General features: G+C 39.9%; 2 protein-coding genes across 4 annotated transcripts; one reads left to right on the top strand and one right to left on the bottom strand.

Moving 5' to 3' along the window:
• The first annotated feature begins 28,497 nt into the window (after positions 1-28,497).
• LOC108679542 lies at positions 28,498-52,364 on the top strand. Of its 3 annotated transcripts, none has more exons than XM_047885588.1 (14): positions 28,498-28,817; positions 44,429-44,565; positions 45,524-45,620; positions 45,978-46,068; positions 46,378-46,487; positions 46,871-47,016; positions 47,201-47,356; positions 47,763-47,849; positions 48,049-48,246; positions 49,333-49,439; positions 50,381-50,558; positions 50,747-50,866; positions 50,988-51,190; positions 51,594-52,364. In XM_047885588.1, exons 1-14 carry the CDS (start codon positions 28,737-28,739, stop codon positions 51,734-51,736), a joined length of 1,854 nt encoding a protein of 617 aa, XP_047741544.1. In that variant the 5' UTR covers positions 28,498-28,736; the 3' UTR covers positions 51,737-52,364. The 3 variants fall into 3 exon arrangements, with proteins under 3 accessions (XP_047741544.1, XP_018023673.1, XP_047741543.1); XM_018168184.2 differs by having other exon boundaries at positions 44,429-44,573; positions 45,529-45,620; positions 45,984-46,068; XM_047885587.1 differs by having other exon boundaries at positions 44,429-44,573; positions 45,529-45,620.
• Positions 29,576-31,990, bottom strand: LOC108679543 (piggyBac transposable element-derived protein 4-like). The gene is made up of 2 exons (XM_018168185.2): positions 31,864-31,990; positions 29,576-31,494 (listed from the first exon to the last, which is right to left on the bottom strand). The coding sequence occupies exon 2, from the start codon at positions 31,484-31,486 to the stop codon at positions 30,131-30,133; it is 1,356 nt and encodes a 451-aa protein (XP_018023674.1). The 5' UTR covers positions 31,487-31,494; positions 31,864-31,990; the 3' UTR covers positions 29,576-30,130.
• Positions 52,365-54,729: the final 2,365 nt, after the last annotated feature.

Raw genomic sequence — 54,729 nt, 5'->3', positions numbered from 1 at the left:
GCGTACAGCGATGGCAGTGGTACCATTGGAAAGAGCAGAATTCCAGCTTTCAGATGAGTACAAAAACCGAAAAACGCCAAAATTGAAAATTTTAGGGAGGTCGGTCCCCTTAAAGTCACCTGTCAAGATGCAGAGGGACCTAAGCTGCTCAAAGTATGTGAGGCACTCAGCCTTCGAGATATTGGCTCCTGGATTGTAAAAATTTCCAATACTCACTGAGCCCAGAGCTGATTGGACTTGGACAGCCTGGAACTCCAGACTACCCACTTGAAATGTGTTCACCTGCAAAGAGTGAGAGGCTAAGTCACACCTCACTAGTATGGCTAGTCCTCCCCTAGGAGCCCCCAACCTGTGAGACCAAAAACATTGGTATCCCACAAATTGTGGATCCACGTTCTTCAGCCAGGTCTCACAGAGACAGACTACATCTGGCTTCTGGGAATATTGTGTAGACCATGGCAATTGAATTCGATAACAACAAGGCGTTGCTCCACAAGTGGGGCATGCCTAATCCGACCAGAGATACGAGTTGAGGGCATAATTTTGCAGAGTTTTTGTTGCCTAGACCACGGCTCTGCATTCTCTTGGAGGAGCTGCTGGTGCCTTGTTGACTCTTTCTTTGCTGCAATGCACTCCGTTGCTTACTTTTAGGGGAGCAATTTACTGTCGGATTTTCAAGTGAAGCTGTGGTCTGTATGATAGGACTCTGGGCAGTTTGACTCAAATCTGATGGCAGGAGTGTGTTCTCCTTACCTGAGGAATCCACTGGCAACTACTCATTCAGCAGGTCATCTCCAATTGCTTGGCCAAAGTTGTTTCCTAATAAACTAACCAGGAGTAATGAGCATTCCTTGTGCCCCTCCTTAGCCATATTCAGGGAAAAGGCTTCATGAAGGAGTCGGCCTACCTTCATTGAAAACTCCCGAAGAGCTTCTGCAATAAGGTTCTCCATGCGACACTTGCTTTCAATAACTCTTCGCGCAGGATGGTACAAAGGTTTTGGGAACTGGAGGTGGCATCTGTCATCAAGGATTGTTCACGTGTATGTTGGCTTGGTTGAAATATTGGTGTGGAAGTTACCCTGATCTGTGAAGTTTCAAATGATGGCAGAGACTAAGCAGATGTTTCCAGGTAGTAGGAGCCCTGTGAGGAATGTACCTCAGCAGCCACTCTTGAGTGCATGAGATTTGCTAGATCTGAGGGTCCAGTTTGGGGATGACATGAAGTTTGAGGGCTATGTATTTCTGCTGGAGAAACACTGCTGAGATTCATTTGTGGAGTCTTGTTGACAACTGCAGGCATTGAAGAGTTGCTTCCAGCCAAAATAGCAACAGCTGGTGTTTGCTTTACTTTCTTGGCAGCATCTGCATAAGAGAGCCCTGTGGCACAGAGCTTCTCAACTGCCCTGGCACTAGCAATGATGGGACATTCTCAGGCACTAGCAGAGTGTGGACCACCACAATTTGCACACAGGCATTGTGAGCCCCCACTACTAGGGCACTCTGACTTATCATGAGGTCCAGCACACATTAAGCACCTCTTTGGGCCAGTTCATCCACTTGCATTGTGGTTCATCTGCTGGCATTTGTAACACCTGAGTAGTGCCATAACAAACGGTCTCACTGGGTAACGCAGATAATCTATGTAGGCTGCCTCAGGAAGCTGCCTGCCCTCAAACACCACCTTCACTGCACTTGACTCTGCCCGTATACCCTGACGATGGCACGAAAGTCGTACAATTTCCTTGATCTTCACAAAGCCTGACTCAGCCAACTCCAGGAGTAAGAGGAGTGCAGAGACTTCCACTGAAGGGTGGATTGGACCAATCACTCTACTAATACAAGTGACCAGCCAGGTTCCAACCTTTGTGACTCTAAGGCTCATGTCTGAATTAGAAATTGATGCGAACTCTACTGCCACCAAGTTTCTCCTCAAATTTGTTCTCACCTACATATCAGGATGTTTGCCATAGGCAGAGTCTCTAAGGCCTTGAGCCAGCTTGACAGGATTTTGAAGGAATGTGCAAGCATTCAGACCAACTGGTTTGATTAGGACTGTAAGACCCTTGCCTTGACTAAGGAGTGTTGCATTTGTGGAAATGTGAACATGATTTTTGTTTACAGGCACTTCACCACTTACCCCCACACAGTGTGGAAATCCAGAGGGGTAATATATTAACTGGTAAACATAGCAAATTGGAAAGCAGGACCCAAAAATCTGGAACGTCCAGCACACTTCCACTTCCAGTCCATCATCATCACTGATGAGTCTCAGCAAGATGCCACAGCTGTTTTATTGGAAAAAACAGTGCTTGCATCATCACAGTAACAAGAATCCAATCAACGCTTGAACACGTCCAACATACTGTCACAGGCATAGTGGCAAAGCAGAGAGTTTTTTAGACTCTCCTTCAAGTTCAATTTCAAGTCCTATAAGTAGACCAGAAAAGTATCATGGATACCAGCATCATCATACATAAGATATTGGCTTTAATGGCTTAAATCTTGGGTAAATGAGAAAATTAAAAATTAACTGATTCTAAAAATCACTGGTTTGCCACTATGGTCACAGGGATCCAATCATTGCTAGAACGTGTGCAACGTCACAGCCACTGGAATCCAATCAGCGATAGAAAGCTAGAAGGGACCGCCTCAAATGCACACAATGTTAATGCACTGATGCTAACTTAATGCATAATGCTACAATTCATATTTCAAGAGCGTAATACAGTAGTGTAGTTATGTCATTATTGATGGAAATCGCAAAGAATAACATCTTCACTATGTACACTCACTCACAAACACATGAAAAACTGCCTATGATTCAATCCACAAATACAAAACTTACCACCGATACAATCAGCTAAGACATACTATCTCCTTTCGTTGCAATCAGCCAAACAAAAAACGTAAACAAAGAAGGTAGCAGGGATACCAACTGCACTGGCAACCAATGTGAAACCGACATCAATATAGTTGTGTGAAAAAATGAAAGATATGAATTCTTCTATATTAAAAATTTATCAGTAACTGACATTCAACAGAAATCAGAATGGTTTAATAATCTTGGTATATATTATTCATGCATGCAGAATCAATCGTGTGCAACAATGGCCGCGTGGCGGGAATCTATGATGGTTAGTTCTCATTAAGCAATTGGTGGGTAAGGTACCTACAGAACATTACTGCAGATAAAGCTCCCAAACTTCGAGACGATAATTGAGTGAAAACTTTACGCGATATATTGTGAGCCTTCTAAAATTTTAATAATGAAGAAATCACAAGGTTCACAGAATCTAAAGGTTTGAATGCTAAATTTTTTACTTTTGTGTACTCTATTCAGTTTATTGACTATTGAGTCTATTCTAGTCAGTCAACTGTGAAGTGTCATGTTGTTTGTTGTGCATTGCCTAACGCCTTTTCTTCGACTTCGAGAAGTTTCTCCAACTGCCGATGAGTTTCTCCTCAATTTGAAAGCTGAGGTAACGAATAGGTGCCATAAATGTTTTTTTTATAGTTAATTTGAAACTATTATGTTGGGAGTAAATAGTATTTCCTTCTGTAGATCCATCCCTCTTGCTCATCTGTGACTGTGACTGTGAGTGACGCGTGCAATTAACAATCTTGCATGGGACCTTCTCTGTGTTGCCTGACTTGATGTTCATTCAATCATAGCTACTGCAACCGAAGCCAATTTCTGACGGCCTACAAACCTGTTTCTAGTTGCCTGGAACGTTTTTTCTAAGGCGGAATGCTTTTTTTATGTGAACCACTAATTTTAGAATTCCAGTTTGCCCCCACCACTTGGGCCCCACACAACAAGTGTCACCTACCCCAATCATTGCCCAATGGTGTTCAAACCAGGAGAGCTCTCCAGCCAGCTCCATCACATGAGGGTTAGGGACACATTTTGCAACACTCTTAGGATGTCGAAAGGCTTCAATGTCATCATCACTGCTGGCTACTGCGCCGGGATTGCATTCCCGCTTCTTGCCTGCAGTAGGCTGCAGAGACAACCAAACCCAAACTCCAAAGTAAGTAGGCCTACCACTTGCATCTTCCATCAGAGCTATGTCTCCCTCTACAAGCTCAAAAGTAGGAACTCTCACCTGGTTGATCCCGCTGTGATCTACATCAAAATTAGCCGCCACTATGACAGGAGAAGCCAACCATATCGCGCCTGCCATGGCAGCACACGCTCAGGGGCGGCAAATGAAAAAATAAAGTAATAATAAAAATAAGTAGCAAACAAAAAAAAGCTTCTTACGTGCAGAGACAACCAAACCCAAAGTACCACTTGCATCTTCCATCAGAGCTATGTCTCCCAGACTCCCTCTACAAGATCCAAAGTAGGAACTCTCACCTGGTTGATCACGCCGTGATCTACATCAAAATTAGCCGCCACTATTACAGGAGAAGCCAACCATATCGCACCTGCCATGGCAGCACACGCTCAGGGGCGGCAAATGAAAAAATAAAATAATAATAAAAATAAGTAGCAAACAAAAAAAAGCTTCTTACTTGCAGAGACAACCAAACCCAAAGTACCACTTGCATCTTCCATCAGAGCTATATCTCCCTCTACAAGATCCAAACTCCAAAGTAGGAACTCTCACCTGGTCTTCTTCTTCTTTTCCGGATGTCCACGCTGGGTGGACTCAAAGCCACAGGACAACCGCAAGGATGACCGTGGGGCCTGAGAGCTTCTGCAGAACCTCTCACCTGGTCAATCACGCCGTGATCTACATCAAAATTAGCCGCCACTATTACAGGAGAAGCCAACCATATCGCGCCTGCCATGGCAGCACACACTCAGGGGGCGGAAAATGAAAAAATAAAATACTAAAAAAATAAGTAGCAAACAAAAAAATAGGAAAACTAAATAGAACGTATAAATATGCGATTTGCTACAAATAAGGCCCACAAAAAACAATTATCGGATGTCAAGTCTCTTCAAATTATCAGGGAAAACGAACGATTGGCGTAGAGTACCCTAACAACCGAATAGCTAAAGACACACGTCCGTCCTTCTTCCTTCTTCTTCTTTTCAAGGTGTCCACGTTGGGTGGACTGAAAGCCACAGGACAGCCACAAGGGTGACCGTTGGGCCTGAGAGCTTATGTTATGTTGGACTTCTTGGTAAGGAAAGCTGGCCTCTTTGTCCTTGTTTGTACAAGGTCAATAGAGGTGATGGATGAGCTTGATAGGTTGTAAGAGAGAATTTACACATGACATGGATAAGTTACATGCACACGGAACACAGATGACTGTATGCAGTCACTCAGAAAAGTTGCACATGACATGATCATTGCTCTCAGAACTGAGCACTAGATTCAACAGTTAAGTTAGATAAATTTACATACATAGAATGACATAGATTATGCACGTACACAAACATATACAATATACATAGATACACTTGTACATATATAAGCTTCGTTTTGATATTTTGGCACCTATCTAAAGTTCACTGAGCCTCCCTGATTTCATGTTCTTGAAATTGAACACTTAGCTAATATACTCGTGGTATAAAGAAAAGTGCAATACAAAATCAAGTTAGTGATTAGTGAATGTATAACTGTAATGTTTACAATAATATGTTTGACCGCAAAAGAGATCGTTACGTTGATCACGATTCACAGAGCACAATATGAAGATGTTTGCCGTATGAACGCCGCGGACTCTCCACACGTCCGTCCGACACCGACACGACAGCAGAACCCGTAACGGAATCCTCCAACTCGAAGCAACACAGGCGGTCCAAAACCGGACCCCATAAGGCAACTATAATCGGTAATACTTTAGATTAAGTGCATCCAAAAATAGGGTGTTTATTAATTATATGTTTTTTGGGGTTTAGATTAAGAATATGAAATCCGTTTTTGGCGGTCGGCATCGGAAATTTTTAGTGAAACCTGTTCCTAACTGGACCTAACATGCGAGGTTTTCGTTGATTGGCTAGGTTTTTCCGGCCGCCGGACGGACTCCAAACATAGAAAAAAAAAACCTATTGGCTAGGTTTTTCCGGCCGCTGAAAAAACCTAGCCGATCAACGAAAACCTCGCAGGTTAGGTCCAGTTAGGAACAGGTTCCATTAGAAATTTCCGATGCCGACCGCCAAAAACGGATTTCAGATTCTTAATCTAAACCCCAAAAAACATATAATTAAAAAAACACCCTTTTTTTGATGCACTTAATCTAAAGTAATACCCTAAAATCTTCCATGTGGAACAGACAAAACAGAAGTTAGAAAACAAACAAACAAAAAAAAGTTAACAAGACAAAAATTAAATATAGTAGAAGAGCAGGGAAAAAATAATAAGGCGGACCAGCAAACCTCTGAGGGAGAAAGCCAGTCGGGTTATTGAGTAAACAAATCAAATAATTAAGGTTTTGAATGCTTATAAGAAACTAAGAAATTTTGAGTCACAAATTTACGGGTTACTTTAGTTTAGAGTTCGCAATTCACACACGTGCTTCCACGGCGAACGCAACTGACTTTCTCCTTGTCGGAGACGTGAAGTGAAAGCGCACCTGAGTACTGACGGTGTTTGTGTGCCATCTCCGAAAACGCATTAGAAACGAAAATTGCGAGTTCAAAAATTATTTTTTGGACGATTAAAGTTCTCAACTAAAGCTCGATCTTACAACATTAATGAAAATTTATGAAATCGATCTTGCAACACTACATGGAACGTACTCGGACAAATTTGCGGCCGGACTCGCGGCCGGTCTCCCCATATAATCAGTGAGCAAGAAATATCTCCCAAAGTTATTAACGTAGCTCGATTAAACTTAAAATAATGTACACAACAATGTACACAATACATATACTCATTAGGACCTAACGGTGATGGTTAGCTTGTTGTTCTTTTTCGAGTTTGAGTCTTATTTATAACTGCTTAGTTATTTCTTATTTATCAATAAAATTTATTAATACTGAGACCCTAAAGTCCAAACTTGATCACAACTTCTACAGTGTCATTTGGTCGCGAATCGAATACGTGTTGAAAAAGCACGTCTCGGACAAACTTACGGCCGGACCCGCAGCCGGTCTCGCGGCCGCCGGACTCCAAACATAGAAAAACCTAGCCAATCAACGAAAACCTCGCAGGTTTGGTCTAGTTAGGAACAGGTTCCATTAAAAACACAAAAACCTAGAAAACCCATAAAAACACTAAGAAACCCTTTCCGGCCGCGAGACCGGCTGCGGGTCCGGCCGTAAATTTGTCCGATACCTTACAAAAGTGAATTCAACGGGATGCATGCCAGAGGCCAGCATTGCCCAAGACCAGCATTTCTTTCATACTCCTTTCCGTGCGTATGTAGCGGATCTCGCTAGTCGCTACATGGAACTAATTTTATGTTCATCCTAAAATTAGTGCTATGTTGCGAGATCCGCATCTCTGCATGCGTCTCTGCATGCGTCTGAGACTCTTCTCTGTCCGTCTCAGTCAGCATCTCAGTCAGCGTCTCTGTCAGCATCTCGGTCAGCATCTCTGTTACGCTGAACATCGTGCCTAGACGACTTCACTACGAGTGTTTTCACTCATCAAGCAACCACGTCTACACCACCAAGCCCAGCACCTCATCTTCATCACCAACACTTGAACACTGGTCTTCCAATTCACCGGGATCATCATCCTCGAGCAGGTCACGTGAGCATAACAAAAAAAATCATATTATCAATGCTGTTGTTTATTTTGACTCGTCCAATTTTATCCTGCCGCACCTAAAGTTTTCATCTGAATATAGTGAATATAACAAGTTGCCTTGGCCTCAATTCCCACTGATAGGAGTCAAACAATTATTGAAAGTGGTCGGGCACGCAGCCCCCACACGTAAGCCTGCTAAAGGGCAGAGAAGACTAAGGGATTATATGTTAAAAGCCAAAGGTACAAAAACCGTTCATGGAAATGAACCAGCGAGCTAATGAGAAGTAAGCCACCAATACAAAGGTCTCGGACAAATTTGCGGCGGGACCCTCGGCCGGTCTCGCGGCCGAAAGGTTTTCTTAGTGTTTTTATGGGTTTTTCTAGTTTTTTTGTGTTTTTAGTGGAACCTGTTCCTAACTGGACCTAACCTGCGAGGTTTTCGTTGATTGGCTAGGTTTTTGCTATGTTTTTATTCCGGCGGCCGCGGGTCCGGCCGTAAATTTGTCCGAGACGTCCAATACAATCGCTCTAAGCCGTATTTAAAATTGCCCAATAACTCTATCCCATGCCTCCTAACCTCCTCACGATTATCGGTAAGAAACTCCCTACGCCACAGCGCTGTTAGTGCACAGCCAGCACTCCAGCAGGTCTCGGACAAATTTACGGCCGGACCCGCGGCCGGTCTCGTGGGCGGAAAGGTTTTCTTAGTGTTTTTCTAGGTTTTTTGTGTTTTTAGTGGAACCTGTTCCTAACCGGACCTAACCTGCGAGGATTTCGTTGATGGGCTAGGTTTTTTCTATGTTTGGAGTCCGGCGGCCGCGAGACCGGCTCGGGTCCGGCCGTAAATTTGTCCGAGACGTCACTCCAGTCCGTCCGTTCGTCGAAGCTGTTTTCCCCCAGCATAACTCTACCTCCACGCTTACCCCCGTCGTACCGCCTTTTTGCACCGACGGCCGGACGGCTTTTCATAGTTTCTGCTCACTTGACTGCAATACGTTATGAAAAGAGGATCTATGCGAGTTGTAACCTAACCTAATTCGGATAAGCATTAAAGGTCTGCGAGAAAAGCCTCCAGCCAGCCATGGCGATAAAGGTGGAGAGTCGGGGTAAGTGTGAGGGGAAGAAGATGCTGGGGGATAGTAAGGCAGGGAAACAGTCACGCGGGGTTCACGTCTTGCGGATTAAGTAAGGTGATGACGCATTACCGTTTTGTACAATTCACATTTGCGGCAGGCCTCCCAGCGCTGGGTTTTTCCACCCAGATCTGTTTTTTTGCAGTCACCTGGATGTATTTTTCTTTCAAATGGCAAAATCTAGGTTTTTTCGTTAATAAGATAATTTTAGTCAATAATATAATTGAAATATTCTCATTTCTCAATGCCTTAAATTTGATTATGCAGTCAATGCACAATTAATTCAGCAACGCACTAACCGTGAGACTGTATATTTTCCCTAACTGACTGGTATTGTACGCGTTCATTACCAGTATTGAACTCGTTCGTTACAAGTCAAAGCAACGGTTGGAGGATTCCGATTCGAGCTGCGGTCGACACGACGTTAATTAATAAGAGGAGCAAGAGAGTCCGCGGCGGCCCTGGGAGTCCCTCACATTTCTGTGCGTGTGCTTCTCGGTGGAGACAAGACAATTACCCCAGAAGAGTTCAGCACTCCTTAGTGCGAGCAACTGCTGCGTATCTCACACAGGTCGTCTAACTACCTTATAGCCAATGAAGAATACTGGACTTAATGACAATTTCCCTCTCATCGCTTCACATCATGAGAAACCAACAACAACGTGGAGAGCATGCACCAATGGAAAGAGGAAAGAAATTGAAAATGAAAGATGAAGATATGAATTAAATAATCATTGCTGATTCCAGGTGTTACGAGCGGTCGGCGCATGACTTCTTCTTCACCTACAAACCGGGGGACGACTGAAATAACCCAGCATTGCCCAATACCAGCATAATTTTCATACTTCACCCCGTGCACAAGCATACTGCGGAGTAAATTAGCCAACATGATTACTTGCTGAAAGCCACAGGGACTAAATTCCTTCATGGATGTAAACCAGCGAGCCAATGACCTGCAAGCCGCCAAAACAATGGTCGTAACCCACACGCTAAACCCCAAAATATTTCTATTCCATGCAGCCTAGCCCCTTCCCCACTTTCGATAAAGAACGCCCTGCGCCACACTGCTACCTCTCCAGCCTGTCCGTTCTTCTGGAGGCTAAACCTCCACGCTTACCCCCTGCTCCCCCTCCTTTCGGTACCAGCTTGCGGAAGAAGTTTAACCAAACCTAACCTAACCTAACCTAACCCCTTCGCGGTATCGCGGAAAGGTGGAGAGAATGGGGTAAGTGTGGAGGTAGAAGATGCTGGTGAGCGTTAGGGCTGGGCTTACGCCTGCGAAGTGGGTAAGGTGATGTGACAGTCCGGTGAGGGGCCGTTCCTATTTACAGCAGTCTGGTGCGGTCTGCGGACCCTGTGGCTTACGGCATTCGTGAGAAGTGATGGTATCTATTGGTATGGGCTTAAATCATTGGTGTAGGAGCTATTGGACGTAATCCGTTTGTAGTATCAGTTTGTGGGATGAGGCATTGCTTGTTTCAAGCTGGTGTGGCGAGATGAGGCAAGTAAGAACAGCTGCATAGGTATTAGACTGACTATTTCTATTGCATGTAGAGGGTTGGCATTGGCTTTTGGGCTGATTTAAGAGTCAAATTTTTGGGCTACGGCAGCGCTCCCCTTTCAACGTCAAGAACTCGGCTGGCTTTCTCTCCCCTCCCCCCTCCTCTTCTCTTTATGAGAAGAGGCAGTAGGTAGGAGTAGGTTTGTGAGCAAGCCAAGGTTAGGTAGGCCTAGTTAGTAGTTAGAATTCTTGTATTGTATTTAAACATTATTATCATTTTCTGATTAAGGCTGAATTATTCTATTGAAACCTTGGCTACATCATTGTGTACCGGTAAGTGTAACTTGTCATCTGTACTTATCATTTTTTTATTATTAATATTTTGTCATCTTTTAGAATCAATCATATACATATACTGCTGCATTACTGCAAATGTGTTTTAAGTTTATGTTTTATGTCTCAAAACCAATTAGGTAGAATTCCTGTATAGTTTTGTAGTTTGAATACAATCATTGCTTTTGTTTTCAATATCAAACTCTGTTATGCATTGACAAATTGCTATGTAAAATTGTTACATCAATACCAGCCTATACTCCATCTTTATATTACTGTTGGGGAAAATTGTATTGTTTTGTTTTTGTTTAATTATTTGCTGTAAAACTTGTCATATTTATACCAGCATATAATTTATTTTCTGTATTTCTATTGCAAGCTGTAGCTTGAGATTGGAAAAAAAACACGGGCATAATGTCAGACTCTGAGACTTACATGCCAAGCCCTGGCGGTGATGATGAGAATATTGTTCCGGAAACACCATCACAAGATGCTGTTGGCCCTCTCCTACAATCCGGACTTCAACCATCTTCAGATCAATCAGATGAAGACATCACCTGCTATCAAGCTAAGCCCAAGTCAGTAGAAAATGACAGAAGAACCAGATCAAGCATGGACTTGCAAGAAGGGCTTCCTTATCCTAGCAGCAGCAGGCACAAATGACAAATTGGTTCAGAATCTGAACAAGAATCAGACTGCTCAATCAGATCAACAGCCACTCCTGCTAGCACAAACATCAACTAAATTCCCTAACTGTCTGCCAAAAGAACACAGTATAAAGCATTCCCAACCAATGCAAGCGATAAATCATCTGGAAACAACAACACAGTGATAATCAAGCAGCTGTCTCCTGATACTAGAAAAATCTCATTGGACCCCATTACGGTTGCAAGAGAACTACAAAAGATAATTCAAGAAACCTCAATCCATGAGGTACGCATAAATAAATGGCGCAACATTATTGCTGTAGAATTTAAACCCTCTGAAAAACAGGAATAGGAAAAACTACTTTCAACAACCAAGCTTGGAAACTGGATAATCAAATGTTACAAACCAACAATGGATCTGGGCAATTCCTGCTCAGGTGTCATTGGACCAGTAGGCCTGGATGTCAACATAGAAGAGCTTATAGACCTACAGAAACAACCCTGCAAAATAGTCAAGATCACCTGACTGCCAAAATTTTCTGGATCAAAAAAAAAAAGAAGAGTCCCTGGTCCTTGAAGTGGATTTTGAAGGAAGCCAACTCCCAGAAAAAGTCCTCCTTTGTTTTATTGCATATCAAGTAAGAACCTACAACCCACCTGCACTCAGATGCTATAGATGTCAAAGACCTAGGCACCTTGCCAGTTGATGCACAGCGCCTGTGCGCTGTCTACTCTGTGCAGGAAATCACTCAAAGGAAGTGTGCGCATCAACCACTTATAAGTGTGCAAATTGTGGAGGACCTCATATTGCCAGTCATAGAGAATGTCGATACAACCTACAAGCTAAGGCAATAGATAAGCTGACAAGAGATGGCATGAATTACGATTCTGCCAGGAGGCAAACTGACTTCATGTTCAGAAATACTCTTTCAAATAACACCAATGTGAACCAAATCAGCCAGGCAGTAAAAAATTTGCCGCAACTACCAGGTGCACCAAAAGAATCTTCCTTCCAGGCAACTACAACTTGAGCAGATGTGCATAGATTTTCAGGCACCTACCACAGCAGCGTGCCTACCCTAGAAGCCACATCAACAGAAGAGAATACCTACAGCCAAGTGGCTCAGTCTTCAAGGAGCCAACCTTATCAAAATTGAGATCCAAAAACTCAGCATATCCATTTGTAAGTTCTTGAAAGAAATCATTCTCACATACCTCTCAAAAGAAAACAGGAAAGAAGAGGAACTACTGACCATCAGTGCCACAAGGAAGCACTTTGGTAGCAGTGTTGCTGAAGCCTTACTGGAAGAGCTTCACTCCAGGAACACCAGTGCTGCAGTACCAGTTACAACTAATGAAGAATCTTTGATAGAACCTTGCACCCCCACCCAGCCCAGCCCTTCAGACTTACCCATAGACAATTGCAACAAAAAAGATGTTAACCACAAACTGAAGTCTTACAAGACTGCATCTGTCCCTGAAAAAGAAGAATCACAATCTACTCTCAAGAGAAAGAATAAGTTGACCAGAAGCTCAAAGAAAAAGAAAATTTAAATGGCTGCTGTAAATTTTAATTCCATACAACAAGCAACTGAACTAGAGTCCCAGTTTGAAATCTACCAACTAAACTGCAATGGTCTCAAGGGTAAAGTTTCAAAACTTAAGATATATATGTACACAAGGAAGCCAGACCTGGTTTGTTTAAGCAGAACATGGCTAAAGAAAAATGAACCAAAATTTCTTGGATATCAGTCAGAGTGGCTACATAAAATTAGGGAAAGGGGAGGCCTGGGTATTTTAATAAGGGAGGATGTTAAATTTAAGTCTAAGCAAATAATTCCTTTCCCAGCTGGCCATCTGGAGTGCCAAGCCATAGAAATATTCACCAAGTCCAGTAGCATCAGCATTCTGAATGCCTACAACCCTTGCAAAAATATATCAGTTCAAGAATTGCAACACTACACCAAGCAGCTTGGAAATAGTTTCATTCTAATTGTGGACTTCAATGGGCATTCACCTTTGTGGGACTCTCACAACAGGTCTAACTTCTCAGGCAGAAGTATTGAAAGATTGCTAGACATTCATAATCTTATACTGCCCAATGATCCAGACACTCCAACATACATTGATAACTGCACTGGCTCAACATCCACTCTTGACCTCTGCATGGCCACTCACAATTTGGGTATCCTTGGTGAGCAGCATCGGGGTGATATCATAGGTAGTGATCACTTCCCTCTAGAAATTACCTTTGGCTTTGGGTGTGCCAAGCGCAGCATAGGCCCACGCCAAAACTGGGCTCTCAAGCATGCCAACTGGACCAAGTGGACCTCTTTGTTTCTCCAAAGCACCAAACCTTTAAGTGAAATGCCTGCTCCTCTTGATGTGGAAACCCACAACCAGTGTATTACCCAAAAAATCATCAGCCTTGCCAATAACTGCATCCCTAAGACATCCAATAACAGACAATGCCATCGCATCACTCCATGGTGGGGCAAAGAGTGCAGAGCTGCTGTTGATGAGAGGAAAAGAGCAAAGAACCTTCTCTGGAACCATCCAACTCCTTCAAACTTGATACGCTACAAACGTTGTGTTGCACTGGCAAAACATATTGCTCTGAAGAAGAAAAAAGAAAGCTGGCATAAGTTCACAGAGTCCCTGGGGAGCACTACACCCTCATCGAGAGTGTGGCATGCAATTAAAAGCATTAGTGGGAAACAGGGCTCTAGAAACCTTCTAATTGGCAACCATACCACCACAAATTATGAAATAGCAACTCTTTTTCTTGAGCATTTCACACTTGACTCAGCCTATGCTCAAAAATGCATATTGGATGAGGAGGTGATTAGAGAGGTGGAAAGTGTAGTGAGTGGTACTAGTGAGCCAATGTGTCCAGAAATTAATCTTTGAGAACTTCAGATGTCTATTCAGTGTTTAAAGAATACCTTTAAAGAATGAGAATACCTTTTAAAGAATGACCTCATTGCCAATGCGTTCCTAAGAAGGAGCCCGGATTGCATCAAAATTGAGCTCCTCAACCTTTTCAACACCAGCTTTGTCAGTGGAGTGGTGCCATCTGCATGGAAACAAGGAGTCATCTGCCCCATACTCAAGCCTGGAAAGGACCCAACCCAAGTCACCTCCTACAGACCCATCACCCTGCTGTCATGCATAGGTAAACTTATGGAAAGAATTATTCAAAGGAGAATTAAACAATACATTGAAACTAAGCACATACTGTCACCTACCCAAACGGGATACAGACATGGCAGGAGTGCCATGGATGTTTTGGCAGTGCTAACACACACCATTAGACAGGCAACTATGGAGAGAAAGCATAGCTTGGTAGTCTATCTTGACATCCAGGGTGCTTTTGACAGTGTATGGCACCAAGGCCTCATCTACAAGATGATCAAATTGAAGTTTGACCTCCAACTAATCCAAAGGATGTATCATTACCTCAAGGACAGGACCACCTCTGTGCAGGTTGGCAAATACCTTTCTGAGATGAAACCTCTTGATAGGGGGTACCCCAGGGTGCAGTTCTCTCTCCAACACTCTTCAACATAATGCTGAGTGACCTCCCAAAATCCCCTCAAGTGAAAATCCTCTCCTATGCTGATGACATCACATTGGTTGCTGTCTCCAACACGGTGTGAGTTGCCCAGCAGAGGATGCAAAGTTATTTAGATTCATTGGGTTGTTGGCTTGAAAAATGGCAGTTCACGGTAAACTCATTTAAGCGTTCTCTCCAACTCTTCACGAAAAAACGTAATGTCCCTCCATTAAATGTTATCATTGCAAACCAAGCCATTAAGAACATCCCTGTGCAGAGGGTATTGGGCATTCTATTTGATGCTCCAAAGCTGACATTTCAGGCACACATTTCTTACCTGAAGAATGAGGGCCTCCGCCGACTGGCACCTCTGCAAGCGCTCTTGGGCAGCAGTTGGGGTGCCTCAAGACGCCTGCTATGGCAGGTATATATCAGTTTTATCTATAACAAACTTGACTATGGCAGCATTTTATTCAAACTTTGTGATATCCCTGCAAAACACACACAAAAACTGAAAGTTATACAGTCCAGCGCATTAAGAATCGTTCTTGGTGCCTGAAACACATCTCCTATTACTTCTCTGGAGATTGAAGCCTATATACCCGCACTAGAGATCAGGTTTGACTATCTGTTTTTAAAATGGTTCCTAAAAATCTTGCGCTGTGAGCATGAGATTTGCCATGAAGTTGGAGTTTCCGAGCATTATTTTGCCAACAGCTACTTTGCAACAAGAGCCAGGGGCCTCCTAACCAGCTTGGCCATACCCAATTTTAAGAGAATTCCAAATCCTAACATCTTGCCTATTCCTCCACACCTCAGTTTGGAACCTCACATTCAGCTCTCCACCCAAAGCACCTGAAGCCGTGATGCTCCTGTTGCCATTAACAGGGGTGCATTCAATGAATATTACCTCAAAAATTTTCCATCCTATGTGCACATATACACTGATGGATCAAAGCATAGCAATGGTTCCACAGCTGCAGCCATGTATATACCAAGTCTTCAGAGTGCCACTACATGGAAACTGAACCCTTCCCATACAGTCATTGGTTCAGAGCTCTTTGCAATACTCAGGGCCTTGCAGTTCTGCTACTTGGACCCAAGACTCAGCTCAGAGAATATCCTGCTGTTATCAGATTCCCAGTCTGCCTTGCAAGCCATCCACAACATCAGCAGCCCCTCATACAGGGAGTATGTTTTCAAAATTCAAGAGTTAATTCACCAAAGACAAGCTTCCACAGTACTACAATGGGTGCGAGGGCACTGTGGTGTAAAGGGTAATGAAGTGGCAGACAGGGCAGCCAACATAGGCCATCTCAGTGCCCAATCAGTCTTGAGTACAGAAGAGTCCCTCACTGTCCTATGAGGCAAACTACAAGAGCACTGGACAAGAACATGGAAGGCTGGCTTCTGTTGCTCACTCCCAGAAGGGAACTTTTTTGAGCAACATCATGAATGAACCCAGACTTTGACCCTGGCTCACAGACTTGAGTGTGAAGTCTCACAGACTCGAGTGTGCTGCTGCTTGACTCAGGATTGGACATGCCGGCGTCAGAAGTCACTTGCACAGATTTAACATGAGCGACTCTGATCAATGTGCTACGTGCAACACTGGAAACTATTGAGCACTACCTGCTGCATTGCCAGCGACATGTGCAGCCCAGACAAGAGCTGAAAACTAATTTAAGAGTTTAAATGTACAATTTTCTTTGTGTGAACTTTTGGGGGGAGGTAATAACGATGATGATGTGCAAAGAAAAATCTTTCAACTTTTGACTGTATACATTTTGATGTCAGGTAGGCTAAATGAACTTTAGATAGGCATGCCAAATAAGAAATGCAGCTTATATGTATGTATGGATGTGTATGCATATTTTAACGTGTGTATGACCTAAGTTATCATACTTTTACTAGTCCACCCAATTATGTGGTCAAAAGCTGTGCTGAGTTCTGATGAGCAATGGCCCTTGTCTTCTGATATTTTCTTATGTCATGTGTAATTTTTCAATTTGTGACTGTATACACTTTTTTTTATGTCAGATAGGCTAAATGAACTGTAGGTGTATGACCTAAAAACTTAAGAAGTATGATGGATGTATGATCCAAGTTATCGTAACTATATTAGTCCACCTAATTTTGCAGCCAAATGCTGTGCTGAATTCTGATGAGAAAGGGCCTTTGCTTTTCGATATATTTAATGCCCTGTGTTGCTTTTCTTTTGCTTGCTGTCACGCTTGGCCATTGCGTCCACCGACTTTCATAAGCAAAAATAAGTGGTCTGACCTCCATGCCAAGAGGTCCAAAACTACCCAAGCTCTCAGGCCCAACGGTCATCCTTGCAGTTGTCCTGTGGCTTTAAGTCTACCCTGCGTGGACATCCCGAAAAGAAGAACGGCAAGCATCTTTAGATTGTGCTCTGTGATCGACGTAACGATTTTCTTTCACGCTTAAACATAATATTGTAAACTATTACAGTTATTCATTCACTAACTTGATTTTGCATTGCACTTTTCTTTATACCACGACTCCACGAATATTTTAGCTAAGTGTTCAATTTCAAGAACCTGGTTGGCTCTCTCACCCCTCCCCCTCCTCTTCTCGTCATGGGAAGAGGCAGTAGGTAGGAGTCCTAGGTTTGCGAGCCAGCTAGAAATTAGATCAACATTATCATTATTGATTCAATCGTTATTTTATTTTTGTGTGCTGTATTTATTGTATTGTTTTGTACTTCATTGATTGTATCTGACGATCTGCCTTTACCTGTATCACATAATGATAATCACAGTATTCTTCATCGACTCGTACAACTGTACTAGAATTTTGTGTACCTTTATTGTAATTTATACCAGTGGGGAGAGAAGCTTAAACCATTGTCAAGAGAAAACGTGTCAGCAAACCTCTCTGTTTTCTTGTATACTGTGACTGTCAGTGTTAACGATCTCTCAATTATCAATACATCTGAGAGCCAAGATCTGATTGACCCGGGTGCTTCATCAGACGCATCAGGTCTAGATTTCACAATGACAGACTCAAGTCAGACACTTCTATAAAAGTGAGATTGCCGGCGGAAATGATGCAACTCCTTCCAAGACCCAAAATGGTGTCTTGTTAAACTGCAGAGAAGTACATCTGAAACGCAAGAGTTGGCCCATGCCAATTGGAGATATGTTGGGAGTGATCAAGAAGAGGCCCAATACCAGAATAATCTCAATGCCCATTGAGCAATCAAGTCAGAAGACCATCACTGCTGCAGCAGATGCTGATTTACATAGCACAACTGAACAAAGGGATTCACAGGTGGTACTCATCCGCCCAGCTGACAATAGTTCTAAGCAGATGTTGACCTCACAAGAGCAGCTTGGTGCAATATTGGAAGCTCCACCATCTCAACCATGCAGGTGGAGGATGTGCAAGTAAATCACTGAAAAGGATTGATTGCCGTTCAGCTAATGAATGATAATGAAGAAGATATTGCTTGTCTATATAGGTAATAGGTACTCTATTGCAACTTACTCAGCTTGGCCCTTGGTCAGTTACATGCTCTCAACCCAACCAGGGAAGGTATTGTTATGGAGTCATCACTCCTGTTGATATTGGAGCTGATATCATATATCTGCTATGGAGAAGCATATTGAAGTAGATAGTCCTTGTAAATTTGTGAAGATGGAGAGGTTAAGCAGAAATCTAGAAGGTAAGTGCATGCCCTCTACCTCAACTAGGGTGGTTTTTGAGGGTGGGCAGCTCCCTAATAGAATGAAAATTGGTTACATTGCCTACTCCATCCACCCCTACATCTTTCTTCCATTGCAATGCTACTGTTGCCATTGGTATGGTCACTTGGCAGATGGCTGCAATAGTTAGAAGAGATGTCTTGTGTGTGCTAAAGATCATCATTACAAGGAATGCACAAGCAAGTAGCCAAAATGTGCCAACTGAGGTGGAGCACATAAAACCAACTTCCCAGAGTGTCTTAGGGCCCCAGGGCGTGCACAAGTGAGACCTAGCAACACTAATGATGCGAGTACCAATTTTATATGTGGGAATAGTGATTTGGTTCACTGCCCCTCTCAAGGTGAAGGTGGTATGCCTGGTCACATGACTAGCGTGATGAATGCAAGTGCAGATCTGTCATCAGATCCAGTACGCTTTGAGAGGAGATATGGACGGAGATTTTTGGGAGAACATAATGGCAGAGTGTCAGCTGATGTCCACTACCAATTGAATAATCCCATTCAGGGATTCTCCTGTATAATGTACAGTCAAGTAGTCTCAAATCAGCCCTTAGTGGAAGAATCAAATGGCATTACTAACCTCAACTCAGCTCCTTGTGTTGCAGCTTGTGAACCAAAGGCTTTTGTTCCACCTGTTGAATTTCTATCCAGCCTGGTGGGCTGCTTGACAGATTTGTTTTCTCTCCCATTGCACAAGGAATCTCCTTCCAATACTAGCTTTTTGATAAACCATACCATTCAGAAGCATCTTGGTGTTACTCTTACAGCCTCTTCAATAAATAAGATCATCCCAAACTACCACTGCTAATCTGGAAACCATCAAGAGGGCCCCTAATGTATCCATGCCATCCCCAAATCCTGATGTGGTTTACTCTAATGATGAAGATCTTGGTTGTCTAAGTGTCGATGACGGCTTCAAACTAGTTTCTGACTCAGATATGACAGAAGATTGAGTAGATCCTGTGAATTGTGGAGTCAAGAAAACAGCCTCTCCAGGTAAACGCAGAGGACGAGGAAAGAATGGGATTAAACCCCAGTCTCTAGAATCGCTGCCCATTCCAAGTCCAGTTCTGGGGCATCCAGTCTGCTACAGTAAATTCAACTAGAAAGATTGGTCCACCAAATACCCATCAAAGAAGTCAGAAATAGCTTATATTCCACTTGATCTGATGTCCTTATCTGTTGTAACATTGAACTGTAACAGTCTATATGCACGCCTTGCAGAAGTAAAGCTCTTGTTATATAGTTTGAAGCCGATCATCATGTGTCTCACTGAGACTTGGGCTAAAGATGCATACCTTCCAACTTTTATAGGCTATCAATGTCTTTGGGCTAATAGGGCTGCACATGGGGAGGTGGCTTGTGTATCCTAGTCCATCAGTCGCTCTGCTTCCAGCAGATAAATTTGGATTGCTTCTGGGATGGCATTTTGGAACTACAGGCTGTAAAGTTACGATTGGCTTCAGGAAATTATTTCTCCATCCTTAACCTATATAATCCAAATGCAGCAGTTACCATAGAAAAATTCACTCATTACACTAATGAGCTCACCCCTCCGTACCTGCGAACTGAGGATTTTAATGCCCATTCTCCGCTATTGTCCTCTATTTGCCACCGATCAGATTTCACTGGGCAATCTCTTGAGCAATTAGTACTAATATCATCCTTGATTCCGCTAAATGAAGTAGACTTTCATACATATATAGGCAGACGGATAGGGAGAGGCTGCTGCCTGGATTTGTTTATTGTGTCATCAGACGTTGCCCCATACTTCCATTTAAATCGCCTTAGAGATGTTGGCAGTGACCACTATCCAGTATCAGCATCATCAACTATCCCCTTCATGTTCTTTCATCGCTACCAGTTCCACGGTGGAATCTAACCAGTGACAGTTTGAATAATTTCTCCAAAGCTGTTGCTTCAACCATCCAGCTACAACCAACATCTGTCGAAGACTTAACAGTTGATGTGACCACTCAAATTATTGATGCTGCATCTGCCTGCATCCCCCAAACCACTGGAAAGCAGTCAGGCTGCCTGACTTCTCCCTGGTGGAATCAAGCTTGTGGAGAGGCAATCAGAAACAGGCGCCATGCTTGGAGAGCTCTGGAAAGATGTCCAACGCAGGCTAATTTAATAGAATACATATGCTGTCAGGCTATAGCCCATAATGTTATCGTGAAACGTAAACGCTCTTACAAGTGGGAATTCCTCTCCAAGATTACATATACCACTCCTGTTGGAGTGGCATGGAGAAAGATACGCTTAGTGCGCTCTCGTTATATCATGCCTGCCTACCCTGTAGCGGTTGGTGGAAACTTGCTGCATAATTCACTTGCCAAAGCCAATTTGTTTTGCCACACTTTTCAGGAATCTGGGCAGAGTGGTCAAACCTGCATTTAATAATCTGATCATTAGCAGTTGGGCTGATGGTGGGGATTATAACTCCCCATTCACTAGCAAAAAACTGATTAGAGCTTTGAGCCAGATGAGGATGACCTCACCAGGTGGAGATGACATCCATAATAGCTTCTTGAAATGATGACAACAGGGTACCATGGTTGTTCTCATCAGACTGGAGAGTCACATATGTACTGCCCAGGCAGCATCTGAGGTATGTCTGGTTGTTTATATAGACCTGCAGAGAGCCTTTGATTAAGTATAGATTGATGGACTTCTCTACAAGCTGGACTAAGTGGAGCTATGTCGCAGTGGCTCCATGCATGACGTCTTGCTCTGCTTGCGTTAGAGAGAATGGAGTACCATCAGATGCACTTCCTTTACTGGCAGGGGTGCTCCAAGGTGCTGTTGCTGGGAGGCATCTATTTTCACCCAACCATCTGCTCTCTATATATGAATTATTGTTGAATTAATGTGTACTTATTAATTATTGTTGAATGTATGTTTTCTTTCTGTTCTTTTCAGCCTGTAAACTAATTCTATTAATGGCTACTTGGTCAATTATTATGATAGTGATTGGAGAACCATGCAAGTGAAGTTACTGATCCCTAAATTGTTGAGTCTAAGAGGAACTGCCACAAGTTGTTGGTGAGTGTCCCATAATTTTGCTATCTGATTAATTAACTTTGTGCTTTACTTTTCATCCAATGTTTATTGCATTTCTTATGTCTAACTGTCATTTGCTTGCAATTTATTCTTGAATGATTTGATTTTGTGTATTTATCTTAAAAACTTCACAACTTTTACCAATTACTTGAGCGGTTTCTCCTGGTTCTGGTTTTAGCTTATCTTTGCAAATGTTTTACTAATTTCACCCCCAATATTATGTTTGTCTATTTTGTTTTTCATATTTTCTTGCTTGCTGCACTCAACCAGCTTGCTATCAATTAAGAATATATTTTAAATATTTATTGCATCAGTTTTAACATTCAATTTCCTTTCAGGCTTAGCATTATTATTTAGTGGACAGGTTATTGTCTTTTGTATTCTTTATTTTTCAGTTCATCAATGATGGAATACGTGTAACCCTGTCCATGCTCCCTTTCCCTATCCCTAATCATAACTCCTGAATGCAGTTAAACTCATTCACTTATTACATTGTCACTGTATTTTTACTTCAATTTAAGAGTAAAGACACCAGTCTTTCATTCGCTTTTAACATACTAGATAGAAGGGTTGTTGCCAAACCAAACTCAAAGTAGGTAACACGGTTACCTCACCCGCAATGTGAGGCATCCACCCTGCAACAGTGCTGTATTGAGTCCTCTCCTTTTCAACCTTATGCTAATGGATGTTCCACAGCTTGCAGGTGTGGAAGTGTTGCTGTATGCTGATGATATCACCATTTGTTGCCAAGGCAGAGGATGATACTATCTTTCATGCAGAGATACTTGGATGAATTCCATTCTTACTGTAATACATAGGGGTTTGTTGTGAACATCAAAAAACTGTTTTCCAGTACTTTACTACTAAACAAGTGAAGGTACCAGTACTGCAGTATCACCACCAAGCCATCATATACCAACGCCAGCATAAGCTACTCCGAATGATGCTTGATGCCCCGCACCTATAATGGGTTCTTCACCTCACTTATCTGCAGGTTGATGTGATGCGACATATGGATTTGCTCAAGCATATAGCTTCCCCTAACTGGGGTTCAAGTTCCCATTTATTGTGCCTATTTTATTGTGCATTTACTAGGGCCAAGATAGATTATGGTAGTATACTCTATGGAACAGCTTCTTCCTCCCAACTAAAGCAGCTTGAAATCCTGCAGAATGCCTGTCTGCGGCTAATACTGTGAGCTCGACGGACCACACCCCTAGTGTCCCTTCATGTGGAGGCTCATGTTCCTTCTCTGAGTTTTAGATGCAGATATCTGGCTGCCAGTATGTACATCCACCTTAAATATTCAAATGGTGATAAAACCTTTGTAGTTGTACTCGGTGCTACACCCTCAGCTCTCCAATGTGGCTTACAGATTTTAAAGGATCTAGGCCTTCCTCCTTGTTGTGGTCATCCCACTCTCATGTTTGATCCGGTCCCACCTTGGCGCTGCCTGTCTTCTCTCATTTGTCTTGATTTCCAAGCAAAGTCTGAGGTTGCCACAGCAAGCCTCTTTGCTGCTCATCTGGATAAAAAATATCTAAACTACAAAGCAATTTATTGTGATGACTCAAAATTAGTTGATGGCCCATCCACTTCATATGGACTTTATGTTCTATCCATGAAACAAGCCATTGCTTGGAGATTGAATCCATACCATACTGTGTTTTCTGCTGAACTGATTGCAATTTTGCAGGCCCTGAGGCTCATTGAAATTGATTCTTTCCCTCAATGGTCATCTGTTTTGACTGTCTTCTAGCTTTGCAGCTATTATTATCACCTACTGGCACTTGCTGTAAGCTTGTCTATGGCATCCGTGAGCTGCTATTATGGCTGAATGATGCAAAGTCTGCATCTGCAGTGGGTCAAGGCCCACAGTGGCATTGCTGGTAATGAAAGTGCTGATTCTGCTGCCAAACTGGGACATCACCTGCATCACTCTGCCTTGTTCCCTCTACCTTGCTTGAATGCCCTTGCTGTGCTTCAGACAGGCTTCCTTAATTTTTGGGAGTTGGATTGGGTTTCTGCGATGGCTACTGATGAACGGGGTTCAACTTGCTTCCATTTGTTCAGGATTGTCTCCTATCCCATGGATTACTTGTCATTCTCACTATGTTTCAGTTGTTTTAACTTACCTTTGTATGGGACATGTTGGAGTCCATTCTTACCTTCATCGATTTGGGATGGCCGACACTCCCATGTGTCTGCATTGTAGTGTTGAAGAAACAGTTGAACACTTCCTCCTGATTTGTGCCCAATACGTCCGTGGGAGACATGTGTTTTGGGAGGAATATCCATGTTCAATCATTGAATTGGGTAATTCTCTTGAAATATAATTTATCACTTCCACAGAACTAAAAAAGTTGTTGCACAATGATGCAAGGCCCACACAGGTTTCTTAGTGAGTTCACAACCTCCATTGTGCTGAGATCATACAGGGTAACTGTTAACAGTTGGAACCTTGTAATTATCTCATCTTGGTGTGGAGACATCTCTCAGTAAATTTGCACAGCAGTAATTCTTTGGCTGGGACAATACCTGCTGAGCTGTAGCATGGTGAATTGTTATTTAGTATTACTACTGTCCCCCTGATTATCCTATTATGCTCCTCCAAGTATAAGAAGTGGGTTTCTACATTGGCGGCTAATGGAAAGAGCCATTATCTTGCTGCAAGGTTGCCAGTCATAGTGTAGTGGCTTTGATTTGTCTTTGTCTGGCTTATGTTAGGGGTGGTTCATATCTTATCTTTTTGACATGGCTTATATTCCTGTCACATGTGCCTTCAATTAGCCATTAAAGATTTAATAGAAAACTTCTCCTTAGTGTTGAATATTATTTTGGTCAGCAGGTATCAAGTATGTGTGCCTCTTGCATTGCTTACATGTCTGTGCTGTGCTTTGCTTTGTGTTATTGTTGTTGTTGATGTTCCCCGAGCCCTGGTCACGCCAGGAAGCCCACGCCACGCAAGAAAGCCGCCACCAGAGCCGGCTGGGACCATAACTGCGCAATGGATGTTATGCCTGCCCGGAGCCTGGGTGCTGCCAGCTATGGGCACTCCAGCAGAAGATGCTTGATGGTGTGGGAGAGTGCTTGACATTGGGGGCACAGGTCCATTTGAGTGCTGTCCAGGTGATGTTTGTAAGAGTTTAGTGAGGAATGGTGACTGCAGCGGAGTCTGCTGAGGTGCACCCTGTCTGCACAGCTCAACTGCTGTTCTGTATGGCTGATGTCTGGCAGTATGTCATCAATTATGCTGTTGATTGGTAGATTTAAGAGTGCGTTCCAGGTTAGGTGTGTGTGTATGTGTTTAATGAAGTTGGCTGGGTCTGTGGGCGGAGGTATGGAATTAATTATTGTGAGATAGTAATTGTATGGAGTGTTGGCAATTTATCTGGGTGAGGGGGGTAGGTACTGAAAGTAATGGCAGGTACTGAGGGGGTTGTGGAGTGCTGATGCAAGGAATTGGGTGCCTCTCATGTCTAGGTATTCTTTCATAGAGAGGACTTTGGTTTCTGCATGGACATGACTGGATGGTGTGGTTTGGGTGCTGCCAATTGTGATTCTGAGGGCTGTGTTTTGTATGGTTTGTAGGTGTTTGTGAAGTGTGGGTGAAATTATGGGTACCCAGGCTGGACTTGCATAGTCTAGCACTGAGCGTATGTATTGTTTGTACACTAGTGTGAGGGTTTCTTTGTTCTGTCCGAATGTTCTTCCTGTGAGGGCTCTGAGTGTGTTTAGCCTAGGTCTGCATTTTGTTTTGATGTCCTGTATGTGTGGCCTGAAAGACATAGAAGTGTTGTAAGTGACACCTAGGATCTTGGTATCATGTGTGTGTGGTATGATGGTGTTTAGAGTGACTGTGGGTCTGTGTTGATACTCCTTTGTGTGGCTTGTTAGTAGTGTGCTTGTTGATTTGGTGGGGGCTACTTTGAGTCTGTTGCGTGCTAGCCAGCCCCTAGTTGTGTGATGTAAGGTTGTACTTGTGTAGAGCATGTGTTAGCATTGGTGTGTGTTGATGTAATTGTGATGTTGTCTGCGTAAGACAAAATGTGAATGTTGTCTGGTGGGGCTGGAATGTTGTGCATGTAAAGGTTTAAAAATGTTGGTGAGAGGACTGATCCTTGGGGTACTCCATTCGGTATGTTTTTTGTATGTGATATGCCATTGTAGTGAACAAATGACTGTCTGCCTGTTAAATAGTTGGCAAGCCAACGTTTGGTGTTGTTATGTAGTGTTGTTTTTATAAATTTTGTCTGTGAGTGGGAAGCGTGGGATGGCATCAAATGCTTTGCTAATGTCAATTGTGATCAGAAGTGTGCAATGTGCAGGTCGCTTGGAGTTAATGCCATCTTGTATACGTTGTGTTAGGTTAGTGAGGAGTGTGGTGGTGGAGTGATGGGTTCTGTAACCGTGTTGTGTGGGTGAGAGGGGAATGTGAGGCGTGGTTATGGAGAGTATGAGGTGCTCTAACACTTTGGATGATGTGCAGAGGAGTGTAATGGGCCTGTAGGAGGCTGCCTCAGTGGGGGGTTTGTTCGGTTCGGTTTCAGGAGAGTTATGATTTTGCCAGTTTTCCAGTTTAAGGGTATGATGCAGTTGGAAAAGAAAAGTTGACTATATTTGTGAGAGTGATGATACCATGCGGGCTGAGGTGTTTCAGATGAATGTTTGAGATGTCTGGCCCCATGGCTTACGAATTTTTGAGCTGTTTTATGACGCGTGAGGTGTCTGATGCTGTGGCTAGGATGTAGTTATTTGCTAGTGGAAATTTGTGTTTGCGCCTGTAAATTTGTCTGTCTGCCCTGTGCTTGGGTAGGTGACTGATGCTGGCATAATAATTTATCAATATGTTGGACTGTTATTTGCGGGCAGGAAGGGATGGTATCCAAGGAGGTAATTGCCGAGTGAGATGGGGTGAGTCCACTGTTGGAGTTAGTGAGGCTGTGGATTGTTCTATATAGTTTGGAGGAATCGGTCCTGTGCTCTAGTGTCACCACAAACTCTCCCCAGCGTTGCTTTTGTCTGTTCCTTATAGAGGTTTTGATTTGTTCATTCAGTTCGTGGATGTGGTCTGTAGTTGCTTGTGAGTGTGGTGTTGGTGTGCATTGTAGGTTGTTGCGTGTTCTAATGAGACTGGAGATATCAGGTGTGAAATTAGGGTTGTAATTTTTCCTGTTTCCCTTAGGGACATATTTCTTATCAGCTTCGGCGATGATGGTGTTGAAGTGGGTGAGGGTGTGGTTGATGTAGGTGATGGGTTGTGTGTTCAGCTCCTGGAAGTGGACCTCCATTTCCCTGGTGAATTGTACCCAGGAGCTTCTGTTGTAGTTGCAAATGGTTTGTGATGTGTGGAAGTTGGTGCCTTTGGTGGAAGGCAGTGTGATGATAATGGGTAAGTGGTCAGATGAGAGGTCTGTCTCTGCTCTCCAGGAAATCCTGTGTGATAGTGATGGAGCAGAAGGTGATATCTGGGGAGGTGGATCTATATAGGGCCTGATGTGGTATGTGCGTGGGAGTGAGTGTATTGTTTAGGATGAAGCGCAGGTCTAGTTGGTTACAGATCTCTACCCCTTGAGCAGTGGTGTCTTGTGGGTTGTACCAATCTGGGTGCTTTGTGTTGAAGTCACCTCCAAGGATCAGGTCTTGTAGTGTGTTTAGTGCATGGAGTGTGGGAGTGTAGCGGGCTGGTAGACCCAGTGAGTGTACTGGAGGAATGTATATGTTGATGAGGGTAATGTGCTTTTTGTGACATGTCTGGATGTGAAATGCCTGTAGGTCCATGTGCCTGTCTACTTGTGCCACAGCTCTGATATGCTGAGTTTTCTCCAAGTAGGCAACACTGTGGTGAATGTACGTAATCAATCCCCCACCCTCCCCATGTTGCCTATCCTGTCTGATGGAAGTGTATTTTGGGATGGATGGTGTCTTGTGCGAGTGCCTAAGCTTTGTCTCTTGTATAATGGCGATGTGAATTTTGTTGGAGTGCATGTATTGTTTAAGTTCAACATGCTTGTTGCATAGGCCATCAATGTTGAGTTGTAGGATGTTAAGGTTTTGATGGCGGGTTGGTGGTGTGTTGGCTTGTAGTCGACCGGGAGGGACTGGACGAGGTGGGGAGGGAGGCTCAGGCAGGGGGCGAGGTGGCAGCGGAGGAGCCGGAGGGCGCACCGGCACGTGGGGAGCCGGTGTATGCTGTTGGACATGCGATGCAGATGCGATGGTCACAGGGCGGCACAGTGAGCAGCGCCAGTTGCTGGTGTGGTGTCCAAGGGTTGGAAGTGAGGTGCACATGAGGTGGAACCAGCTTCCGCAACTGTTGCACGAGACAGATCTCCTCCTATCCCAGCGAGCTGATGTCACACGCTTGGTGCAGGCAGGGCAGTAGGTGATGGGGCCCGGGTTTAGCTCGATGTCACCACCAAGCAGGATGAGAAGGTACAGGGACCTGGTAGCCAGGTCTCCAAGTCCTCCATCAGAAAAAACAGTTGGTCCAATCCAACTGGGTAGTGCCTCCCAGGACGCAGCACTCTGGGGAGCCATCTCCCCACAGCTCCCCAGTGAGGTTGAAGTAGGGGCAATTTGGCCCTCCCAGAGGGGTCTTGCCACGACGCAGACGCCCCCCCAATAGCGCTTTGTGTGCTTTTGGGCAATGACTATTACCCAAGAACCTTGGAGAGTTCAGAATTCCATTAATAGGAGCAATGGTAGTGTGTAGAGTTGATCTTCACAACTAGAGTCTGAACCGTAATGTGCCTTTGGAACCCAATGTGCAGGATAGCAACATGTTGTGTTAGTATCTGTTTTATCATCAGATCAAGTCATCCAGATCTCTGTCTCTCTGTGTTGCCAGTATACGTGCTGTGTTACCAACTGTGTTTCACTACCAGCTGTGCCCCATCAGGTTACTTGTACAGGTAGCTTATCCTACTTGAACAGTTGAACTGATTGTCTAACTTCCTAGCATCTTCCTTGTGAATAAGTGAAGAGAAAAATGAATCTGAAAGATAGAAGAATTATTTTAACGTAATTAACCATAGATAAGTGAGGGTTTAACAATTGATCAACTTGTTACTTCATTTCCAACCTAGCACAAATAATAATAAATAATTGGCAGAATGTCAATGAACTTTGAAAATTTTGATGGTCGGGACTGCTTGATCAAAGCAGTGAAGTCAAAAAATGCTGAGAATGTGGAGGTAAGTGAAAATGTCTTGTATAATTTTCAGTGTTATCTTTTATTTCTAGAGAAAAGTTTTTTAAATCAAATTTTATGAAATTGGAATTTAAAAATGAAAGTAGCATTTTGAGTGTGAAATATCTACTTATACTACTAATTTAAAATTATTTTTAATTGATATAAAATGCTTTTATACAATTTAAATGGCCAAAAGAGTATAGTCAGATGGGGTAAGACAGGACCGAAATCACTAACAAGCCTGTAGCATCTATACCATGAATAACTAAAAAACCCTAAACCTATCACAAGGTGCATTTATGCAATGGGCTTCTAAGCTACAACTCAGACGTTTTGCATCTATCATAGTTTTCTGTACAGATTAAAAAAAGTGAGCTGGTCCCATCTTACCCCATTGGGGTAAGATGGGACCAGGCTGGGGTAAGACAGGACCAACTGGTAATTCTTATGTTACAAGGTTTCTAATAAAAGTACAATTCTGATATTCAATATTATCCATCTAGAAACACATTATTTGATTAACACGTTAACCGCCACATGTACCACCGGTGGCACAAAACAAGCTGTCAATGAACGCCATATGTACCACCAGTGGATCATTTACAAATTTAATTTCAAATTTGTTTTTCACTCATTTTTCATGGCTAGAAGGATGAATTATCAGAACAAGTGTCATAATTTATTTATTTATTAGCATAACTATTCAAAAAAATAGTTTCATACAAATTTCAAACGAAATATAAGTAAAGTTTCGTTCCGTAAATCAGTCGCTTCCTCAAACCTTAAATTCAATGGTAAAAAAGGAAATTCTTCAAATAATACAAATAATCCGCATAAATTGGTGATCATAATTAGTGAAATTACCTTTTGAAAAATTAACCATGAACCAATAATAGCATTAGACATCAGCCATTACATGTGAGAGTGGGTTCTTTCAAAACAACCAGGGCATAAATGTGGCTTATTTTCACATTGGAGGCAGACTGTTTTCACTCTTCTTGCTTTTGCAGCTGCAACTGAGCAGCCTTCATTTTTCGACAGCACCTCGTAACAGTCTCTACATCTTTTTCTTACATTCCGACATTGACCCTCCAATTCAACAAGGTAATGAGAGTTTCTCTTCCCACCTATAACAGCTGGTTCTCGTCCTGGGTTCGTTTTGTTCGAGTTTCCTGTTATGAGTGAGTGAGCAATAGATTCTCGGAATTCTTTCATCGACAAGGGTTTCTTGGTATGAAATTTGTTGAAAAGGATGTATGAGTTGACCATTGCAGTTCCCAATAGCAGTTCAAATGCGGCTTTCTTGTACCATTTTCAAACTTTACATAGGGGTGAATAATAGGAGGCCATCTGATCAGAATAGTCTACTCCTTTTTTGGCAGAATTATAATCCAAGATACATTGTGGCTTCTCTATTTCGGTGCCACGTTTTTTCACGCCAGTTTTTACTTTGCTTGCGGTATGTTCTGGAACTGTTGTCATCATCAATACATTCCTTTTATCTTTCCAGTTCACAACCTTGATACCTTCAGAATTTTCTTTGCCAGTTACTTCACCTCTTTTCAATTTTGCTTGTGTTACACTTTTAGGAAGTCCTTTTCTATTTTTTCGCAGTGTTCCGCACACGTAGGTTGATTTTTCTAGTAGCAACCGTGATACTGCAACAGAAGAGTAGTAATTATCTACATAAAGCGTCCTGCCTTCTCTCAGTAAGCCTTCCATGAGTGATAGCGTAATGTACTCTGAATGCATCAAGTTTCCAGAGGCCTCTCCTCTACCAGTATAGATGCGGAATCTCCAAGTGTATCCCTCTACTGAGCACAACTTGTAGAACTTGAAACCGTATTTGTGCTTCTTGTTAGGAATGTACTGTCGTAATATTGTTCTGCCCCGAAACAAAACAAGGCTTTCATCAATGACAACATTCTCGTCTGGTGTGTACTTTTCGAAGCTTTGGGATAACAACTGAATCAATGGTCGCAATTTGTACAATCGGTCGCTCTCGTCTGCTTGACTGTAGTCCGCAAAATGCAAAAATCGTAGAATCAACTCAAATTTGTTTCTTGGCATTGCATTTTTTACAATCTCTACACCATACATCTTATTTTTTGACCAATAACTTTCAATTTCTGGCTGCCTATTCAAGCCCATCACAATCAAAATACCTAGAAACTGCTTGATGTCTTCGGCATTCACTGGCTTCCAATCTTTCATCTTGGAACACCGTGTGATTGGGCTTTCAGATGCAGTATCATCAAAATATCTATTTGTTTCAGTGATGATGAGATCAATAACTTCGTCAGTCAAGAAAATTTTGTACACATCCAAAGGCTCAATTTCACCATCCTTCACCAAGGTATAGTGTCTTTGTTCTTGCGCTGTGCAAACAAAACCTCTGTTTTTAGCTGTGACATCGTGCCATGAACTTTCAGTAGCGTGGGGATGATCAGTACCATTAGACTCCACTGTGGGTAGAACAGCTGATGCACTTGATTCTGAATGTACTTGTGGGTCCAGTGTTCCTTCGTTTCTAGAATTGGTACCATCATCCGAATCTGAATCAGTGTCACTGGAACTTGTTTCATGCTGTGGAGGCTCAATGCTCTCATCATCACTATCATCAGAAGATGATTCTTTTCTTCGTCTGCCATAAAATCGTCCAGTTTCCATTAGTGGGTCTGTAAGAAAAGAAAACCAAATCAAGATTCAACATAAAAATTAGTTATCGTAATGCTGAGCAATTAGGAGTAGGGAGTGAAATGAATAAATAAACGTATGTATCAAAACTACTAACTGCAACTGCTCAAAAAATATTTTTTGAGAGCTCTAAACTATAACCACTGGTGGCCAATTCATTATGATCCAATGTTTACCATTTCTATTGTCGCAATATGAGCCACCGGTGTACCATAATCTCTTGTACCACCGGTGGCACACATGGCGCTGGAGAAAAATGAAGATTTAGTGAACATCCTTATGTACCACATGTGTCTCATGGTTTAGTCTGTACTAGAAGAAATTAGACAGAGAGTATAACACATACACACCTTCCCTTGCAGCTGTTCCTGACCAACTGAGACGTTTTGGCGCGTAGAAGTCTTGGCGCTAGGGGGAAGTTCCAATAATGCACGCTGGCGGTTAACGTGTTAAACAACCACTTGTTACTGTTTTGTGTTGTGGGAAGTCAACTCCAATATCAGTCACATTGGAGGTTTTGTCACAAGATAACTTTGTTGACATTAAATGCAGCCATATGATCCATTTAGTCTTTTGAGTAAAAAATATGGATGATATTATATAGCTGGCATAGTTAATTATCATTTTATACTTTACTTTTGCTAGCAATAATAAGAAGTCCAAGAAACTTGCAAGAAACTCCAGTATTTTAGCAATAATGCCTTATTCGAGATTGAAATTCTCAAAGAAATTTGGTGAGAGTGAGCAAAAGATGAAAATTTTGACCAAAATACTCCAGTTACTGCATAATAATATATTCATTTAAAAACTATTTTTGATATATTGTAGGGTAATAGAGGACCATTTGTGGGGTAAGACTGGACCATATGTGGTGTAAGATAGGACCGTTTGTGGGGTAAAACAGGATCATTTAGTAGTCCCGTCTTACCCCATGTCCGGTCCTTTTTTGTCCCATTTTAGAATACATGTCAGGCAGTGATGGTAGCAGGTAGGAATGCCAAGTATGTCTCAAAAGTTGCTTATTACTTGAGGTTACCTGCCTACATCCACAAACCTGGCCAAAAAATTTTTTGTCATTAGACAGAGCTTATTTCCCTAACAGGGTTAACTATTTTGTGACCCTTCTTCACATATGTTTTCTTTAAAAATTAGCCAGAAATTCAATATTTGCAGAAGAGGGATGAAACAAACATTGAAATGACAGGCAATGATTGCGCTAACATATTCTTTTGTCAAATTAAATTTAGTGCAATTAGAATGCACACCATGGGCTGGTCCTTTCTTACCTCATGAAGGCTGCGATCCTGTCTTACCCCATTTGACTATACCGCAAAGAAATTAACATTTTTGAAACAAATAAAACTATGAATATTGATTGTATGACCATCATTTAACACGTTGACTACGTATTGGTAAATATGCGTACCACGAAATATATTTCTCCAGGAGGTAGTGGTACATAATTCAGGTTGCCTAAAATCGGCCAAATCCGAGAACAAAAAAGGCCAAAAAGGCCAATGATTCAATGTATAATAGTTTATTTGTAGGTTCCGCTATAAATATTCCATTTATTTTCTTTTTTCAGTATTTAAAATTTAATTAGGAAGTACCCCTATCATAAATTTTAGCCGGCCAGTGCAATTGAGAAAAACTAAATCAGGGAATTTGTCCGGGAAAAAATGACCATCTGGCAACCCTGCTAAAAAAGTACAAAAAATGAAATAATAGTACAATATGAAGCAATCGTAGTCAACGTGTTAAGTAGAAAATTTAGAAATAGGAATTATGGTCAATATATTCAATATTAATCAGTTGTATCACTAGCTTGATCCATTAATATTAGCTTACTTATCAAAGAAAAATTTAGTTTAAGATATTCCAATTTAATATATGTGTACCAGTACCTGTTATTTAATATATGTGTGTCAAGCTTTAAAGCATGCCATCTCAACCTTAAATTGGCACATTTGTGTAGTTTTAGGTCTGATCGCAATTAACTGATTGTGCCATAAAGATCAGTATCCCTGTTCTGTGTTGATTGGTAACCAAGGTGTAATTTTTTAAATGATGGACCGCGTAGCTAGACAAGATGCCCCATTGCCTACAGCACACTGTAGAGAGACAAGAACAACAGAGCAATGGAGGAAGCTCCAAAATTCTAATTGCTGCTGATGTAACATGAGATTTGTTTCTGATTAGAATAAAATTTGGCTTTTGCTAAATTAGTTTTACTGCTACAAAATTTTTACAAAATGTAGGATGACTGTCCTGATTTACCCTGCCCATCCCTTATTACCCATTTTGACTGTAACAGGTCATGATCTTGCTTGTTAGTTGTTGGTTGAATCTTACAATATTATTGAGAGAGAATGTTGCCAACATGCCAGGGTATGTTTGTAACATTCTCTAAAGTACAGTATATCATCAATGTCAATCAATTATCAATTCCTGATGTCAGAAGCTCAGAAGCTGAACTCTATTATGAAACTGGCATTAATTCCTTGAGTGAAACTGCATACAGAAAATGAAGCAATTGCAAGCTAATACTTGAAATATCAGGCATAGATGTAAGACTTGAATAAAAACATGATCATCTTAAAAGAAGACTCTGATGATTGTAAACATGATTGAGTTTAACCATGATGTTGCTTGCTGCCATTATGAATCCTTTGATTGCAGACCTGTTGCAGAAACGAGAAGCTGCCTCCTTGCAACAAGCCTTTCTTGATTACTGTACATCAATAATTTAAATTAATGATGCATGAAAAACTTTAGTCAATGAAGAGCAGTCAATATGCAGTTAGCACATACGTATCAACAAGATTGGGGCTGTTGTTTCTCATTGCAGCCTTCCTATTTGACAGAAATATAAAGTTTTCAACAAATGGTTTAATCTTTTAAATTTATCATCAAATTTGTTTATTCTGCAGGAATACCTTTACTGTGAAACAACAGAATTTTGTTTAAAGGAAAACTCAAAGCTGCAACATACAATATAATTATCTGATAAGGTATTTAACCTATTAAATTCAAGAATTCTTTCATGATAAATTAATATTTTTTTCAGTTTGAATACTTTATTTGGTTATTACAAATCTAGTAAAACATTCATTTTACAGAAATTCTACATGAAACCTAAATTATGGTCTGGCAACTAAAGTTGCCACTCAGCAGTAAGTAAACAAATTTGAACTTCTATGTAATGTATGGTTATGATATTGACTAGGGCAATAGAACTAAATTTTTCACAGGTAAATTGAAGAAATGAAATGAATATTTTGGAATGATTATGATGTATTCATTCAGTATTTAAATCATTGATAAAGTCATGAGAAAATAGGCTAATAACATTTATAATGATAAACATTATTGATCACCATTGTGGTATAGAAGAATAAACATTGCATGATTAACTTTCATGCATCCTGGGTGAAGAGCAATAGTGCATAATTTGCATTTGCGTGCAGTCCTTCCTTTGCTGTTAAGACATTTTGCATACTTTGTTACCGTCAACCGGGGCTACTCGGGATGGGCGGGGTAACTCGGGACAGTCCTCCGATACAGCATAAAACTGTTTTAGTAGCAAAACTAATTGGAATATTGCAAAACTAAACATAGTGGCGTAAACGTCAACATTTTTCCTATCTATGTAGTATAATGGAAGTTAAAAAAAACTACATTTACTAGCTCTGAAAAATTCCTGAAAAAAATGATGAAAAATGATATTTTGAAAAGTTACTTCTGCTAAGGTCTGTAGTAAAAAAAATATTTGCCGTATTAAAAAATTTCGCTTAGAAAAAAGTGGCAGACGAGTGTCAGCATGGAAACTTGATTTGCGGAATTTACATTTCTGCACGGCAGGGCTACTCGGGACACCCCCCCCTGGGCTATTCGGGACACCCTCAAAAATGCATTTACAGCAGAACCTCAGTTAACAAAGGATCCAGTTAAGAAAAAATTGATTAAAAACAAAGAATATTGATTACATTTACCTTGCTCAGCAAAAAAAATTTCACTTATCAAAAAATTAGTGCATCATCGGTCATCACAAAATTGTGCATAGAATGTCATATATAGAATTGTGCACCAGGCATCATAGAATGAAAAGTAATTGACCTAAACTATGATTTATTTCTCCAAAATATATGATGGTTGTCACTAAAACATTCCTTTCTGTTTCAGGTATGTATTTCACAATCTTTTTTTATAGTAAATTCACTTAACACAATTAAAATGGTGTGAAATTACAAGCCATCCTGTAAGCTTTACAGATATAGAAAAATGCTATAAGGCTGCTGATATGAAGCTTGCAGTGGACAAGGTTGTTGTAAATGCTCAATGGCCTGTCCATGGATATAGTAATATCGCATCAATAATACAGTAATTAATGTATATGGGAATATCATCAATAAAGGAAAAACAAGTAAAAATCACAGAAAATGTCATTTATTCTACCTCTACATCATCTACAATGAAAGAGGAGGACTTCAGAGTACTGTTAGTGATGGATGAGTACACTCTGCATGCTTCAAATGTTTTAAAATTAAGTTTTATTCCAAGTGTCCGTATTGCCGTATTTGTCCCGAGTACCGTAAAATGGGGTTACTTTGACCGGCGGGGTAACTTTGACCACTTTTCGTTTTTTAACAAAAACCCCCAAAACTCAAAAACGATATGACATAGAAAATTTTGTCAATGGCCATCAAAGGCCTAATACTGAGGCTACGTAACACAATAGAAAGATTTAAAAAGTTTGCATATCTAATAGGTTAAAAAATTAATAATGTGACCCACAAAAAAGAGCTATTATTTAAAGCCTGTCGGAGTACCCCCTCCAATTTTTTTTATTTTTTGGTAAAATAACTCCAGGTTCTGATGCATTGTAGTAGAACTCTTCTAGTTACATATGCAAAAGACAAATTTTAGGAAAGTGTCATAGTTTGCAAATGGGGGGCGCTGCCCCCCAATGGGGGAACTTTGACCACCTAATGGCAGCCGTGACGGGGTAACATTGACCGGCTTGTAAATTAAGTTAAAATTACCATAAGTACCTATATAACATATTTTATGTTTCATACACCTATTAATGTTTTTTCTTTATGTTTCAGACTCTACAGAGTCTTATATATGGTAATTTTAACTTAATTTCCAAACCGGTCTATGTTACCCCGTCACGGCTGCCATTAGGTGGTCACATTTTGCCAATTGGGGGGCGGCGCCCCCCATTTGCAAACTATGACACTTTCTTAAAATTTGTCTTTTGCATATGTAACTAGAAGAGTTCTACTACAATGCACCACAACCTGGAGTTATTTTACCAAAAAATAAAATTGATTTTACCACCCGGTCAAAGAATTAACAAAGACCATCACTTTTTTTTAAATTACATCAAAACTATAAGAGGAAGGAGCCAGCAATTTATGGTAAGTAAAGCTGGAGTATAGACCTGTATTCTGCATGTTTCAATTTAAGTTTAACTTATCTAGTAAAAAAATGGCATTATTTGGAAAAAAGTGGTCAAAGTTACCCCATTTTACGGTAGCCTTTTTTGACTACTTTTTTTGACGACGGGGCTACACTTTTTTTTGCTTCTGGTACCTGACAAATAGCATATGGAATTTTTTTGGAGAAGCCATGTGATAGCCCTCGCAAAGAGCTTTGAAATGAGCCTAAACTTGTTTATGAAATCTTTCATGGTAAGAAGTTATGAATGAAAAACGTTCAAAATCGCCCCGAGTAGCCCCGGTTGACGGTACCTCGCTTGGCAAAAAAAATTCACTTGTCGAAAAATTAGTGCATCATCGGTCGTCATAAAATTGTACATAGAATGCTATATATAGAATTGTGCACTTGGCATCATAGTATGAAAAGTAATTGACCTAAACTAAGATTTATTTCTGCAAAACATATGATGGCTGTCACGAAAACATTATTTTCTGTGTTAGGTATGTTTTTCACAATCTTTTTTGTTATAGTGAAATCATTGGACTCAATTAAAATTGTGTGAAATTACAAACCATCCTATAAGCTTACAGATACAGAAGAAATGCTAAATGGCTGCTGATATGAAGCTTGCAGCAGACAAGGTCGTTGTCAATGCTCAATGGCATGTCCATGGATACAGTAATATCACATTAATAATATGGTAATTAATGAACATGGTAATATCATATCTATGAAGGAAAAACAATTAAAAATCACAGAAAATGTCATTTATTTTACATCTGCATCATCTACAATGAAAGAGGAGGACTTCAGAGTACTGTTAGTAATAGATGAGTACACTCTGCATGCTTCAAATGTTTGAAATTGAGTTTTAATTCAAGTGTCCCTTTTTACCCCATTTCAAGATTAATTCAGGAGCCTTTTATATTGCATCTAGCGCATTACAAATAGCATATGGAATTTTTTTTGAAGATGCCATTTGATAGCCCTTGCAAAGAGCTATAAAATGAGCCTAAACTTGTTTGTGAAATGTTTCATGGTAAGAAGTTATTAACAAAAAACGCTCAAAACCATCCCTTTTTACCCCATTTGATGGTATAAGGGCTAGAACTCCTAGTCTCTGTGGTTCATTGTTGGCATCTTGGTGCAGTTAGTTCTTGTACCATTTACTGTCCCTCTTTGTGATTATTTGCAGTGCATTAGGGCTAGAACCCCTAGTCTCTGCTGTCTGTTTTGTGATTCTTTGAAGTGCATTAGGGCTAGAACCCCTAGTCTCTGCAGTTGGTCATTGTTATCTCAGTGCGGCTAGTTCCCGTACCATTTGCTGTCCGTTTTGTGATTCTTTGAAGTGCATTAGGGCTAGAACCCCTAGTCTCTGCGGTTGGTCGTTGGCATCTTGGTGCGGGTAGTTCCATTACCATTTGCTGTCCATCTTTGTGATTCTTTGCAGTGCATTAGGGCTAGAACCCCTAGTCTCTGCGGTTGGTCGTTGGCATCTTGGTGCGGGTAGTTCCCTTACCATTTGCTGTCCATCTTTGTGATTCTTTGCAGTGCATTAGGGCTAGAACCCCTAGTCTCTGTGGTTGGTCATTGGCATCTCGGTGCGGCTAGTTCCCATACCATTTGCTGTCCGTTTTTGTTATCTTTGCAGTTCATTAGGGCTAGAACCCCTAGTCTCTGCAGTTGGTCATTGGCATCTCAGTGCGGCTAGTTCCTGTACCATTTGCTGTCCTTTTGTGATTTGATGCAGTGCATTAGGGCTAGAATCCCTAGTCTCTGTGGTTAGTCGTTGGCATCTCGGTGCGGCTAGTTCCCGTACCATTTGCTGTCAGTTTTGTGATTCTCAGTTGTGTATTAGGGCTCATACTGTGTGGTTTCTTGGCTGTTCGTACTCCTGAAGTCAAGCCTTTTTCTGTGAACTTTTGGACAAGACGAATAATAAATTGAGTGCATCGTATGAAGAAACTTGTAATTTGCCTGAAGATTACCAGTATACTACAGAAAGTTCCTTGTGTTCTCTTCTTTCTCTAACGCAAGGGAATTTAGAACCAGACCAAAGAGCGACTCTTTAGCCCTTGTGTTAAGGATCAGTACAAAAGTCTACACCAAGTCGGCACACTACCCGTAAATATTTCAACTTTGTGGCAGTGTTTACGGTTACACGTGTATGATTGTGCCTGAGTATTTTCAATTGGATGATGAATTGCAAACAAAGCTCCATCGTCACTTTCATCCTACACTACCAATATATTGTTTTCTTAAATTCTGGCCAAGTTCACTTGCAAAATAAATATATATGAGTATATGTTATAGATATCACTATCAAACTTCATTGAAATATCTTACTGTTGACTGGATGTTAACTTATTTTCCTATAATATTTGTAGAACATGAGGTAGCCCTTTTTCTCCAACCTTCATGTAAAAGGACAATTTTCATGTCACAAATGCTGAGTGGCAAATTCAGTTGCCACTATGTATTATTTAGCTTATATTGTCCTTAATGTCAATGTTTATTGCCATTTATGAGTTTTGTCTGATTACTAGACTCCTAATGCATCATTTAAATGCTTAGAATAATAAAATATTTATTTACAAAGAATATGAACTCATTTTCTGAGAGCTGGTACAGGCCTGATAATAAACATTGTGACTTCCAGTAGTGTATAAGTCAACTGACTGAAGCATGAGCAATTGAGGTGAACAATTCTTGTTCAGTAATCATATGGAATGTATATGATGCGGTGTAATACTACAAAACTGAAATTAACCTTATATTATGAATGATACTGTCAAATTGAGTAAAAAGCGACGGGCGGGGTAAATCAGGACAGCTGTCACACATTTTGTAGAAATGTAGCAGCTAAACTGATCAAAATATTACAAAACTGAAAATAGTGGCGTAAATTCAATATTTTTACTATCTATGTAAGCCTGAAGCAAGTTAGGAAATCATACATTTACTACCTTTAAAAAAATCCCCGAAAAAAGTATGAAAAGTGATATTTTTCAAAAGTACTTCTGCTAAGGTCTGTAGCAAAAAAATATTTGCCGTTTTGAAAAATTTTAATTACATAAAAGTTGCACACAGGTGTTGGCTGAAGAACATGATTGATGGAATTTGCGTATTTCATTAAAAGAAAAAAAATTGTGGCCATTTCCACACAATGGGTAATAAGAGACACCCTCCAGGGATAATAAGGGACACTCCTAAAAACACATTTACAGTAGAACCTCAGCTAGCAAAGGCTCCAGTTAACCAAAAAATCAATTAACAAAAAAAAATGTTACATTTACCTCAATCAGTGAAAAAATTTCATTTAACAAAAAAATTAATGCATCATTGGTCATCACAAAATTGTGCATAGAATGTCATAGATAGAATTGTGCACTGGGCAAGATAGAATGAAAAGTAATTAACCTAAACTACAACTTATTTCTCCAAAAAATATCATGGTTGTCATTAAAATATTTCTTTCTGTTTCAGGTATGTTTTTATGATCTTTTTTGTTATTGTGAATTCACTTGACCCAATTAATATGGTGTGAAATTACAAGCCATCCTGTAAGCTTACAGATACAGAAGAAATGCTAGATGGCTGCTGATTTGAAGCTTGCAGTGAACAAGGTCGTTGTAAACGCAACATGGCATGTCCATGGATATGATAATATCACATCAATAATACAATAATGTATGGATATGGTAATATCATATCAATAATGGAAAAACAAGTAAAAATACAGAAAATGTTATTTATTCTACATTTAAATCATCTATTAAGGAAGAGGAGGACTTCAGAGTACTGTTAGTAATGGATGAGTACACTTTGTGTTTAAATGTTTTAAAATTAAGCTTTATTTCAAGTGTCACAGATTACCCCGTTCCCAGGGGTAATTCAGGACACTTTTGTTTTGCATCTGGCACCTTTTGAATAGCATATAGAATTTTTTTGGATAGCCCTCACAAAGAGCTTTAAAATGAGCCCAAATTTGTCTATGAAATGTTTAAAGGTAAGAAGTTATTAACAAAAACTTCCTTATAAATATGTCCTGTAGCAATCATTTGTAATTTTCATTTTTTTAGCTGCCCGAGGACTCGATATTGATTATCATCCTGTAATTTACTCTATCATAATCAATTGTAATACCTACAATACAATCTGTATCATTCATTCACTGTCAGTCATATTGACTTGAATTGTTTTCATGTAGAAGAATAATTGATATCCACCCTTCGCCACAATCATGCCTTGTTGTCATTAGGGTGATTAATGGGTAACCTTGTCCTATGTTACCTTACTTTGAAGTCTGGCAAGGCCAATTGCTATTACATTGTAATGATAAAGCAAATTAAGTAGTGATTTTTACCAAGATTTTGCAGAAAACTGATGAGAAAACACTTAAAATTAAGTTTTAACTTTGTTAATTTATTTATTTTATGCTGTCTCCAAAGTCTACTTACCTGCTGTCTACTTTTTTCAGACAGATGACTGTCAGTGTAGTTGATATCCACTTGAGTGATGCATGTGTTGAATCCTGCTTCATTTGCTAAGCAATTTGCTAATAATCTCCAATGGTCCATGATTATATACAATTTCTATTATATTACACATTGACCATTATCATGGTACTGGTATCCATTTTCCACATCAATTCCATAGCATTATTGTATATATCAATTGTTTGCCATTTGCCATATTGATCACAGATTGCCTTCTATGGAGAAGTGTAATTGATGACTCTGCTGTCCACCTTGTTTGTACGTATGCCTCTTCAAGCAAACAGATTTGAGGGCTTGCCTTGCTGATTCCTTGGAACCTCCAGTTCATGATCCTAGGAAAAGTGTGAACCACATATATTGCTGTAAATGCCTGTACATAAAATTGAACTATAATTTTGATTTTTATTTCGAATAATTTTAATTCTATTTCAAGAAATCTTCAGATGTATGTGAAAAAATTTAAATACCTGTTTGCCTTTATTCCTTTCATTTTGATTTCTATTTTGTATCAGTACAGGAAGAGAGTATGTTCAGTACATACTGCACCTTCCTCCATTTTTTATGAATGATAAATTATATTCTAATTTCATACTTACTTGCTGAAATAAATTATTTTGTACATATTTATTTTTACCTAGTTATTATCATTACAGAAATTTATCTGTGAGAACAATGAGGAATATATTTGTCCTTTGTACAGCCTTAACAATAGCAGGTTGAAGTAAGGTAATTTAGACATGTCTGTTCAACTTTTCATAGCATGTTAACCAGGACCAACTGATTAACCTTTGCTTTGGTTAAGCCATAGCAGATAATTAGACATGACAGGTTACACCTGATACTGATTTATGCAAAAGACCTGGGCCAGATTAAGGCCAAGTGAGCCGCTCACCAGTCTACTCTACAGATGTTTATGAGTTTGTGTGTTAGAAACTTTCTGCTGAACTGTACCTATAGGAATTACATGAGCATGTATCTACAATAAATATCATGTCAAGACATTTACAAGCAGGGTTACACTGGGTACCTGCCCACCTACTCACCTGGGTAGGATTTGCAACCTTAAAACCCAGGGTTTTTTTAATAAAGCCATGGAGCAAAAGTGGGTTTTAAAGAAAACTTAGGAATGCATCAAATTGATTTTTTAATTTTGAAATTTGGAGTGTAATAATACTGGATAGAAACTACCAAGGAAATATATATTAGGCTTCTTTAATAAATAGTCATCCATATAAGTATAGTGCATACCCATAGAAAAACCCACATTGATTAGAATTCTAAAATATAACAATAACAAATTTTTGTTTACATGTTTGCTAGGGAAATATACTTCAGATTTTTTTAACCATTTAATATCAGCCCTACCTGAACTGTTGGTTCAATGTCAATTTCAACATTGGTATTGATTTAATTTACAAACTGTATTTTCTAAATGTGGAATTGAAAAAAAAACATATAATAAATTATTTATTTCATGATATTTACATACACTATTCTCAGACTATCTATAACTCAATGTTTGATATTCTTTGTGCTATCAAACTCCATAAAACAAGCTTTAAAAAAAAGATAGAAACAACTAGCAATACAATCCTGTTACTTTTTGAGCATTTAAGAAAAGTTCTAGAAGTCTCAAGGTTAGGCACCCAAGCAAAAACTGAACATTGGTTATTGAAGAGCCGTGCACTACTGAGTTTTGAGAAACAAGACAACAGCTAAGAACTTGTACTGGATTAATTGATTCAATACATATTTTTACCATTGATTTGTAGTCTCTGACAAAGATATGTCACGTTTTTAAATAGTGTTACATCATGTTGATGATGCATCACAAACTTACTGTTTGAAGAATGGACAATTATTTAATTTGAAGGTATGGCAAATGTAATAATAGAGGTTGATATTTTCCATCATCAAATTTTTTATAATCAACATAAATAAAAATAACTTTGAAGAGGGGTATAAATGAAATAAAAGAAAAAAGTACTAATAACTATTTTACCCATTTTGCATGAGTTTTTAAAATAAAATCATGGGCTTTTCAATAAATTCTGGATGGGTTGAGCAATTTTGAAAACCATGGGTTATTTGCAACCCTGTTAGCAAGGATGAGGCATAGAGAAATTACAAATAGATGAAACATTTCTTCTATCTGAGTCATCTTGCTCTCAACATTATTGGTTTTGAACTTCTTGGGAGAGATGATTTTTGCAATTGTGAATTATTGATTTAGTTTCATGCAGGTAGCAGGCATTTACAATAGTAGAAGTCTCAAATTTAGGTGTAAATGTATAAGTGCTAAGTCCAATTCTTCAAAGGTTACTAATATATAAAATACCTTTATAAATACTATATCTAAAATCTCTTACTGTTGACCTTGGTCATCCATTCTTGTTTCTGTCATGAAGTTTATGTAGGAAGCCTCAACAACCAGTTGATCTTGATTGTTGTGACTAAACTTGTTTTTGCTACTAGAGAGTGCCTAGGCATTATCAATATTCAGTGTGGGATGGTTTGAATAACCCATTCTTCCATAACTCAAAGACTTTGGCTACTGGGCTTCACCAAGCTTAGAGGTGAATTGGTAATTGGTCATTTGTGCTCTGGCTATGTGTGATCCAGACAAACAAGTGTGTCTAATTCAGAACACAGGTCTGCTAATAACCATTATTTATATCAACTTATGATATTTTCGTTTTGTTCTGTAAAATGTTAGTGTTTGCCCCTCTGTCATTCCTTCCTGACTATGACTTCATATTATATTCAGTGATAGTTTAGTTGAAGTTACAAGTTGGCTACAGTCTCGCATACTGTGCAAGCTTAGCAGGAAGTCCTACATGTTTTGAGACCATGTTGAACAGAAAAAATACATTGAGCTTTGTAAAATTGGATTAATAACGCATGGATTGAATGAAAAAACAGCTATTATAGTTTGTGGCACTACTCATAATTTTTTTTTTTTTTTTTGCAGAGAGTCATAGCCTCACTGTTGAGTCATGGGCGTGACATCACTCGCAACCTCTGCACACCTGATCAAGAGGGCTACTCTGCTCTTCATCATGCTGTTTTGCAGAAAGATCCTGCAATGGTGAAGAAACTTCTCATGCATGATGCAGGTAATTGAGCTATAATTAATGATGTCTTGGGATTATTTTATTTCTTCATGAAGTCAATTTTTAGTCAATTATTGGATAACCAATTCTTTGGTTGAAATTCCCAATTTCAAAAAGAAAATATACAGCTTATTGTATAGCTGCTTACCTATTTGCTCTGTAGTTGGTGGTTAATGATGTTACCCTTTCTGCGAAATTGCTTATGCCACCCATAACTACTTTAGATCAAATTTAAAAAATTCTGCTTCAGTCATAAATTCTTTTCCAGTAATATTAAAGCTGCTAGAATCACATATTGGATTTTTCATTATGAATTATAAATATAACTGTCAGTGCTACTCTTTCAGAGAAGAATTTCTAAGTTAATTATTTCAAGTCCAATTTACTAAAAATTGAACTTGCGAATTTAAATTTATCCTTCTAACTGGGACTTGCATTACCATTTGCTTGTTTGTGCTATTTTGCAGCTGTTCTTCAGTGATTCTACTTCTGTTCTAAACCTTCTGGGCGATATGTATTCTGCAGCATACTTTAGCTCCTTGGAATGCTCATGGGATTTTCATTCTAGTAACATTGTTCCTGACCTGGTGGCAACATTGTCCTGCCACCACTGAGCTCTTAGTAGTGGCTTTGTGCTTTCTCAACCGAGTGCAAGTTACAGATGAGGAGGTCAAGTTGTTTGCAGTTGGGAGTTCCTCGCACTTTCTTTCAATGTCTTTCTTGGGTTGAAGTTTTATGTACATGTGGGGTATCAACCAATGCATTAAATATTAACAGGATAAACAACCCCATGTAGAGGTGGAAATACCTAGTTCTGTTACTGTTTCATTCCTTCTTGGTTAGGCAATTCTTAGAAATTCTAATGCTTTTATTCACTGCCCATCAAATTTTGATGTAGATATTGATGAATAATTTTTTTCTTCTGTTGTTAGTCATTATTGTGTAATTTTCATTGCAGATAGAAGGTGCATAAACATGGAGAGTCATGATCGAGATCGATCCACTGCTCTGCTGCTTCTCTGTAAAAACTGCACAGCCTCACACCTGGAGGTGACTAGGATGGGTCGTGGAATGTTTCTCTTTCTTATGCTTTTAATTTGGCCTGGACCAAATTAAAAACTAAACATGGACCAGACCAAACTCTGAAGATGATTTTCATGTGCATGATCATGATTATAAGAAGTAAAGATTTGCTGATTTTTTATAAATACTTTGTATTGTGGAACAGTCTGCATAAAAGTATTCACACTTGTAGGGTACTATAGTCAGGTCACTGCAGCATCTCTATGATGTCCAAAACTTTATCTAAAACTGCTTATTTTTGTTGACTCCTAATTTTGTTGTTGTTGCTGAATTCTATTTTTCTGCATAAGAAGTAAAATAAAAGTTTCAATTAAATTTCTACACGTTCAGGAAGAAATATTGGCGAGCCTTCTACATGCTGGGGCAAATCCCAACTTGCCTGAAAGAGATCCATTTTCCCTGCCCTTATTGTGCGGTATGTCACCTTAATAATTGCTCCAGCTTTAGTTAGGAAAACATTTGAGGAATTTTTATCAATATATTATATACAATCTAAATAAGAAATTCTTGAAGATTTTAGCAATGCAAGAACCATGCTAAAATCTGCCTAATGGTCAGATTTTTGAGAACAAAATTTGGTAGATGAGTCTCATCTTGAAGAGTCTACTTATTTCTTTTACTTGAACAGTGCTTAAATTTTTTATAAAAAATCATTTTTTAGGACAAATAAGAACTTTGCGCCTTTACAGTGAAAACAGCACATTATTAGATGCAAATTTTCCAGTCTTGGAGAAACGCTGGTGGCGAGGAGCTGAGCTAATGCTGGACGCAGGGGCGGACGCCACAGCCACGGATTCTGCTCACTATAGGTTTCCAGCCACACGCTATGCTCGGGTATGCGCAGCCTTTGATTCAGTGAAATATTTACGTCCCAATTTGCGGTTGCGTAATAAACTTTCCACATTATTACAAAAATTTTAGTGCACCCATATATGAGTATGAAGAATGTTCATTCTGTGTTGTAGATTTTGTTATGAAAAGTTGCTACTTACTTCCCTGTTTGCGTTTGACCTGTCACAGCACTCAATGATCATTACTTCTATATCAAATTCTCAATTAATTGCCTATATTTCTTTTGTTGTCCGGTTTTCCTTAAAATCCTTTTGTCTAAGATTTGTATCTGTGATTTTAATTCAGATGCTAAGGACATACTGTCAACTTTGTTGTGAGCTTAGTTGAGCTTAAGCATTTTATTTTGAATATTTATGTATTTTCAGGATAATGTCGAAATACTGAGGAACCTTTTGAGCAAAGGATGTTTGTGCCCTTCCCTCAACAATTGGATAGTTGAAAGAAAACTAACAGACGCCCAGTTGGCGACCATATTGCCGCCGTACATATTGTTTCACCCTGAGAGTAATGTGTGAGTACTATAGCTGCATTAGACCTAACAAAACCAGCTTATGTGAATATTTTGAATTACTCTATACCTTAAGTATTTGGATTTGCGAGTAATAAGTCCATATTTTGAATGAAATAAATTCTTCATTAATCAAATGCAATGTAAGATTCGGTTTTCTGTAACTGGTTCTATTTCTGGTACCTAGGCTGAATGTTCTGCTTGCTGCTGCCTCGGCATTGTACCACGAGAGCGCTCTGTACATTCTGGAGCATTACATGTTTGACAGGATGGATACATTTGAGCAAATAATCTGCGATATCTTTAAACTTAATAATGGAATCAACTGGGCAGACAAGAAAAAGTAAGAGTTGTTAAATAGATCCTGCATCTACTTAATGCAAAGTTTCCTTGTTGGCATTTTCTGTGTTTGCATAAAGAGAATTAACTTTTCTACAATTAATTTGTTGAGAAATTCTGCATTTAGAATTAATTCATAGATACTCGTTGCTTTCAAGGCATGGTATTCCTTTGATAGTTAAAGCAAGATGATTATTAGACTCCAGTCATGCTTGTAATTTCTACAAATGCTGAACTTTGAGTGGAAAATCTAAAATTGTCATCAGGTACCTAATGGAAGTTGATTCCTGGCAAAATATTGCTAAAGCATTACTGATCCGGTGGTTGTTGTCTCAGAAGGATTTGAGTTCTAATCCTCTTCATCATTGATTTATTTAATTTATGCGTCCACAAAATATTTTTCTCTTCAGGTACATAACTGCCTTGACGAAGAACAGCTTCAGTAGTGAATTGAACAAGAATGACCTGCTGATAATGCTTTTCCTGACTTGCGCCAGGTCAGTTCCTGCAAAAGTTACATTTGTTTATTCAATACTGAAATTTATGATGAAATTTATTACGGTCATATATCTTTCTTAACATTACTATTGATTTTAACTGAAATAATTTTGAAGCTAGTTACTTGTCTTTCACTTCGGCCTAGATTGTTGAAGCTGGTGCAAGCTGGAAGAATAGTTGAATTTATCTTGCTCTTAGGTCCTGCCCTAAATATGAAGACAAAGAAGAGTGTTGCGGCTTGTGCGACATCAATGTCGAACAAATCTGGATCAATCTAGAACATATTCTTAGACTAGCCGAGCACAATGGTCTACCCATCGAAAAGTGGAAGCTAAGCAAGGAACTGATCGAAAATCCCTTTTTTGAAACAGTACGGGCAGAATGGACGTATGATGAGTAAGTAAGCAAGTTCATTTGCCGGCATTAGCATGATAGCATTATCTACAATTATTTATTAATTGAACCTGTAGCTATCAATTATTTATTATTAGAATAAGCTCTTGAAAAATTGCTCAATAGATCTACTCGTTGGTTTGAATAAGTACTCAAAAATGGGGAAATTAATTGTGAACAAGATCCAACTATGACAGAGGATTCAAATGAACACAAATTAGTAATAAATTTGATGAATGTCGATATTTTATTTAGACAATTTAACACTTTGGCTGAGACTCTCAAAGTATACTGTTAAGCTGGGATGCGGCTTGTTCGAACTTGAATAATTTTAGTTAAAGACATGATAGTGACATGGAAGATGGTGCGCCGTTCTTGTCTCGGTGAGTGTACGCCGTTCTTGTCTCGGTGAGTGTACGCCGTTCTTGTCTCGGTGAGTGTACTCCGTTCTTGTCTCGGTGAGTGTACGCCGTTCTTGTCTCGGTGAGTGTACTCCGTTCTTGTCTCGACGAGTGTACTCCGTTCTTGTCTCGGTGAGTGTACTCCGTTCTTGTCTCGGTGAGTGTACTCCGTTCTTGTCTCGATGAGTGTACGCCGTTCTTGTCTCGGCGAGTGTACGAGATTCAGAAAAAAATCGTGAGCATCTATTGGTACACGTCGCCTGGAACGGTAACTGATATCTTTCTGGGCATCGTGCGCTGTAAGTGGTGCACGACATTTATTATAAGACGGCAATTAAAATATGATCAGTTAAAATATACGATCAGTTCTATAGTAAAAAAAATATAGTCAATCTATCTATAGATACATAAATACAAATTATTGGATGCTTCGACTTGTAGGAGATAATTGTGGAAAGCAGATGCATGTTAGTGGCCAGTAGCCGTTCTAGTCCGATGATCACCTGAATCGTTTGAAATATCGTAAATCTGATGATTCTAATGATACGTCTGTAAGAATTCGAATATTACTGCAGGTCTTGTCTTCTGGGGGAGAGACGCCCCATTGAAAAAAAGTTCCATATTCTAGAAATATTGTTGTGCTACTTATTATGTATGTATTTTCTTAATATTTAAACATATTGTGCAGTAAGGGCACGGAAAAAGATGTTAACGTCCTCAACCTTGTGCTGCTCCAGACGACTTTATGTTCGGTTCGCCTCGTCTTGAAGCTCCTGCTACTGATGAAACAGAAAGGTGAGTGTTGTACTAGGGGTGTAGCACAGGCTTGATTTTCACTGCTTCAATTTTCTGGCGTATACTGTCTTTTGACAGGGAATAAATAATGAATATCATCGGCTGATAAAAACAAGACTACATGTAAGGTATGTTGTCAACATTATTCTCGAGACGAATTTAAAAGCAGAATAAGCGTCAAGTAAATTGACCATATGTTCATGAGAACGTTCGAGAGACCAGCATCAGAAGTTAAAAAAAAAACTTGGAGAATATTCGCACAATTAACAATGAAAATCCAAAAATGCGCGAAAAAGATCAAAACTTTAGTGACGAGAAATCGAGAAAGCAACATGGAAACCTATCGACTTACATTTTCAAAAGGGATTGGAACTGTACGCGTTGTTGAGTCTAGGCGCGTTCTTGAGTCAAGGCCCAGATTCTGTCTAACCTGGTCTATTAATAAAGTTATGTGCTCTGCGCATCAGCATACGTCGAAATAACATCGTCTACACACGTGTTTCTGAGCATCGCGGTAGGAGCTTTCGCTCGAACATATCGTTTTCCAGGCCTTCTCACTTGGCTGTGCGTTTCTATGCTGAACAGTGCGACGTGATTGTGTCTGAGAGCCATTTAGAGATACTCGGTGCCACTTGTGGCCGAACCAAGGATTTTAGAACCACTGCACATTTTTGAAACGAAAACATTGTCTTAATATCGCGTATAGTGTAATTCTTATTCTCTTGATATTGTAACTCGATAAGTCTTCTATCGTTTTCTCGTCACTTGGGTATTTTTCGTGCATATTTGGATTTTTGCTGTTTACGAAATGTTTTCAGTAATATTTGGTGACTTTACTTAGCGATTACTCTTGGTTAACTTGCAATTTCAGCTGACTGATGACATGAGTACTTATATGCGCTCAAAAACTCTGGATACATGTACGTATTGACACTTTCCAGGTTTCCGGCTGACAGTGTCATCTGCGGCAGCATTCTTATCTAGTCCATGCACATGTCGCCCAATCCATCAAAATACTGACATTAATTTCCAAGCTATTGTGCACCCGGAGTCACCGTATCGAATTCTGTTATCAGAGCTGATCAGGAACTGCTGTGAAGAGGGGCAGTGCTGGTTCAGGTGGGTTCGTTTAGATGAAAGTGTCTACCATGCAATACGTAAATCATTCGAAGCAAGGTAGCTTCACAGCTGATGCATATGTACACATCTACATTGCTAGTATATATATATGATACTCTTCTCAATCAGGTTTTAGCCCGATTTTTAGCTCCGAGCGTCATTACATTATTTTCATTTGTGTGCCTCAGGTCGCCCAGGATGATGGATTTGTGTAGGAGCGGCATTAGAGCAAGACATCATTTCCGTGTGCTTATGCTGCTCCATCTCGGCGTACACGAATTATTCCTGTCCAAGCACGAATTATACCAGTAAGTGTCTCAGCCAATTACTGATGTACAATTATGTTGCTTGTTGGATTAATAATAATATAACCAATGAGTTCAAAATTTCTATGATGTTTAAAGTTACTTCTTCTGTCTTCTGGAACAGCGAGACACAAATTGCATGGCCGCATACTGAAAGTGAGCGGCTCATGAGCTCCATTGTTCATCGTTATGCTCCGAGATGGAAGCTTCGGACTCCTCCGCCTGGGTCTCTAGGCCACGACGAAATGAGATGGTTAAGATATCACTATCGTCCAGAAGAAGAAGTGGCATTCTTAAATCAAATGTTGTCACTCTTAAATCAAATGGGTACGTTTAAATCAAAGAGCGAGGCAGTTTACTTAGGGTTAATGGACCTCCTTCTGAACTTCACTCAATGAAAGGATTTACTAAAACTTCGGCGTACCCAATTTGTACATAAATTGGAGTTCCCAATTTAGGAGGCTGAATTATGGTATCTTTTAAATTATTTATCCCCGTCTCTATTTATTAATTAGTGCCTTAAGGAGTAATTGATTCACGTGATTAAAAGTTGATCACCTATTACAGTGGCTAGACTGGATACATCTGATGTGTTGGCAGTCGGCGATTAAATGAATGCATATACTTACATGCTTATAAATAATGATATTATAATGTTATAATATTATAATTATTTAATAAAGGTCTATTAGCTTAGTATTAATGAACATTGAATTTTGTTGGTGTGTAGCGCCGCTGCGGTCGCTGAAGGAGCTGTGTCGCCTCTCCATCCGCGCCTCCCTTGGCCACTGCAGGATTGAAGAGAAGACGGAAGGCTTGCGAAACGAGTTGCCAGCTTCTCTTAGAGAATACCTTTACTTCCGGGACCGTTGAAATGGTGCATTTCAAGTGGTGATGATTCACTGATACAGCGTTGAACCCAAAATTCAGTACTAAACGTATCAAAATTTTATTTTGACTTATAATTGAACATTCAAGTGAATAAAACGAAACGGAGTCTTATCTATCGTCAACGAAACCCCAAAAGACAATAACGATAACATTCCCAAATCACAACAGTATTTGGTTTGGTATCTTTAATAGGAATTTTTTGATTTAGTTACTTCAACGACACAAATTTTTCATTAAAACTTCGGAAGATGTTTTTTACGGCTACGCTGATGCGACTACGTCGTCAACTGCCTGAGGCACGTGTGTGCTACTGAGGCCCAGAAGCAATAGAACTAACGCTCATCTGGCCTCAGTTGGGGGAGCTGATGCGAGATTATTTTGGTGACAATAGTGGGACAGAGGCGGACGTCCAGGGATTGTGCTCAAAGATACGTTAAGGATTCCTTGTCAGACGGATGTGTGATTTAGACTGTTGTGGTGGTGGTATTGACGCCAAGTGATGTCTTATTCTGGCCTTTTTCAAGATTGTATTAAGCTTTCCATTTCATATATTTTTCAGGTTTTTTTTCTTGTAATTTGTTGTAAACAGCGCAACAAATTGTGTGTGTTCCTGCATTTTTTCTTGTCCAAATTTTAAGTTTTTTCATCTCTGGAAATCGCGCTGCTGTTGTTCAATAATGTCACATTATTGATGGTATTTCTGTTGCCATTAATAATATAGAAAGGAATAACCTCTACGACATATTATAGGCATGTTCGCATTGTTTAGCAGACAAGTTCTGTTAAAGAGAGCTTCCAGTGTTTTGCCCTGGCGCTCTGAGCAGCTGCCGTTAACGCAACACACTCGAGCTTCCTAAACAAAGCATTGATCCTGCCAGAAAAGAAGGGAAGATAAAACAACAGGAATGGTTGAAAGTACGAGGTTCCGTTTAGTACTTAGCACAGATTGTCATGCATCTAGAAGGATTTTGGAAAACCTGCTCAAAAATGAATTATAATTAAGCTTCTTATCACTCTTACAATTAAGAGGACTCTTGTCACGTCCCAGAAGCTAACCAAGTTGACAAATTCAGACCACAATAATAATATAGAATATTTTATTGCATGAACACGAGCATCTCTAAGAATAAGTGGTTACAAATACTTAATAGATATTTCCGTACAGCTTGAAAAACGTCAATTCTTTCAACTGGACATAACTTACCTTGGCGGATATTACAGGTTTGAGGTATATCAGATACAAGAAACTTACTCTTACGCATAGGAGTAAGGAGGGCGTTATTTACTGTAGTTTTTGGTACTTCGACTTTCTTCGCTCCCTAGTTCAATACGGTTATTGGACCAAAGAAAAATAATTGATAATATTATAAATTATAATAAATATAATTTACTCCACCATATTTGTGCAATCAATTATTGAAATTGTTCAAATGTCCATTATCAAAGTGACCAAAATAAAAAATTCATTAACACTTGATAGTTAGATTGGCAAGTCAATATACATTAAAATATTCCGCTCTCGGAGTAATTATGTTAGACCGGGAGCTTTGTGACGCACGATTTAATAAGGGGGTAATAAGTCTGCAGACTTGATCCTTGTTTCCTTATATTTCGGCGTCGAAACCTGCACGTACAGGATTCTATAAGAGTGTGAACATACAAGAAACCGAGATCATATAATGATAATTAGAGTTTAATGAACGCAGTTCTAGAAGAGAACTGCTTTAAATCGAAAATACGAAGCACCATGATCATCTAGGATGATAATTAGTTTTATGAACACAGTTCCAGAAAGGAGCTGCCTAGGTTACTGGCCTAGTTTTCCAAACTGGCTGACCACGGTAATTAACATGACACAGGGTAAATTCGTAGGTTCTTCAACTTACGGTCTTTGAGGCTCTAGAAAGACGAACGTGGACTTCAATTCTTCAATGCTATTTCTAACAAATAGCTTTTTATACTACTAGCAATACCGTACGATACCTGCAAATATGGAATAAAGTATTTAGACTGGAACTATAAACCATTTAACTTCACAGCACAGCAGCTTTTCTGACAATCCCATTCATTCTCAAATCAACGATATTTCCATACAACCAAGGCACACTTGACACGCATTAGCTTAAAAAAGAAGCCGAATCAATTTGCAATGATTAAATGTCAGATCATCTGTAGCACAAGCCATTACAAAGCATTCTCCACAAGATTTCTATTTTTTAGGGCAGAACAGAAACTACTAGATCTAGCTCACGACAATTATCGCCTTGAGATGACGCTGTATTGGTTGATTTAATAAGGTAATTCAAATCAAACCCTAATGTATTGAACAAATAATTCAAATATAACGGACATTCTGTGATATGCCGCTGGCTTAGAGGCGCCCATCTTGACTAAGTGACGTACAACTTCACACAACGGCTTCAGGAATAAAAAGTAATCACTGATATTCTCACAAACAGTTTCTGCTCGTTCATAAAATCTCAATCACCCAGAAAATACACATATTTCACATTTAACACATAGAAACACATAAATAAATTTGGCACAGCTTCCCTCGTTGCCGTTCCAAACTTCAACTGCGCGCGCATAGACTGCGTGGGTGCTGCCGGACTTGAATTTTCCGGAATTAGCAGACAAGTCGATAATTTGCATACTACGATACACATTTAACATTATATTTACTATACAGTTTAAAGTTACTATCTCGAGCTCCTCGGTCAACGATATATTGATACTGTTTTTACACGTTGAAATGAACGTGACATAAAACGCTTTTCATGGCTGACAGCAGCGAAGGTGCCACTAAAAGGTCGAAATTTATAATTTTGTTCTTTAAAGTTATAAGTACCAAAAATTCAACGCTACGCTACTTGGTTTCAACGCTACGCAATACCAAGTATCCAAGTGACTTCGACCTTGACAGTTATCAGAGATTAACAGAAAATATTCAGGTCATAAATTTACACGTGAAGATA

The sequence above is a fragment of the Hyalella azteca genome, unplaced genomic scaffold, assembly GCF_000764305.2.
Source record: "Hyalella azteca isolate HAZT.00-mixed unplaced genomic scaffold, Hazt_2.0.2 contig2480, whole genome shotgun sequence".
Classification (NCBI taxonomy): domain Eukaryota; kingdom Metazoa; phylum Arthropoda; class Malacostraca; order Amphipoda; family Hyalellidae; genus Hyalella; species Hyalella azteca.
This window is presented reverse-complemented; position numbering and strand designations above follow the sequence as displayed.

Bases quoted from the DNA above. Each gene is read 5' to 3' on its own strand.
- LOC108679543 (XM_018168185.2), bottom strand. From the start codon at position 31,486: ATGGAAACTGGACGATTTTATGGCAGACGAAGAAAAGAATCATCTTCT.
- LOC108679542 (XM_047885587.1), top strand. From the start codon at position 28,737: ATGTCAATGAACTTTGAAAATTTTGATGGTCGGGACTGCTTGATCAAA. The intron at 28,818-44,428 runs GTAAGTGAAAAT...TTTTTTTTGCAG, and splicing joins AAAATGCTGAGAATGTGGAG to AGAGTCATAGCCTCACTGTT. The intron at 49,440-50,380 runs GTGAGTGTTGTA...GACACTTTCCAG, and splicing joins GCTACTGATGAAACAGAAAG to GTTTCCGGCTGACAGTGTCA.